Below are 62,731 nucleotides of genomic sequence, written 5' to 3' on the forward strand. Positions count from 1 at the left end.
CAGCTGACACTGAGCAAATGTTTCATTGCTTTAAAGTAAGAGAAGACCATAGGAACTTCTTAAGGTTTCTGTGGCACCGTGACAACAACATGGACAATGACATCACCGAATATCGCATGAAAGTACATGTCTTTGGAAACAGTCCCTCACCTGCTGTTGCAACATATGGTCTACGAAGGACCGCTCTAGAAGGTGAGAAAGACTATGGTGCAGATGCTCGACATTTCGTCGAAAGGGACTTCTATGTGGACGATGGACTCAAATCCTTACCCACAGACGAAGAAGCCATAAACCTACTTCAAAGGATACAAAGTATGCTTTCTGAAGCTAATCTTAGACTCCACAAATTTGCCTCAAACAGTGCCGCAGTTATGAAAGCCTTCCAGCCCAGTGATTATGCCAAAGGATTTAAGGACCTTAACTTGGGAGTGGACATGCCCCCCGAACAGAGAAGTTTGGGTCTACGATGGAACTTATCTAACGACACCCTGGGCTTTCATGTCAGCTCTATCGATAAACCATTCACCAAACGTGGTGTTTTGTCAGTAGTGAATAGCCTGTATGATCCACTTGGTTTCGTAGCTCCCATCACCATACAAGGTAAATCCTTACTACGACAGCTTTCAGAGTCCACTAAAGACTGGGACACACCATTACCAAGAGACAAGCTCCCAAAATGGGAGTCCTGGAAACAATCTCTACATGCCTTAGATGGAATCAACATACCACGCTGCTACACTCCAGCCTCCCTTACAGCAAGTCAGACCAGGGAAATTCACATTTTCTCAGACGCATCCACTGAGGCCATAGCAGCTGTTGCCTATCTCAAGGTTAAAGACTCCATAAATCGGACCCACATTGGGTTCTTGTTTGGCAAAGCCAAGTTGGCACCTAAGCCTGAGCACACAATCCCTAGACTTGAACTTTGTGGGGCCGTATTGGCTGTTGAAATTGTAGACTTCATATTGCGTGAGCTGGACATTCACATACATGACATTAAATTTTATACAGACAGCAAGGTTGTCTTAGGCTACATACACAACCAGACAAAACGCTTTTATGTTTATGTCAGCAATCGTGTAGAACGGATCAGAAAATCCTCTAAGCCTGAACAATGGCATTACATTCCATCAGAACTTAATCCTGCAGATCACGCTACAAGACCACTATCAGCAAGTGCTTTTACAAGTTCCTCTTGGCTAACAAGTCCTAAGTTCCTGCTTGATCATACAGAAGAAAACAAAGTCGAATCCTTTGATCTTCAAGATCCGGACAATGATCCGGAGGTTCGTTCTGAAATCAAGACTCTTCTTACCAGATTTGAACAAAGAACCATCATGGACTGTCAACGCTTTGAACGGTTCTCCGAGTGGAAAAAGCTCGTACGCACCATCGCAAGGTTAGTCCACATCGCACGATGTTATCACACCAAGTCCGATGACATTGAATGTCAAGGCTGGCACTTGTGTAAAAACCCTCTATCAGCAAAAGACATCGCTAACAGTGAGCTGCTCATCATATGCTGTGTACAACAGAATGTCTTTAGTGCAGAATTCAAATGCATCCAGGACAAACGGAACATTCCAAAAAACAGTCCAATCGCCAACCTGAACCCATTCATAGACATTCACAGCATGCTAAGGGTTGGCGGTCGTTTACATAAGGCCAATTTGGGAGAGCGTGAACAGCATCCTCTCATAATACCTGGTCGTCATCATCTCTGTACCTTGCTCATACGCCATCACCATGAAGAGGTTAAGCACCAAGGCAGACATTTCACAGAAGGTGCCATAAGAGCGGCAGGCTTTTGGATTGTAGGAGCAAAAAGACAGATTGCAGCTATACTGCACAGATGTGTGCAATGCTGTAAATTAAGAGGAAGGCATCAGCAACAACAAATGTCAGACCTGCCAACCGACAAACTAAGCACTGACCCACCATTCACTCATGTTGGTCTGGACGTTTTCGGCCCATGGTCGGTAACAGCACGTAGGACACGTGGCGGCCAAGCAAATAACAAGCGTTGGGCAGTCCTATTCACTTGTATGAGCATACGTGCAGTACACATTGAGGTTTTGGAATCCATGGATACCTCATGTTTCATTAATGCTCTAAGGCGATTTCTTGCCATAAGGGGACCAGTAAACTCATTAAGATCTGACTGTGGAACTAATTTCATTGGAGCCTGCAAAGAATTAGACATCAATTCTAAGTCAGTCCAGGACTTTTTAGCTGGAAAGGGCTGCACTTGGATCTTTAATCCTCCTCACTCTTCCCACATGGGCGGCTCATGGGAGAGAATGATAGGAATCACACGTAGAATATTGGACTCTATGTTAATGGACTTGAACTCCACAAGGCTTACTCATGAGGTCTTGACCACCTTATTAGCAGAAGTGTCTGCTATAATCAACTCAAGACCACTAGTACCAGTGTCTACCGATCCAGAATTCCCGACCATCCTCACTCCAGCTACTCTTCTCACTCAAAAGCTTGGATCTGTTCCTGTTCCACCTGGAGATTTTGGAAAAGGAACTCTGTATCATGATCAATGGAGGAGAGTACAACACCTTGCCAACTGCTTCTGGAATCGATGGAAGATGGAATATCTTTCTCTTTTGCAAAGTCGCAGAAAATGGAAAAATCAATACCCCAATCTTCAAGTTGGAGACCTTGTTCTGCTCAAAGACCAACAAGTTCAAAGAATTGAGTGGCCCATGGGACTTGTCGAGAAGGCCATTCTCAGCGACGATGGGAAGGTACATAAAGTGGAAGTAAGGGTCGCAAAGCAAGGCACCATAAAAACCTTCATCAGACCCATTACAGAACTCATCCTGCTTCTACCTCTTGAAGACTGAACTCGTTGCTTTCCCTGTTGAATCCTGCCTTCAAGAAGAAAAGTGCCTTCAACCTGATCCAGACTATTGAAGCCTGAAAAGGCAATTGTTATTGTTGCAATATATATGCATGTTCTTTTATATCTTTCAGGTCTTGAACGCAACAAGCAAAACCTCAGCCTGAAATGGCAGTTTATTATTGCAATATGTATGCATGTTTATTTTATATATCTCAGGTTTTTATGTCCTATATGGACGCATGTTTACCTCTTATATCTCTCAGGTTTTTATGCCTCATATATCATGTTTATTTTTTATATCCCTCAAGTTTACATTTATATGTATGCATGTTTATTTTTATATATTTTTCTCAGATGTATTACCTATACTTCTTAGGCGTTTTCTGACAACAACAAACCACAAACGTGTTCACATTTGCATAACTACCGTTATGGGATTTTATATGGTGGTATTATGAAATACCAGACGGGGAGTGTGCTGCCACCACGTGGCTGGGTGGAGAAATCACAATGTGGGCAGTCAGACCCTCCTACTATATGATGTATTTCCTTTCCCCTCCCCTTTCTGGGATGGACTTCCTCCTCCTTCTTCCCTAGTGAGCCATGCTTCATTAGCAGAAAACATGGGGTCCCAACATGTAGACCCTGGGACCATTATCATCTTCTAACCTTGGAGACACCTCGGGAATATCTTGGAAATGCTGTACAACGTCATCTGAATTGCAATAAAGGTATTTCTATATAAAAGGTGTTTCTACGAGTTTAAACTATCTGGAGAGACCTGTTAAAGTTAATTATATCTGCTTACACAGACCATAGAAGTCTTACAAGAGATTAATTAAAGCACAACACGTCGTTCCAGAATAGTCGTAGAGTCCTGGCCTCATGTGATCCCTTCTTGTGACCTTCGGACAAGCAAAGTCAATGGTGAAGCCAGATTCACTTAACCACCAGGTTGCTCAGTTGTCAACTTCAGGGATTCACTTAACCCAAGGGGTCTTCAAACTTGGCCCTCGTGGACTTCAGCTCCCAGAATTCCTCAAGAATTCCTCAAGGAATTCCTCAAGGAATTCCGGGAGTTGAAGTCCACGAGTCATTAAAAGGGCCAGGTTTGAAGAGCCCTAACTTAACCACTGAGGCAAGGAAGACAGAATTGCAGCAAACCACAGAATTGCTCACAGATGTAGTTGCCAGCCGATGCCCGGGAATCGGTAGCCACGATGACCCCATGCTGGAAGGTGAAGGCCAAGGTGGTGGTGCCATGGACCGGCTGGACCTGGGAACCGCCACTCTCAGAGAGGCTGTTGAGGACCTCGGAGGGCTGTGGGGAGGGAAGGCGAAACAGGTGAGGAAGGGTCTTGATGAGGATGGAGAGTGGAGCCAGGGGAACCCTCCACCGCTCCATTTTACCAGTGGGAAGAGCTAGAAATAGAAGAGCGGCTTCTTCTGGCACTGGCACACAGACACACACACACAAAACTTGAGCCAAGTTCGGCACTTCCTTTGCCTTCCAGCGGGGAGGCAGCCAAGCAAAGGCCTCCCCAGGACTCAGAATCGGGCCCAAGTCCCCCCCTCCCTCCTTTGACCCAACGTCATCCGGACACTAAAAGGTTTTTTGGGGTGGGTGTGTGAAAATTTGCTGCCCCGAAGAGGTTAACGTCCTGTTCTGGGCAGCGGTCCAAAGAATGCATTGTTTTTGGGGGGGAATGGGCGGGGAGGACACTCTGCACACACTCAGATGCACTTTGCCGCGTTTCTCCAAAGGTGCGCCCGCCCTCCCTCCTTCTTTCCTCCCCCCCCCGCCGCCCGCCCTTCGGCCGCACAAATCACAGACACACAAACACGCGCAACCACACAGACATACCGCCCCGGTCCCAAACCTGCGCCAAGTTCAGCCCTCCCCGGGGCTCGGAATCGGGCCCAAGACCACCACCCCCTCCCCACCCCATTTCGCCCCACCGTGATGCGGCAGCTAAAAAGTTTTCGGGGATGGAGAATTTCTCTCCGGAGAAAATTCTAGGCACTAAGCCAAACAATGCAACGGGAAGGGGTTGGAGGGGGGGGGGGAAGAGGGGGAGACACTCTGCGTATGCTCAGATGCACTTTGCCGCAGGTCTCCGCTGCCACTCCCTGGGTGCGTCCCTCCCTCCTTCCCTCTTCCGCCCGGCCGCCTCCAAGGCCGGCACTTTCCGCGCTCCCCCCACCTGCATCCCCGGGAGCACCGCCATCTGGGGCTCCCGAACCCCGAAAGCGTAGTGCGAGAGGCCTTGGCGGGGCCCGGCGGCGGCGACCCCTCCGGGCAGAGGCCAGTCCCAGTCCCCGCGGGACCGTCCGCAGACATCCAGGAGAGCCATCGCCGCTTCTTCCTCTCCGGCGCGGTGAAAGCGAAAGTGGCGCTTGTCCCCCCCCCCCCGCGCGCGCCTCTTTCCAACGGGCGGGGCTAGGAGGGGAAGGGCCCTCTTTGCCCCCCCCCCCACCCCAACGTGGCCCTTGGGGGACAGGGCTGGCCACGTCCACAAGCAGAAATGAGCCGGGGGGGGGGTGTCGAGGGAACTAAAGTGAGGGGTTCCCCGGGGGGGGGGAAGCTGTGAACCCATTGCCTCCCATGCCCGCATTCTGGGCAGATCCTCACATCTGTCCATTCCTGCGTGTCCCAAAGGTGCTTTTTTTTTTTTCCAGGAGCCAAACTGGACTTTCTTGGTGGTTTTTGTTTTTTTTTTGAAGACATTTCGCTTCTCATCCAAGGAGCTTCATCAACTCTGACTGGGATGGTGGGTGGGTGGGGGGGGCAGTGGAAGGACTTACGCTCCTTGCAGACAGTTGGTCGTTTGCCTTCTTTTTGGAGAGTCGTTGAGGCCACCATCCAGTCAGAGCTGAAGAAGCTTCTTGGGTGAGAAACGAAAGGTCTTCAAAGAAAAAAAAATCAAGAAAGTCCAGTTTTGCCTGGGGGGGGGGAGGGGAAAGCACCTTTGGCAAAACCGTGACCCAGATGACTTGAGAATCTCCAGAGACGTTCCTGCGTGTCAGGAGTCAGTCCTGAAGACGTTCCAGGAGGGCGATAGGAATGTGTGATTCTGCCCTGGCAGCGCACCATGGACCTTGTGGTCCGACCCCTCTGGAAATGGCTGTTGTAGGCTTTAGCCAAAGAACTTAATTTTGACAAAGGGGTGCCTGGCTGGTTTCCTACAGCCCTGGATCCTTCCCGGTCCCGCGGCCTGTTAAGCTTTGCTTGTTGTGGAAAAGCAAGAAACTTTGTCATTCACACGAAGCGCCACGATCAGAGTTGATAACTCACAAATCCTCCATTGATTTAAACTGGGGGCGATTATCTTGGGGGGCCGAAGAGCGAGGGGGCGCCTATTCTCCAGTCTCCGTCACAAAGCAGGGGATCGATTGAGGGATCAATCAGAATAGAGCTGGAAAGGGACCTTGGAGGTCTTCTAGTCCAACCCTATGCTCAAGCAGGAGATCCTATCCCCTTCCAGAGAGGTTGACTGTCCAGTCTTTTCTTAAAAACCTCCACTGATGAAGAACCCACAACTTCTGAAGGCAAAGCGGTTCCACTGACCCAGGGGTCTTCAAACTTGGCCCTTCTGTGACTCGTGGACTTCAACTCCCAGAATTCCTCAGCCAGCGTGCCTGGCTGAGGAATTCTGGGAGTTGAAGTCCACAAGTCATAAAAGGGCCAATTTTGAAGACCCCTGCCCTGATCGATCAATAGATGGGTATCTATCAATACATTCTATTATCAGCAGATAGATTAATTGATTGTGTGCCATCAAGTCAATATCAACTCTACGGGCCACACAGAGTTTCTCCAGGACGATATGTCCCTCGCCTAGTGCTTCAACTCTTCCCACGACGCCCCCAATTGCCACTGAGTCCATCCCCCTTGCTTGATGTTGGTCCTCTTTTCCTGGAAAAAGCCGAGATTCCCGCCACTACCGCTTGGTTGCATCTCTCCACCTCCAGGGGGCGCCCCTACTCTTCTCCATAGCTGCCAGGGGAAACCCCGCTAGCTGCAGCCCTCCGTAACTAAAGCCGCTTAGCAACTGCTGACGCAATGACATTCTCTTCTGCCGTTGGCTGGGGGATCCAATACTTGAGATTGGCTGTTTTTCCCCGGTGCCAGCGGTCGCAGCGGAAGAGGTTTGTGTTCAAACTTGGAGGAAGAGACAACAATAGTCTGCGCTAGGCTGATAACGCTAGCCTGATAGCCAAAAGGGCGAATGATCGGCGAGTTCCAGTAATAAAAGTCAAGGTCAAAGCCAATACGCTGGGTGGAAAAAAAAGATTAAATATATAAAGAGCATCAAACTAATAACAACGGTTGAGGCAGCCCGCCTTAGAATGAATAAGGAAGATATTGAAGGAATGAGCAGTTTCTGATTTTTATGATCAACATCAAGAGCAGGGGGTCGTCAAACTTGGCCCTTTTATCACTTGTGGACTTCAACTCCCAGAATTCCTGCCTGGCTGAGGAATTCTGGGAGTTGAAGTCCATAGAATCAAGAATACGTGAAGTATTAATACCACTTTACAATGCCCTGGTAAGGCCACACTTGGAATACTGCATCCAGTTTTGGTCACTACTGCGTAAAAAAGATGTTGAGACTCTAGAAAGAGTACAGAGAAAAGCAACAAAGATGATTAGGGGACTGGAGGCTGAAACATATAAGGAACAGTTGCTGGAATTGGGTATGTCTAGTTTAATGAAGCATTAAGGGTGACATGAAAGCAGCATTCCAATATCTCAGGGGCTGCCGCAAAGAAGAGGGAGTCAAGCTATTCTCCAAAGCACCTGAAGGCAGGACAAGAAGCAATGGATGAAAACTAATCAAGGAGAGAAGCAACCTGGAATTGGTGATCGCCAATAGTGAAAGCAGATAGCTTGAGGGGCTCTTTGAGGATACTGCTTCTAATGTACAGTATTTGGGTGGATTATCTGGCTAGAGAAACCATATAATCCAGGGGTCCCCCAGCCACAGCCTATTGGCTACCAGGCTGACTGAGTCGCTGGCCTGCACGCACAGCTCCACTTATGTGAGGGTCGCCCAATTTGCTCAATCTTCACAGGTGTTTGTGGCCCATCACATGAGCTTCATGGGCATTCACACCCCCACTTTGCAAGAGCTTTGTGGGCTTTCGCAGTCCCACACGCATGAGCTTTGCGGGCTTTTGCAGCCCCACTCACACGAGCCTTGCACGGTTTGACTCCACTCGCCTGAGCTTTCTGGACATTTGCAAACCCATTTGTGCAAGCCTCGTGGGCGTTCATGGCCCCACTTGTGCAAGCTTCATGGGCGTTCGCGGCCCCACTTGTGCAGGCATCACCACGAGAATCATAGGTGTTTGTTGTTGTGATTCCTCACCAGCCAGTGGATCCAGCAGCTGAGGAATCATATGAGGAGGAAGAGCCTGGAGTGACATTAGAGTCAGAGGAAGGCTCTGAGGAGGTCCAAGACTTACAGTCTGACGAGCCTGGCCCCTCTACTTGCACTCAGGCTGAGACACAGCTGTGCTGGGAGTCTGAGTTGGGCAATGACAAAGCACAGCTGGGAAATATTCAGGATGCATGACAGTGCTGGCAAGAAAAGAGCGTAGGACAGAGGAATGCAATGGGGTGGCTCCAAAGGCAAAGAAGAAGGCACTAGGAAGCCATGCCTTGGCTGAAATATAAAAGGGAAGGTGTGAGAAGTGCTGGTTGCCAAAGGCAACCATTCATGTTGAGGATCGAGTTTCTGTGAACTGTGCTTGCCTTGGACATTGACTCAGGTTTGTGAATAATAAAAGGGGCTGGTTTTTCTTGCGGTTCCTGCCTGCTTGTTGGAAGAGGGGTTTCTCCTTGTGAGCATAACAAGGACTCATGTAGGCTGGGACAGAACATTTGTAGCCCCACTCATACGAGCGTCACCTTGAGCTTCGCAGGCATTCACGGCCTCACTCGCGTGAGCTTCACAGGCATTTGGAGCCCGACTTGTGCGAGAGTCACAAGTACCACGGGTGTTTGTGGTGCCATTCACGCGAGCGCTTACAGCCCCACTCGCGTGAGCAATGTGTATTCATGCACGCACATGTGTTCATCCCTCAACAACACCATCCCTTCTTTCCCCTTTCCCAGGGCCACCCAATCCCGAAAGGTTGGGGAACTCTGATATAATCGTCCTATTAGTGTGAAAAAACAATGTATTGAATGATAGATGCAGTTTTTTAAAAAAACAGCAAATGTTAGATATGCATTTATTTTTATATATACAAATACATTTGTTTGTGCACCAGAAAACTATGGTGAACCAGTTGGTTTAAGTCTGAGCCCAGAACACCCACTTCATTGCAGGAGCCTCTACCCAAGTGTCTTTCAAAATTTGGACCCTTCCCCAATCTGGGTTACAACTGTCACGTGAGCCACAAATTAGAAGGTCCCAAAATATGAATTTGTGATCTGGTCAGCTAGGAGAGGAAGAAAGCAAAGTTAAAAATAATGGAATCCAAACTGTTTTACAACTTCAGGCAAAGAAAAGATGCAGACTAACTCTGAAGATGGTAATAAGTTCAGCATCGGCATCTTCTGCTAGAGCTGAAGGTGGCAGAGGAGGAGCTGTGCCCAGGTTTACTGGCATCCATGCCAAAAAAAAAAAACAGAGAGAGAAGGAGAGAGAGAGGACAGGCTTCAAATGCGTGAATGCCATCTTGCCTGTTTTAATCCTTTCTGCCTGGCTTGACAGCAAAGTCCTCTAACATTTGACTTGCTAAATCTTTTAGATCAGGAAGCTGCTGATCACTCCGTAGTAGCGGCAGCCCTGAACTAGAGGCAAGCCCACAAAAGGGGGAGCTGGGCTTGCATCCTCCCAGAAGACATCCAATGTCCGAGCTGGTCTCAAGGAAGCATTTACCTCTGAAGGTCATAGCAACAGAGAACAGAGAAGAGTAAAGTGAAGAGCAACAAAGATGATCAGGGGACTGGAGGCTAAAACATATAAGGAACAGTTGCTGGAATTGGGTATGTCTAGTTCACAGGTCTGCAACCCACGGCTCCGGAGCCGCATGTGGCTCTTTCAGCCATCTCCTGCGGCTCCCAGTCCTCTGCCATGTGCAGTCCAAAAAAAAAAAAAAAAGTGGGACAAAAAAAGTTCAACCAATCAATTCAAATATGCAGGGTAGGTGCATATCTTGCCTTGGCTCCACTCTTCAGTCAAACCCTGTTCTGCGCATGCGCGCCTGTACGCTCATGTGCACACATTTTTTGCAGCTCCCAGTTTTTCCTTTTGTGAGGGAACCAGTTCCGAGTGGCTCTTTCACTGTTTCAGGTTGCTGACCCCTGGTCTAGTTTAACAAAGAGAAGAGTGAGGGGTGATATGATAGCAGTATTCCAATATCTCAGGGGCTGCCACAAAGAAGAGGCAGTCAAGCTATTCTCCAAAGTGCCTGAAGGCAGGACAAGAAGCAATGGATGGAAACTAAGGAGAAACTTCCTGACAGGACAATTAACAGAAGCAGTGAATGCTCCAACACTGGAAGTTTTTAAGAAGAGACTGGACAGCCATTTGTCTGAAATGGTATAGGGTTTCCTGCCTGAGCAGTGAGTTGGACTAGAGGACCTCCAAGGTCCTTTCCAACTTATTATAAACAAGGTCTCCTCACTAAGGCAGGGTTGTCCAACCTTCGCCATTTTAAGATTTGTGGACTTCAACTCCCAGATCCCAAAGATGGTTTTTCAGAGGCAACTGGACTTTTTCCTTTGAATACGTTTCGCTTCTCATTCAAGCCAAAACTTGAAGAAGCTTCTTGGATGAGAAGCAAAACATCTTCAAGGAAAAACCAAGGAAGTCCAGTTGCCTTTTGAAAAAGCACCTTTGGGACATCTAAGCACAATCCATTATTGCTGTTAGTTGCAAAGTCGTGTCCGACCCATCGTGACCCCATGGACAACATTCCTCCAGGCCTTCCTGTCCTCTACCATCTTCTGGAGTCCATCTGGTTTTATTCATTCGTTCCTCCATCCATTCATTTGTTCATTCATTCACTTACTCACCCATCATTCATTGGTAGTTAATTATATCCCATTTATAAATAACTCAAAATGGCAAACACACACAAATATCCCTCTTCCTGGTTTTCCCCACAACAACCCTGTGAGGTGGGTCAGACTGAGAAAGACTGACATCCCTTAAAAAAAGTACTTACAGTATTTTAAAGAGCAGCCTTCTATGTGATTCCCTGTGGGATCATCTGAAACCCTCCATTTTTCTTTGGTTTCGGCAAGACAAGCTAACAAGCCGCCATCTACTTAAACTCTGAATATCTTTTCCCCCACACACACCTAAAAAAATGTTTCCTGCTGCCACAACATTTAAACCGTGACTTCTAAACAGCAGCTTTAGAATTTTCGGAATGACCAACTGTCAAATCAACGAGAGTGTCGTGTTGCTGAGTCTTCTCTCCATTGTACCAAGCTCGCAGGTGAGCGATAGGTGCTGCTTTGGGCTCCAGACCGGAACACCTGCCTGTTTTCACATCCAGTTATCAATCCCTATTGTTCCCATTGGGGCTGCTGCTCCTGTTCCCCTCTGCCCCATTTGGCTGCTTCTGCAGCAGCTGCCAGTAGAGCCCCTTCTTCTCGACCAGCTCCAGGTGGGTCCCCTTCTCACGGATCTCCCCGTCTTCCATGACCAGGATGAGATCAGCCTGCTCCACGTCGCGAAGCCGGTGCGAGATCAGGAGAACGGAGCGGCTGTGGCGAGCTTCTCCCTTGTAGATTTCTTGCTCCAGCTACGTGAGGCCAAACATGGGGCGTCCGAAAGAGAAGAAAAGTTAGAAAGGCGGGGGGGGGGGGAAAGGGGGGAACCACAAGGCCGGGTCAGAGAGAAAGTAAATAAGTTGGGCATCGGGGAAAATGAAAAAAAAAGTACCTCACCCGCCATTAACTACAACCTCCATGCTTGCTTCGTCACCTTTCCTGCTAAGTGTTTCTCCCATCTTGGCAGCCTGAAGAGGGGTGGACCACCATCTTAGCTGGGGAATTCTGGGAGTTGAAGTCCACCCAACTTCAAGCTGCCAAGGTGGGCACCTGAAGTTCTCAACTTAGAACAGTTTGTTTTAGTGACCATTTTGAAGTTACAATGGCACTGAAAAAAGTGACCTCTGACAGTTTTCATATTTAATGACCGTTACAGCATCTCCATGGTCAGGAGTAGGCAACCTTGGCTCTTTTATGACTGGTGGACTTCAACTCCCAGAATTCCTGAGCCAGCATGGCTCAGCTTGGAAACCTCTCCCTTTCCCCTCAGCATGGCTGGCTCAGGAATTCTGGGAGTTGAAGTCCACGAGTCATAAAGCGGCCTAGGCCAGGGGTAGGCAACCTTGGCTCTTTTATGACTCGTGGACTTCAACTCCCAGAATTCCTGAGCCAGCATGGCTCAGCTTGGAAACCTCTCCCTTTCCCCTCAGCGTGGCTGGCTCAGGAATTCTGGCAGTTGAAGTCCACGAGTCATAAAAGAGCCAAGGATGCCTACCCCTGTTTATGGTCATGTGATAAAAATTCAGACGCTTGGCAACTGATTCATATTTATGAAGGTTGCAGGGTCCCCAGATCACGTGATCCCCTCTTGTGACCTTCTGAGAAGCAAAGTCAATGGAGAACCCTAACTTTAAAAACCATTTGACTAACTTAACGGCAGTGATTCACTTGCCACCATTGTGGCAAGAAAGGTCATAAAATGGAGTAGAACTCACTGAACAACTTTCTCACTTAGCAGCAGAAATTTTGGGCTCAGTTGTATATAGAAGGATCCTGAGAAAAGGCAGCCATGAAGGTGGATAGGCAGTCTAGCTTTCCTATAGGAAGTAAGCCGTCACTCTTCTGATATAAAGAAAATCAAGATTTACTCTATCTGTGTATCACCTCTCTCTCTCATCTGTCTCTATCATCTATCTATATCACTATCTATCTCTATCATCTCTCTTTTCTCTCATCTCTGTCATGTATCACTCTCTATCATCTATCTATCTATCTATCTATCTATCTATCTATCTATCTATCTATCTATCTATCTATCTATATCTATCATATATCTCATCTTCTATCTCAGATTGTTGGGGGCAATAAGCTGACTTTGTAATAATGCCGCTTGGGTGTGTGTGTGTGAAAGCCCTAATAAGCAGGCATATGCATAGGATGAAGGCTACTGCTAAGCTTGTAAGCCGCCCTGAGTCTTCGGAGAAGGGCGGGATATAAATGGAATTTAAATAAATAAATAAATAAATAAATAAATAAATAAATAAATAAATAAATAAATAAATCTCTATCATCCATAACCATCATTTCTCTTCTTTTCTCTATCATCTCTTACTCTGTCAATCTCTCTCTTTCATCTCTCATCTGTCTCATTCTATCATCTTTCTATCCTCTCATCTATCTGTATCATCTATCACTATCTCTATCATCTCTCTTTTCTCTCTCATCTTTCTCTCTCATGTATCATCTCTCTCTCTCTATTTTTCTATCATCTATCACTTATCTATCTCTAATCTATCATATATCTCTCATCTATCTCATCTCTCTATCATCCATCACCATCTATCATCTCTTTTCTCTATCATCTTACTCTATCATTCTCTCATCTGTGTCATTCTCTCTATCATCTATCTTTCTATCATCTATCCTCTATCCATCTGTTTGTCTATCATCTATCACTATCTCTCTGATCTATCTTTTCTCTCTCATCTCTCTCATGTATCATCGCTATCTATCTTTCTATCTTATCTATCTATCTATCTATCTATCTATCTATCTATCTATCTATCTATCTATCTATCTATCCAATCTATCATCTCTCTCTCATCTATCTTTGTATCTCTATCTCATCTATCATCCATCACCATCTATCATCTCTCTTCTTTTCTATCTCTATCATCTCTCATCTCTTAGTCTCATCTCTCTCTCTCTCTCTCTCTCCTGCTTTTATTATTTATTATTAAGATACAGCAAACATATCTAAGATACTTCTTCCTCCTGTTTTCAGGGCTGTTTGGGGCCACTAACCCTCCAATACCCCCCACCCTTCCCTCCACCCCCAATATAGACTTCCAGTGGAAACTGGAGGGGAGGGGAGGGTCTGTCTCTCTCAGTTCCACCTGCTACCCTGACCCCAGCTGGGCCAAGCAGAAAGCCTTCTCCTGTTCGAAAATCTCACTGTGGTTTAACGGAAACCCCACAGAATTCTTCTGAACGTTAGGCCACTTCCTCTTTCCTTTGCTGCTTAAATTCTGCCCATAATTCGCCTTCTCAGAACATTTCTGCCCCCTGGTGCCCACCATTCTCACCTGCTTCTGGTTCGCCGTGTCCAGGGCGCTGGTGGCATCATCTAGAATCAGGACGGTGGGGTTTCGGATCAAAGCTCGGGCGAGAGCGATCCCTTGCTTCTGCCCCCCGGATATCTGCTTGCCTGCTTCCCCAGCACCTGCAGGAAGAGACAGAAATGGAGGCGTTCTGCGGTCAGACCCTCCCAAGCTTCTTGCTTGTCCATTTTCATTCTAAGAACTGCTTCGTTGATCCCCTAATGCAGGGGTCTTCAAACTTGGTCCTTCTATGACTTGTGGACCAACTCCCAGAATTCCCCCAACTAGCACATGGAGAATATGCTTTAAGTCAGGGGTCTTCAAACTTGACCCTTCTGTGACTTGTGGACTTCAACTCCCAGAATTCCCTCAACCAGCACATGGAGAATATGCTTTAAGTCAGGGGTCTTCAAACTTGACCCTTCTGTGACTTGTGGACTTCAACTCCCAGAATTCCTCAGCCAGCGTGCCTGGCTGAGGAATTCTGGGAGTTGAAGTCCGCAAGTCATAGAAGGCCCAATTTTGAAGACCCCTGCTTGTGGACTTCCATTCCCAGAGTTCCTCAGCCAGGCATGCTGGCTGAGGAATTATGGGAGTTGAAGTCCACAAGTCATAAAAGGGCCACGTTTGAAGACACCTGTTTGTGGACTTCAACTCCCAGAATTTCTCAGCCAGGCACGCTGGCTGAGGAATTCTGGGAGTTGAAGTCCACAAGTCATAAAAGGGCCAAGTTTGAAGACCCCCTGCCCTAATAGCTTAATTCTGGAATAATGACCCCCTTTTTACATCACATCCGGTGCAATCTTTTTTCCTTTTTTAATGTTTTATTGATTTTCTAATTTTACATTTAAGTATTTAAAAAGCAATGTGGCGGCTGAGTTAATCGATAATTCAATGACATCTTTAGTCCCGGTCTCAAAGTACCCCATGAAACATTTCCTCTCTTTTCCCCTTAGTTTTTCCTGTCCCAGATTTAAACTAATACGTATTATTATATCAATTAAATAAAAAAGAACAGTCTTGCATTTATCAATAATTTTTAGCTTATACATTATCCTGGTTATTTTAACATTCAGTCTTTATAGACAATCAATGTCCTAATTAGTTTTTCCCAATTTTTAGTTTCCCATTAATATTTAAATTTAACATTTAATATTTGTAATTTCCAAGTTTTAAGTAATCAAAGTTCCCCTTTATCACAATTCATCACAAAATCTAATATTCAGGATACACGTCTTATCTATTTGACTATATTCTATTTCTCACCATCTTCCATCATCTAATTAATAATACAGTATAACATTCTTATTTTCTATTATTTTCCAAACGTCTTAGTCACCAAAGTTTCTCTTGTTTCAACATCAAATACCGCCTCTCTTTTTCTCTTAATATCTACTATCTCATTTTTAAGCTAGTACAGTTCTTATTATGTCGCCTAAGTAAAAACATGTTTATTATATTTATCAGTATAAAAAGGTAAAGGTGCTAGTCATTTCCAACTCTAGGGGCCGGTGCTCATCTCCGTTTCAAAGCCGAAGAGCCAGCGCTTGTCCGAGGACGTCTACGTGGTCATGTGGCCGGCATGACTAGACGCCAAAGGCACACGGAACGCTGTCACCTTCCCACCGTAGTGGTCCCTATTTTTCTACTTGCATTTTTACGTGCTTTCGAACTGCTGGGACGAAGTAACAGGCGCTCACTCTGTTACGCGGCACTCGGGATTCGACCCGCCAAACTGCCAACCTTCTGATCGACAAGCTCAGCGTCCTAACCCACTGAGCCACTGCGTTGCTTCTCTTAGCTTTTATATATGTATCTTATTTACTTTTATGTTCAACCTTTATAAACAAATCAATATTCAAATTTAACTTTTAATAGTGATACTTCCAAGTTTTAAATGACCAAAGTTTTCTTTATCTCAGTTCATAACGAAATCTAATATTCAAAGTACACATCATGTCTATTTGAGTCTTATTCTATTTTAATCCTCACTAATAAGTCAAAACCTCAATTTTCTTCAGCCTTATGCTAGTTTTCTTCCAATCTTTTCGCCATCCTGTCCGATAGCTGGCAGGTTGGTGGAACATGGCAACTCATCAGGCCTAGTCCTGCCTCTTCCTTGGGGTCAAAGCTCCACAGAGCCACAGACAGATGTTTTTCCCCCCCAATAAAGGAAAACATCTGTGGGAAAGGATTGAAATGGGGGGGGGTTGTCCTGGGTACACTTGGAGCACGGCTGTTTTCTTGCATATGTTTCCATACCTGCCCTACACACCGTCCTCAACCTAAGGCCACAATTGAGCCCAACATATTTGTTGCTAAGTGAGACAGTTGTTAAATGAGTTCTGTTCCATTTTATGACCTTTCTCGCCAGAGTGGTTCAGTGGATTGCTGCAGCTGCCAAGGTAGTAACGTGGTTGTCCATGGGATCTGTCTCCCCCACTGACTTTGCTTGTCGGGAGGCCGTGAAAGGGGATCACATGAACCCGGGACACGGTGACCATCACAGCTACAGCACTTAAGACGTATACACTGGTTCGTAATGCTTTGCAGCCCTCTGGTTTACAGAGTCAGCATATTGGGTTTGCAGCCTGCTGGTTTACAGAGTCAGCCTATCTGCCTGCAACAAACTGATCCTCATTTTTACCAACCTCGAAAAGGACGGGAGGCTGAGTCAACCTTGAGCCGGTCAGGATCGAACTGCTGGCTGTGGACAGAGCCACCAGGACTCTTCATAAAATACGAGTATGAATATGAGCCGGTTGCCAAGCAGTCTGAATTTTGATCACATGACTGTGGGGAGGCTCCAAAAGGTGGCAAGTGTGGGAAATGGTCCTAACTCACTTTTTTCCTGTCTCGCCATAACTTCAAACGGTCACTAAACAAACTTGCAAGTCAAGGACTACCGTAATTTGGGTGATGAGACATCTGCAAGAAAACAACCTTGCTTGGAAAGCACCTCAGATGTTTTCTGCTCCTTGATAACTGCCCTGTGACCCTCTTTAATCAGCCCCGGACACCCTGCGGCCAACCCCTTGCCAGAGACACGTGGGACCCCTACCTGTGTCATAGCCGTGGCTCATCGTGGAGATGAATTGATGGACTCCCACTCGCTGACTAGCCTGGATCACCTTCTCTTGACTTTGGTTTTCCAAACCGTAGGCAACGTTGGCATGCAAGGATCGGGCGAAGAGGGTGGGATTTTGGCTCACCAGCACCACCTACCGGGAGGGGAAAATAACAGGGCGTTTGATTATTCCAAGCAGTTTGGAAGCAGGACTCCAGATTCGGTCCCAATAATAATAATAATAATAATAATAATAATAATAATAATGATAATAATAATAATAACAACAACAATAAAAGTTGGAAGGGACCTTGGAGGTCATCTAGTCCAACCCCTGCTCAGGCAGAAAACCCTATACCATTTTGGACAAATGGCTATCCAGTCTTTTCTTAAAAACTTCCAGTGTTGGAGCATTCACTGAGACAGGTTGTTCCACTGGTTCATTGTTTTAACAGTCAGGCAGTTTCTCCTTAGTTCTAGGTCGCTTCTCTCCTTGACTAGCTTCCATCCGTTGCTTACTGTCCTGCCCTCAGGTGCTTTGGAGAATAGCTTGACTCTCTCTTCGTTGGGGCAACTCCTGTGATATTGGAACACTGCTATCATGACCTCCCTTGTCCTTCTCTTCATTAAAGTAGACATACACAATTCCAGCAACCGTTCCTTATATCTTTTAGCCTCCAGTCCCCTAATCATCTCTGTTGCTCTTCTCTGTACTCTTTCTAGAGTCTCGACATCTTTTTTACATCGTGGTGACCAAAACTGGATGAGGTATTCCAAGAGTGGCCTTACCAAGGCATTGTAAAGTGGTATTAATACCTCATGTGATCTTGATTCTATCCCTCTGTTAATGCAGCCTAGCACTCTGTTGGCTTTTTTGGCAGCTGCAGCACATTGCAACACAATCTTGTGTGTGTGTGTGTGTGTGTGTGTGTGTGTGTGTGTGTAGGTCTTGGCGTATTCAGGTCTTTTCCCATGAAAGATTGATAGTGTCTTGGTGACGTTTCAACGAGGTCCCACTCGTCATCTTCAGGCTGGTGTCTTAAACTAACAAAGAGAGAGCGAGCCTGTGGCCTAGGGGTTAAAACAACTGCTTAAGATGCAGGTTCGAATCTCAGAAGGGTATGGCTGACTGATGAGAACAAATAAGTTTGAAATGATCATATCTGTCTCCCTTTATTCTTTGTTAGCAAGCCAAAAATTTTTTTACACAAATATGAGCTGCCACTGCTGTGGCTACTCCCTGTAGATGGCCTTGCGTTAGGCTGAAACAGGAAATAAGATTTGTCCCGTGTTTGGGACTTAAGCAAGTGCATTCTAAATACTTAACAAACATTTAACACATATCTCCCTTGCTTCTCAGCTAACAAAGAGAGAGCGAGAGCCTGTGGCCTAAGGGTTAAAACAACTGCTTAAGATCAGTTGGCTCAGGTTCGAATCTCAGAAGGGTATGGCTGACTGATGAGAACAAATAAGTTTGAAATGATCATATCTGTCTCCCTTTATTCTTTGTTAGCAAGCCAAAAAACAAAATTTACACACACACACACACAAACACACACACACATAGAGAGCATGTGTATATGTGTGCTGTTATTTATGTGTACACTTTTGAGAGTAGGCAACAGAATTTCATTTTTAATGTGTGCCAGGGTGCCTACAGTGAAAAAAACCCCCACAATAAATGTTATTTTATCTAGTTTATGGGGATCCCAAACAAAGCAACACCCATTCCCCCAACTTTGGAAACTGTAATACAGGTAGTTCTCAAATTAGAAATATTTGTTTACTGACTGAAGTTACAACAGCACTGAAAAAAATGACTTATGGCTAATTTTCACACTTATGGCCACTGTGGTATTCCCCCCCCCCCCATGGTCACATGATCAAAATCCAGGTGCTTGACAACTTGCATGTATTATGACAGTTGCACTGTCCTGGGGTCATGTGATCATCATTTTTAACCTTCTCAGCCAGGTTCTGACAAGATAAGATAGGCAGCCTGCATATTGCATACTAGGCAGCTGTATTAACCTCTAGGCCACTGGCTCTCCTCCCCTTTTGTCAGCCAGACCAAGGTAATATATGCATAAGTTTTTTTCCGGTCAGACCGGAAAACTGCTATATTGCACTTCTATTATTATGATTAGTATGCAGGCTGCCTAGGTTCGAATCCCACAAAGGGTATGGCGCTAGCTGATGACAGCAAAGACGCTCGAAATAGCTATTCTAGTCTCCCATTTAACTCTTTAACTCTTTGTCAGCAAAAAGAAATTCGAATACACAATGTATCGCAGTAGCAACTTGAGCCCCGCTTAACGCTCCTAGGTTGGAGCTGCAAGGCAAAAGAAATCATAATAATATAACTGCAATATAGCAAGTTCAAAAACCTAAAGGTGCATCGATCAAACCGATCTGAACGGAAAAAACTTACACATACACACACACACACACTCTGTGTTTCCCTGAGTCTGAGTCTTAGATTCATTTTTGCTCCACAAGATGCGTTAGGGCTTATTTTGCGGTTAGGGCTTATATTCTGGAAAATACAGTACTAAATGCCTCGGTGTGGCTGACTATCTTAACTGGGGCTTATTTTTGGGAGGGCTTCGATTATGAGCGCTAGGGATTTTCCAGTTGGGCCTTATTTTCAAGGACCCACGGTATATACCTACCCAAAGCAAAGTCAATGGGGGGAGCCCACTTTACTTAACGACTGCATGATTCACTTAGCGATGGTGGCAAAAAAGGTCGTAAAATGGAGCGCCAACTGCCTAGCTTAGTGGCAAAAATGCTGGGCTCAGTTGGGGTCGTAAGAACGAGGACCAGCTGTCTCGGCCACTTGTCTTTACTAGATCGCATCCCTTACCTTTTGATGCAGGAAGTGATGCTCGTATTCGCTCAGCTCTTTTTTGTCCAGAAACACCTGCCCTTGCTTGGGCTCGTAAAACCTCTGGAGCAAGGCCACCACCGTGCTCTTCCCGCACCCGGAAGGACCCACCAAGGCAGTCACAGTCCCATGACGCAGCTCTAGAGACACTCCCTGGAAGAAGAGAACACCGAGTATCAATTCTATCCAACTTAGAAATAATAATAATAATAATAATAATAATAATAATAATAATAATAATAATAATAATAATAATAATAATAATAATAATAATAATAATAATAAAGTTGGAAGGGACCTTGGAGGTCATCTAGTCCAACCCCCTGCTCAGGCAGGAAACCCTATACCATTTCAGGCAAATGGCTGTCCAGTCTCTTCTTAAAAACCTCCAGTGTTGGAGCATTCACCCCTTCTGGAGGCAGGTTGTTCCACTGGTTCATTGTTCTAACTGTCAGGATGTTTCTCCTGTTGCTTCTCTGCTTGATTAGTTTCCACCCGTTGCTTCTCGTCCTGCCTTCAGGTGCTTTGGAGAATAGCTTGACTCCCTCTTCTCTGGGGCAGCCCCTGAGATATTGGAACACTGCTATCATGTCCCCCCTCGTCCTTCTCTTCATTAAACTAGACATACCCAATTCCAGCAACTGTTCTTTATATGATTTAGCCTCCAGTCCCCTAATCATCTTTGTTGCTCTTCTCTGTACTCTTTCCAGAGTCTCAACATCTTTTTTACATTGTGGTGAGCAAAACTGGATGCAGTATTCCAAGTGTGGCCTTACCAAGGCATTGTAAAGTGGTATTAATACTTCACTTATTCATACTGCAGTTTTGGTTTCACTGTTGGCCGGGATGGGATGGGACGGTACTGCAGCAAGCTCACGGTAGGGCCCCATCGTCGAACAGTTCTCCTCACCTTTGCTGGGCTGCCTATTGGCTTATTTCTTCCTCTGAGCAGAAACTATTAACAAGGAGAGGACTAAAATCTCTTCCTCCTCCCCCTTTGCTTCTTAAGTTACTCTTCGGCCTTGATATGTATCGCTGGATGCTCTCTCCTTTGGCCAGCACTGACAATGGAGTCAATTGGCTAGCATCTGAACATGGAGATGAGTAAGACTACAAAATGGCCTTGGGTTCCCAGATTGGGCATGGAGCATCTCTGACCATTGAAACTGAATTAAATCGCATTAAGCCAAGTTAGACCTAAGGCTGCCGTGGCTGACCTAAAAAGCTAATCTAGGTTGGGTCTGGCCAATACCTGGATGGGAGACCACTAGGAAATCCAAGGGCTGTAGGCTAGACTGGGATGTTGACAAAGCATCCCACATTGTTGCCAAGATAACAATACAAATGCATCTTTAAAATCACTGTGAGTTGTGTTCGTCCTGAAGGAAGCTTTATTTTTTTTACAGACCTTACAGGTTTCCATACAGGTTTCACTGACTATCCTGGAGAGAAATAATGGGAGTTTCACCTCCTGACCTCAGCTACATTTTGATTTTTCTGGCTGCATTCACACAACACACTTGACCAAGTCAATGTATGACCCACAAGATGAAAACCTTGGGTTACCTTTAAACCTGGCTTAGTAAGTTGTGTGAATTCAACCCATTTGACTAGTTTGTAATTTCATCTTGTCCTCCAGAAGTTGTGGGGGCTCCATCACTGATTTTTAAGAAGAGATTGGACAACCATTAGTTTGAAATGGTTTAGGGCAGGGGTAGGCAACTTTCCCTGGACTGCAAGGCAATCAAACCGGTCAGTCCTAGAGGAGATCAACCCTGACTGCTGTTTAGAATGCCACATCCTGAAGTTGAAACTCAAAATACTTTGGTCACCTGATGAGAAGGAAGGACTCACTGGAGAAGAGCCGAATGCTGGGAAAGGTTGAGGGCAAGAGAAGAAGGGGACGACAGAGAATGAGGTGACTGGATGGAGTCACTGAAGCAGTAGGCATGAGCTTAAATGGACTCCAGAAGATGGTAGAGGACAGGAAGGCTTGGAGGAATGTTGTCCATGGGGTCGCGATAGGTTGGACACAACTTCGCAACTAACAACAACAACAGGCTCTTTTATGACTCGTGGACTTGAATTCCTCAGGAATTCTGGGAGTTGAAGTCCACGAGTCATAAAAGAGCCAAGGTTGCCTACCCCTGGTATAGGGTCTCCTGCTTGAGCAGGGGGTTGGACTAGAAGACCTCCATGGCCTGTTCCAGTTCTGCTATTCTGTTAAGAATTGGCCTAACCCAGATTATCAGGGTTATTCAGTAACAAGAGTTAGGTGATCACAGGATGATAGGGACTTGATCTCAGGTAGTTCTCTTCATATCCATTCTTGGTCCCACACCCAAGGTATTGTGATTCCCTTCTCAGAATCCAGTCCCCATCACCAACCTTCAGCACTGGAGAGTTGCCATTGTTAGGGTAGGAGAACCAAACATTTTCGAGCTTCATGTCTCCTTTTAAATTGGCGGGCGCCAAAGTTCCTGAGGGCTTGATTTGGGGTGTCCGGTCCATATATTCAAAAGCCTTTTCTGATGAACCTACGGCTTTTTGCAAAGAGGGGTAAGAAGAAACGAGGACCTAGGAGACACACGAAACAAGCATGGTGAGATGAGGGACACATTTTGAGGGGGGGTGTTTTCACACCTTTCTGGGCTTCCAGGCTGAGGCTGAGTTTCTTCCCCCAGTGCTGGGCCAGTCACAAAACTTACCCGCATCACTGTGGAAAGCTCACCCTCCTGTAGGACAAAGGTGACAAGAGCACCACCACTCAGCTTCCCTTGAGTGACCAGGTGTCCTCCGTAATAGAGAATCCCCACTTTGAGGATCAGTTGTAAGATCTGGAGGAGAAAAAAAAATTGGGGATTAGCATGGAACTCCTTGGGGTGCTCTGAGCTGGGTTGTTTTCCTGCAGACGTCTCATTACCCAACTCGGTGGCATCATCAGTACTAGAAGGGAGTGGGGTGTGCAGAGAGGAGGGGGAGAAGGAGGTGGTGGAGGAGGAGGTAGTGGAGGAGGAAGACTGTGGGGTCCTTGGTGCTCTCTGAGCTGGCTTGTTTTCTTGCAGACGTTTCATTAGCCAAACCAGGTGACATCATCAGTACTAGCACTGAACACTAGAACTGATGATGTTACTCAGTTGGGCAACGAAACATCTGCAAGAAAACAACCCAGCTCAGAGAGCACCAGGGACCCCTCATTTCAACCTGAGCTACAAATATTCTCCTTTATTAGTGTGAAACTCTCTCCTACGTCCTCAGGGAAGCAAATGCATGTCAGCATGCTGCCTGCTTCCATTATCTACCCAGGCTCCTACAGTTGTAAGATTTTTTTGTGTATTTGAATCAGTCTTAATTCCTGGCAACTAACAAGCTCCAGATGTCTTCTTTGCCATTGCCTGCTTCTTCTCTGTGCTGAGAGAGACGGCCTGGCCCAACTGTGGCTTCAGGCAGGACTAACACTCACAGTTTCCTAATTTTTCTACCCCAGTATCTTAATCCCCTATACCAGAAGTCTCCAACCTTGGCAACTTTTAAGACTTGTGGACTTCAACTCCCAGAATTCCTCAGCTAGCCATGTTGGCTGAGGAATTCTGGGTGATAAAGTCCACAAGTCTTAAAGCTACCAGGTTTGGGGACCCCTGCCCTACATCAGAGACAGTGCCAGAGATTTTAGCATAGCTCGGTGTTGTTATTCAGTGTCAGCCTGTGCTCCTAGCAGCTGAGTCCGAGGAATCTGAGGGGGAGGAGGAATTTGGAGAGACTTCCGTGTCGGAGGGAGGCTCTGATGCACTGCAAGACTCTCAGCCTGGCCCCTCAAGTCGTGTTCCTCATGAGGCTCAGCTGTGTGAGGAGGAGGTGTTGGATTCAGAGGAGTCACAGCTGAATCTGTTCAGAGATGCTAGAAGCAGAAGGCAATCCAGCAGACCAGAGTAGAGAAAATCAATGAGGCAACTCAGTGCAAAGAGGAGAAGGCATTGAGAAGCCACGCCTTGGGACAGATAATAAAAGGGGAAGGTGTGGGTGGTGCTGGTTGCTGAAGGAAACCATTCATGGACATTCAAAGAGAACCCTGGTGTGTTCTTGCTAATCTGTTTGACTCTTGTTTGTTGTTTGACTCTTTTTTGATGTTTTGAATCATTTATTGAAGAAAATATTCTGCTGCTTTTTTTGTTTGAAAGACTTTATCATTTTGGAACTGTAAATAAATTTGGTTTGGGTTTTTTCCAGCCTATTGATATGTCAAAAGAAAAAAGGGGTTGTCCCTGTCATATAAACAGGGCCGGTCATAGGTTGGAACAGAACACCCGGTAGGTTTAAGAGGGAAAGTAAAAATAAAAATAAATAAAGTAAGTGCCTTAATTAAATCCTCTCTCTGTCTCTCTCTCTCTGTCTCTCACACACACACACACACACATACAGAGGTAGATAGATGATAGATAGATGATAGAAAGAGAGGTAGATAGATAGATATAGATTATACATAGATACTTCAATAGAGAGAGAAAGAGAGACAGACAGACAGATATAGGTAGATAGATGATAGATATAGATGATAGATAGATAAATGGATGGTAGATCTAAATCTAAATCTAAATCTAAATCTAAATCTATCCAAAATACTCAGCCCCACTCGCTCTGGAGGCACAAATCTCCCACGTGTCACACAAAATCTGGCATCATCCTTTGGGTGACCGAAGTTGTGCAACCCGCGCCACCTCACCCTCCAAGGAGCCCCAAGCGTTGCTCCCAGCCTCTCCACCCAGGTCTGCATCTTTACCTCAGGAACCCCTAGGGAGACAGCGTAGGCCAAGGCCTCCTTCTTGTTGAGCCTGTAGGTCTCTTGCAACTTCTTTTCGTAGCGGTCAGCCGCTCCGTCCTCGTTGGCAAAGCTGCGAACGGTGGAGATGGCCTGGAAGGTCTCCATTGCAACTTCGTTAGCCTTGGCTAAGGATTCCTGGACCTGCGTGGCCAAACTCTGGAAGGAGAGAGAAATAGAGAAAAGAGAAAGAGGAAAGATAACAAAGTATGTCCAAAATGGATTAGGTTAAAGGTGCTCAATGTGAACCTCCAAACTTTGTAATCAACTCTATTGAAACTTTGGAAGTGAGTAAATGGGAAAATTAATGAAACTATCCCAAAGATGCTTTTTCCAGGAGGCAACTGGACTTTCTTGTTCTTCTTTGAAGACGTTTTGCTTCTCATTCCATGAAGCTTCTTCAATTCTGACTGGTTGGTGGGGAATGAAAGGATTTATACTCCTTGCAGACAGCCATTCTTTCGCATTCTTTCAGTGAGTTAAGTTACCTGGAGGCTTCTCCGTGTCTCCAGGGTCACCTGAGTAGTGCAAATGGGTGTGGAGCCTTCTTGGAACTGTTGAAAGGGCTGTGTTGTAGACTGGAGATAGATGACGTCGTATCCCTCCCCCTCTGTTGAGAGAGGGCTGTTCAGTTTTGACAAAGATGGCCTCTTTGACCCCTCTTTCATGGGTCTTTGAAAGAGGCCATCTTTGTCAAAACTGGACAGCCCTCTCTCAACAGAGGAGGAGGCATCCGACAAACTACAGCCCCAAACCCACTTATACATCTTCGGGTGCCGGGTGGATGTGGCCCATTGGGTGGGTGTGGCACATTGGGTGGGTGTGGCTGCGGTGGTAATGGCAAACTCAGTGGGACTAAAAAATTCAATGAATCAATTCCAACTTTGTGAGATCTTTTTTTTCCCCGTGAGAAGTTGAAATTAATTGATTGATTGAACTTTTTTGGGTTTTTTGCACACAGCAGTGGAGGCCTAAAGCAAAAAGGTTTTATAAAACCCAGCTGAAGGCCTAGGACTGGAGTGACAGCACACATGCCCACAGAGAGACTTCTGCGTGCCACCTGTGGCACGCATGCCATAGGTTCCCCACCACGGGACTAGCCAAACCCAAGTTCCGCAGCCGTCCTTCGTATGTTTTAGTCTCTAGGCCTTGGATCATCTTAGTTGCTTTTCTCTGAATTTTTTTCAAAGTCTCAACATCTGTTTTGTGACATGGTGACCAAAATTGGCTGCAGTATTCCAGTTGTGGCCTTACTAGGGTTTTAATAGAAATAAACAGTATTTCTACCGCCCTCCTCAGCAGCCTCTGGGGAACTGGCCCATGGGCCTCTCCCCCACAGCACCCCTTGAGTGAGGCTGGAAGGGACCTTTGAATCACCCCACCCTTTGGTCACCTGGTAGAAGTCCCCCGTGAGTTTCGGCAACAGCAGGATGAAGAGCAGGGCCATAGTGGCAAATAAGGTCAAAGGCACAGAGATCCACAGCATCATGGCGTAGTAGCAGACGCCTCGGAGCAGGTACCACATCAAAAGGCTGAGATCTTGCGAGAGGGCTTCGCTCATGGTATCGATGCCGGACGAGATGTGGGAAGTGATGTCACCTGAGACGCCAAGAAGAACAAGCCCATCGGAAAAGCTGTCAGTTGGGGAAGGCCCGCACGAGCTGCGGCCTTTGCCTCTCCTGTTCGTTTTGGTGCCCATCTGTGGGACTGACTGCCCCATCCCTTCTTCCTTCCTTCCTTCCTTCCTTCCTTCCTTCCTTCCTTCCTTCCTTCCTTCCTTCCTTCCTCTTTCTTTCTCTCTCTCTCTCTGTGCCTCCCCGTCTCTCTCTCTCCTTCTCTTTTTCTTGCAAATGCTCAGACTTTAATTGATCAGGTAGTGGGAGCAGTTTAAAACCTATACAGTTCTCTCTGTAGTAGAAGGGGAAGTAGTACTTTTTCCCTAAGACAATTCCCCTTCGTGCAAAATCTGTGTAATATTGGGCATCCTTTTTTAAAGGATTTTTTAAAATATACATTTTACTATTACAACTTAAAAAAGAAGAGAAAAACTTATACAAACTAATAAAGGAGAAAAAAGAAAAGGAAAGCAAGGGGAGAGCAAAAAGGGAAAGGAAAGAAAAAAAAAGTTTAAAAACGGAAAAAAGGAAAAAAAAAGGATACCAAGCAGCTTCTGATATTCTTCAAAGCGGTTACATGTACAAAGTCCTTTTCTTTCAAATTGCTTTCGAAAAGAGATTTATGCCCTGACTCACAGCTAGAGCAGGTGAATTGTATTATAACGCACAGTATCTTTAAATTATTTACCGAAGTGTTATAGGTGATAGCATTTTTATTCCTGTATTTTTGGCTTGCAGCCTTGAGTGAAAGTTGGATCAGAAAGGCAGCTTCTAAGTAGAGAAACAACGAAGGGAACTGCGGATTCTCTACCTGTTCGATTAGCGCTGAAGAAGCCGATCTCCTGGCGCAGGACGGACCTGAAGACGGAGCCCTGGAAACGGGTGTGAAATCGGTTCATAACCGTATTGTACAGGAAGTCGCAGAGAAACTCTGTTGTAGCACTGAGAGGAATAAAAAAAAATCCATATCCATCATGACTCCATCTTTAGCTCTCTCCATTTTTTTTCTTCTACCTGCCTCATTTTCACCTCTTTCCCCCCTTATATGGGTTAGGGTTGGGGTTTTAAATATGTTTTAATTATTGTTTTAACCTTGGGCATTTATTTAATCGTTTTTAACTTTCGTATCCTGTTTTGTATTTATTGCCCTGTACACCGCCCTGAGTCCTTCGGGAGAAGGGCGGTATAAAAATATAATAAATAAATAAATAAATAAATATATCTCCCCTCCCCATTACCCATTTTATCCCCTGCTGTAGTCAAGAGACGGACAGCCTTGGTTTGCCTTTTTTTTTCTTTTGGCAATCCCAGGGTCGCCGTTTTGCAAAATTTTGCAAAATTCAAAATTCATCACAGAGATCATTACCTCAGGATACATGTTCTTTTACCTGTCACGGTTTTTATTGGTCCATCAAAATATAAAATACAAAGAGAAATTCAAAAAGAATAATAGAAAACTAGGAGGAGGGCGAGGAAGAGCAAGGGAAAAAAAATGGTGTAGACAAGAAAAAGACACCAACTTCCGGCTCTCTTTAGCACAGCAGAAGATAAGCAACGTTACAACCGCAACTTTTTTATTTTTATACAACAGCACGTACAAGCCATTTCTATAAAAATAAAGGTAAAGGTAAAGGTTCCCCCGCACATGCGTGCTAGTCGTTTCTGACTCCAGGGGCTGGGGCTCATCTCCGTTTCAAAGCCGAAGAGCCAGCGCTTGTCCGAGGACGTCTCCGTGGTCATGTGGCCGGCATGACTAGACGCCAAAGGCGCACGGAACACTGTTACCTTCCCACCGTAGTGGTCCCTATTTTTCTACTTGCATTTTTACGTGCTTTCGAACTGCTAGGTTGGCAGAAGCTTGGACGAGTAACAGGCGCTCACTCTGCTACGCGGCACTCAGGATTCGACCCGCCAAACTGCCGACCTTCTGATCGACAAGCTCAGCACCCTAACCCACTGAGCCACCGTGTCCCTTCTATAAAAATAATCCTAGCTAATTAGGAAAAACAAAATCAAAGTTGCATATATATATATTTTTAATTCCAAGCACAAAATCCGGAAGCAATGAGAACATTTCCAAATGTATTCGTTTGTGATCCAACTTTTCCCTGCTATTGTGACTAAAATGCATTGCAAAATTTGCTAATTTCCAACCATACTGCAGATTGATTCGTGCAGTGGTTAGAAATAGGCAGAAATAGTTTGGTGCAAATTTGCATTGGGAAAAAACCCCCAAACCCCATCATACCTGGCCAGAGTGAAAAAAGTCATCATGTACAGAGCATCCATGAAGGCCGAGGCTCCTTTCTTGCTTATGAGCAAGTCCGTCACTTGCCCAGTATAATATGGAATTGCCATCTCCCCTGAAAGACAGAGATTGAGAGAGATTGAGTGATTGTGTGTAGGTGTGTGTGTGAGAGAAAGAGAGAGAGGAGAGAAGAGACAGAGGAGAGGAGAGGAGAGAGAGAGAGAGAGAAAGAGAGAGAGAGAGAGAAAGAAGAGAGAAGAGAGAGAGAAGAGAGTAGCTAATTTTTTGTTGCCCAGGCCCAGAATGGACTTCTGGAAACGGCATCCAGACAGGGAACCAGCTGTTCACATATTTGAATCCCACCACTAAACACAGGAAGTCCTTGACTTATGACCGCAATGAAGCCCAACATTCCCATTGCAAGCGTCATAAATATGAGTCAGTTGCCAAGAATCGGAATTTTGATCACGTGACACTGGGGAACGGTGCAACGGTCATAAGTGTCCAAAATGGTAGTAAATCATTTTTTTTCAGTGCCGTTGTAACTTTGAGCGGTCACTAAATGAATTCTCATAAGCTGAGGACTACCGGTATTTGTAAAGGACCATGAAAGCTGCAGTTGGGTGAAGAAAGGAGAAGAGAATTGCAAGCAAGTACATTTTTCCTAGCAGGCCTTCTCATCAACATGAGCAGCCAAGTTAAATGTCTATGGTATATAGGGTGCCTGAGCAGGGGGTTGGACTAGATGACCTCCAAGGTCCCTTCCAACTTTTGTTGTTGTTGTTGTTGTTATATTATATTATTATTATTATTATTATTATTATTATTATTATTATTATTATTATTATTATTATTATCATCATCATCATCATCATCATCATCATCATCAAATCTGCCAGGTCATGGTTGTCCCAAAGGTGCTTTTTTCTTGTTTTTCCTTGATGATCTTTTGTTTGAAGACTTTTCGACATTTAGCTGTGCACTTTGGGACGAGTCTCCTTTGAACGGTGCAGGAATATGAATGGATTTCCAGAAAACACTGCAGACTACAGAAACCATTTGCGTTTCATTTTGAGATCCAGACAACACAGACGCATCCCCAACAGCCTGTGCCCAGTCTTCAAAAGGGAAGGGACCCAGGGCAGAAAACATCCTCCAGCCAAGAATATTTGTACTATTCAGGTGACCCTGAGAACATAGATAAACCTCCAAGTGGCCTCAATGGCTCTCTAAAAGAAGGCAAAAGACCGGCTGTCTGCAAGGAGTATAAATCCTTCCGTTTCCCACCATCCAGTCAAGAGCTGAAGAAGCTTCTTGGATGAGAAGCGAAATGTCTTCAAAGAAAAAAAACAAAAAAGTCCAGTTGCCTCCTGAAAAAAAGCACCTTTTTGGGAGCAGCCAAGTTATATATATTTTTTTTTAAAAAGGAAAAATTCTGTGGGCCTCTCACAGTTTCAGGCTTTCCTTTATTAAAGCAAGGGGTAATTTTTCAGAAACCTTGTCCCCGATTTAAGAGTCCTGTTCAATGTATTCCTTTATTTATTTAATGTATTCCTATTCCGCAGCAATCCAAAAGATTCTTGGTTCCCTTAAACAAAATAAACAACCCACACAGTATATATATAAAAAAACACAGCAATCCTGAATAAAGACAATATTAAGCAAAGACTAAGGAATGAATTGTGTGGGCGTCTGAAAACAACTACACTCTGGCTTTCGGTGTTGTGCAGTGGCAGGGTCAAAAGTAACAGGCTGCTTTAATTAATAGCAAAATTCTGCTGGCTTCATCCACATTATGAGTTTCAAAGCATTTTAAAAATACTTTTTGAAATGTGCACCAGGTAAGTAAATTCCTACCGTCTTGGTATGGATACTTGGAAATTTTTACTGCTATTTTTATTAATTTATTTTGCTCAAACTAAAATCACATTTCCTTTCTTTTTCCCAAGCAGAAATAAATCCAGGAAAAAATCCCATTTCCCCCCCCCCTACGGATGCTTTCAATTGTTACTTTGAAAGAATTTTTTTTTTAAAAAAAATTGGAGGCCCTATCTAGACATCCAAAATCACATTCCCAAAACTCCGGTTGTATTTATAAAAAGGAAATCAGAAATAGCTCAACTCTTGTGCAAACCGTTCAGGAGTAATGTGATATAGGAAAAATGCCTGCAATTAGAGGACATCTGTCAATTTTTGAATTGACAAATTCAGAGGAGGTGGGGGAGTGACAGAAAAATTAAAACAAAGATGCTGGGACGGCAGCTGAAAGAAAGCGGAGAAGAGAGAAGCTCTGAAGTAGGAAAGTTCCTGTAGGAAAGTTCTTTTGCTTTACAAAACCCTGATTATTCTTTACAAAGTCCTCGTTTTCCGCGAGAGCCATTTTAGCAAATTGCCTTTGCTGTTCCAAAGTTTCTGCCTCCGTTTCAACCATCCGTGCCTTGGAATGTGGAAACGAGGCCTGTCTGTGCAAGCATGCCACAGCTCTTTTCCTGAGCCTAATTTCGGTTGAGAATGAGGTCAGAAATAGCAAAGGGCACACAACACTGCAAGTCAACAGACAGCCGCCGTTAGAAGCGTCCTTGAATGATTTCTGCAATGTGTTAGAATTTTCCTGGAAACTTTGAACACCAGATTTTGTTATGAAGTGAGACAAAGAAAGCTTTGGTTATTTTAAAATTTTGAAGTATAAACATTAAAACTTAAATTTGAATATTGATTTGTTTGTAAAGGTTAAATGTAAAGCTAATTAAGATATACTTAAGCTAAAAATATATTGATAAACGTAATAAACATGTTTTTACTTAGCTGGCATAATAAAAACTGCATTAGCTTAAACACGAGATAATAGATATTAAGAGAAAAAGAGAGGAAGTATTTGACGCTGAAGCAAGAGAAAATTTGGTTACTAAATTCAAGATGTTTGGAAATTAATAGGAAATAAGAATGCTACATCGTATTATTAATTAGTTGATGTAAGATGGTGAGAAATATATGTTCAAATAGATATGTATTCTGAATATTAGACTGTGATGTATTGCGATAATGGGAGTTTTGGTTACTTAAAACCTGGAAACTACCGTATTTTCCGGCGTATAAGACAAAAAACCTTGAAAAACTTCTTAAAAGTAGGGGGTCGTCTTATACGCCAGAAAATACCGTAGAAATATTAAATGTTAAGTTAAATATTAATGGGAAATTAAAAACTGGGGAAAATAATTAGGACATTGATTGTCTATAAAGTGAATGTTAAAATAATAATTATTGATAAATGTAAGAATGTCATTTGTATCTAATTGAATTAATAAGAATGGTATTAGTTTAAATAGGAGACAGTAAATACAAAGGGGAAAAGAGAGGAAAAATGTAATGTAACAGCTTGAGATTTGCACTAAAGATACTTGCATGTCGTGGTATTATCGATTAACCCAGCCGCCATGCGGCTTTTCAAATACTTAAATGTAAAATTAGAAAACCAATAAAAGTTTTTTTTCTAAAAAAGAATTTTCGGTTTTGCTACGCCTAAAAAACACCATTTCCCCCATTCGACGCAACGAAAGCTGTCTTTTCAATACCACATTTCAAGTTTCTGCATACACAGGTGGTTCCTTGAATTGCAAGGGTTCATTTAGTGACCATTCAAATTTACAACAGCCCTAAAAAAAACCACCCTGACTTTCGAACCATTTTTCAGTTACAGCTTTTACAGCATCCCCAACGGTCCTGCTTGATCCCCTTTTGCAACTTTCTGACCAGCAAAGTGAATGGGGAAACCAGATTCACTTCAACAAAATCGGGTTTCTAACTTAACAACTGCAGCAATTCATGTAACAACTGTGCAAAAAATGTCGTAAAAGGAGGCAAAACTCACTTCACAAATGTCTCACTTAACAACAGAAACTTTGGACTCGATTGTGGTCGTAAGTCAAGGACTACCTTTAGGTGCAGGAATGCATGTAAAATGTGGTTTTAAAAAAATAAAAAAATGATCACACCATCGCGGCGTGTTTTTGTTCCAACGTGTAAAAAGAGAAAAACGATTTTCTATTATCTTTATCTTAACTTTGCCCGACTGTAGAAACCAGTTCTGCAGCCACAACTCTCTCTGGCTGTTTTTACTGGGTTTTGGATTAAAGTCCTCCATAAAATAAAAACGAAAAAACAGCTATGGATTCTGGGAACAGTTGCCTCCATAAGTTCGGAAATCCCCATGTAGGATAAGCAAAGAGGAGAGGAAGAATTAAATACTAAACTTACCGCTAAAATTGAGCCAGGAATTTGGGTCACAAGCTATGATTGTTAGATGGGTCTCGTGATGACCTCTCGTGATGATTTAGCCAATGTTAGTGCTTAGTCAATCTTTTGTGATGATTTATTAAGTGAATTATGTGGTTATTAAATGAACTGTGTGGTTGTATAAATCTAGCATAGATAATGGGAGTTTTTCCCCCAAAAAACATGTAGCAAATGGCAAACATGTGACTATGGGATGCTGCAACCAGTTGGACCCGTATTGCCCTGAAAATAAGTCCGGGTCTTATATTAATTTTTGCTCCAAAGGACGCATTAGGGCTTATTTCCTGGTTAAGGTTTATATTCAGGGAAATACGGTACTAAATGCATACATCTGGCTGACAATCTTAACCGGGGTTTATTTTTGGGGTGGGGCTTGTGTTACGAGCATCCTGAAAAAATCATGCTAGGGCTTATTTTCTGGTTGGGTCATTTTAAGAAGAGATTGGGCCACCATTTGTCTGAAATGGCACAGGGCATGGGTGTCAAACTCGCCGCATCATGTGATGTGTCGCGAAATATCGTTGAGGTTTTTTTTTTGCATTGTTGGAGCTGGGGTGGGCGTGGCCTATGTATGATGAAACCGGCCTGCGGGGCGGCAGTTTGACACCCCTGGTATAGGGTGTCCTGCTTAAGCAGGGGTTTGGACTAGATACGGTGCCCCCCCTAACCTTTTGGGCAGCAGCAACCTGTTGGTGGAAAGAGGTTTTCCTGCAGACCAGGAAGGAGCGTGGTTTTGTGTGCTGCTTGCATCCTGCCCATGGGGCTTCACTTGTTTGTGTGGACCAGTTTCTGGAATCCCGTAGCCCGGTACTGGTGCATGGACCTGGGGTTGGGGATGCCTGGATTAGAAGATGTCCAAGGTCTCTTCCAACTCTGTTATTGTCTAGTTGTTAAGCAAAACCTAAAAGTAACATTGCATTGTCACAACGTAAGTAGGTGCATGATGACATCACCTCCATGAGTGAAATGGGTGGGGCTTGGGCTGCAATGAAGCATCAATGTTTTTCTCATTTCGATGAGATATTTCTGCCGAGAACCAGGGCGATAATTTTTGTACGCTAGCTACTTCCGAGTGGGACTGTAGAATTTTGCTGTTTCTTTTCTCTCCCAAATCCCACCTCTAAATGTTATTTACTTATTTATGAAGCCATGTTTATCTGGCTGCTCAGGTCCCTAGGCCGGGGGTCCCCAACCCCCAGTCCGTGGACTGGTACTGGGCCGCGGCATGCCTGAAAGTGGGCCGACACAAACAATCAAAGCCCCATCCGCAGGATGCAGGCAGCACACGAAATCACACCCCCTCCGGTCCATGGACAAATCTCTCTCCACGTAACTGGTCCCTGGTGTCCAAAAGGATGGGGACCTCTGCCCTACGCAATCAAGATAAAAACGAAAGAAATTCAAAATCCATTATAGTACAGGAGAAAAAAAAATCAAGACAAGGGCCTAAAAAGCCACAATAACAATAGGACACCTCTACCTTCACCTCAGGCTCCATTAACTCTCTGCCCCCCCCCTTTTTTTTTTGAAAGAAGCCATTTCAATTTTGGACATTCTTAAATATCAACAGAAGGAGCTTTTTAGATTGCTCGGTTACAACAGAACGGTTTAAAAGATGGAAAATTCAAGTTGAACACCTTCATAATTGGATAGAACCCCTTGGGGAGTTGCCTAGAGGCTCAGAGGAGGATTTGGAGAGTTTTAAATAGATGAAGCACTAACATTGGCTAAATGTTAAAATGAGGGTTTTATCCTGGGGGCAAAGATATTTACTGTGAATGTGCCCCTGATTAAACAACTATCTTATCTTGTAGAGTGGCCCCCGGGACCGACATGCACACTGAAAGAAGACTTGCTGGTTGGAAATCTCCCTGGGATCAATGTAGGGAACCTTGGCTCTTTTATGATTTGTGGACTTCAATTCCCAGAATTCCTTGTGGACTTCATTTCCCAGAATTCCTGAGCCAGCATGGCTGGCTCAGGAATTCTGGGAGTTGAAGTCCACAAGTCAGAAAAGAGTCAAGCTTCCCCACCCCTGGGCTAGAGCTATATCAGGGGTAGGCAACCTTGGCTCTTTTATGTCTCGTAGATTTCAACTCCCAGAATTCCTGAGCCAGCATGGCTCAGCATGGAAACCTCTCCCTTTCTCCTCAGCATGGCTGGCTCAGGAATTCTGGGAGTTGAAGTCCATGAGTCATAAGAGAGCCAAGGTTGCCTGCCCCTGAGCTATATCAATCTATGTTGTTATTAAGTTGAAAAAATCTTTTTTAAATTTAAATTAATAATTTCCCCCTTTCTAGTTCCTGCATGTCTGACACAGGATGAGATGAGAAACAGAAAAAAGGCATCTGTCTGTATTAGGACACCTGCTTCTTTATTTTTTTTTTTGAAAAACAAAATATAACTCTCCCAAATGCAGCCATATAACAGAAGACTGGTTGGAATCAATTTAGAGTAGAATTTTTGGGTTGGTTCTGTGTGTGTGTGTGTGTGTGTGTGTGTGAATGACTGCATTGGGATGTCTTTGTTTTTCCCCCCATTAGAATTTTAAGTAGATATTTAATGCAAGCAGGGTCAAAAAAGACCACAACACTAACTCTTTTTCATAGATGCTCTTCATGCAATTAAAAAATGGAGAGGGCAGGACTCTGATCATATATTGCTTGCCGCCATTTTGACTTTTTTTTTTACTCTCCCTGCAACAAATCCTTAACACAGGTAGTCCTAGTTTTACAGGCACAACAGGGACCAGAATTTCCATTTCTAAGCAAGGTGTGGTTAAATGAGTCACTCACGCCATATTTTACCGGCCTGGTTGTTAAGCAAATCACTGCATTTGTTAAATGAATCGCAGTGCTTAAATGCATCCTGTTTCTGCTGCTGACTTTGCTTTTTCCGAAGCTGGCTGGGAAGGTAATATAATGATGATCAAATGACCCCAGGATGCTGCAGTCACTGTTAATACAGGCTGAATCAGAATCAGAATCAGCATAGAGCTGGAAGGGAGCTTGGAGGTCTTCTAGTCCAGCCCGCTGCTCAAATAGGAGACCCTATAGCAGACATGTCAAACACAAGGCCCGCAAAGTGGTTTCATGCGGCCTGCAAAGCCATCCTGGAAACAGTGAGGGAACGGCCCCCACTGCCTTGGCCCTGGCCTAGAGACCCTCCTTCTGCCAGAGACCCTCAGATCTGTCCCACTCCTGCCCAGGGCCCTATAGGCACCCTTGATGCGAACGATGTAGAGCTGGCCATGCCCACCCAGTAGGCCATACGCACTCTAGCCACGCCCACCCAGTAGGCCACACCCTCCCAGGCCACACCCACACGGCCCCCTGAGGGCAAGCCCAATGCTGATGCGGCCCTCAATGAAATTGAGTTTGACACCCCTGCCCTATAGTACCAAGGGTAGGCAAACTTGGCTCTTTTACGACTTGTGGACTTCAACTCCCAGAATTCCTGAGTCAGCACGGCTGGTTCAGGAATTCTGGGTATTGAAGTCCACAAGTCCTAAAAGAGCCAAGGTTGCCTACCCCTGCTCTGTACCACTTCAGACAAGTGGCTGCCAGGTCTCTTCTTAGAAACTTCTAGCGATGAAGCACCCACAACGTCTGGTTGACAGGCACCCAGATTTTGACTTAGGGTTGTTGCGATGGTCGGAAGTGCGAGGACCGGCTGCTAAAGTCACTTTTTTTCAGTGCTATTTGCAACTTCAAATGTTCGCCAAATGAAGAGCTGTAATTCGAGGACTATCGACATAAGGCCTTGTGGAAACTCTCTGTCGATTGTGAAGGTGAGGGTAAGGATCACATCTGCCCCCTCCAAAGGTCCACTTACCCATGCAGGAGATCACCATAAGCGCCATCATGGCCACAAACCACAGCGCCTCTGGCCTCAGGCAGGCGATGAGGCGCCCAAAGGAGGCCGAGGTCCTCTGTTCTGTTCCTCTGGGCCCCCAAGGGAAGAGGAGCAGCATCACCAACCCCAACACCAGGTAGTTGAGGGCAAGGATGTCGCTCCTGCCCCAGCAGTAGGCCAGCTCCAGGGCGCCCCCTTCCGGCTGGTAGAGGTACTGCAGGCTGACGTAGCCGGGCATCTGGAAGGAGAGGACCAAGGCGCCTTGCAGCAACAGCTTCCAGGGAAGCTTGGCCTCTCCGGAGCGGGCGAGGGTGCCCCCTGCGAGGGCGAGCGACACGCAGCGCCCCACGGCGACGGCCCATAAGAAAGCCAGAGGGTTCCCCGTGGGCGAGGGCGTCCACCTCCAAGCCGAGTGGAGGGCCAGGAAATCCAGCAGCATCCCTAGGGCGACCCAGGACCACAAGCCCGGCTTCATCGCGCCGGTTCTTAAGACGGGCAAAAACGGAGCTTGCCGCAAATTCGCTCGAGCAGCGCCTCGGGTGCTGGAAGAAGCCCTGGCGAGAAAGGGAAGGAAAGAAAACAAATGAGAGCAACGGAGAGAGAGGAGCGAAGTGGAAAGAAGGAGGGGGGGGCGGCTTTTCTAAGGACCGACTTACGGGCCGTTTGGAAGCGCTTCTCGCGGAGTCCAGCCGCCGCCGCCCGGCGCTTCCCGGTTTGCTGAGCTGCCTGTGGAGAAAGCGCGAGTGACTCGAGAAAAGGATATAAGAGAGCTCCTCCGCGGACGGCAGCCGCCTCAAACTGAACCGACTTACGGGCCGTTTGGAAGCGCTTCTCGCGGAGTCCAGCCGCCGCCGCCGCCGCCCGGCGCTTCCCGGTTTGCAGAGCTGCCTGTGGAGAAAGCGCGAGTGACTCGAGAAACGGATATAAGAGAGCTCCTCCGCGCACGGCAGCCGCGTCAAACTGAACGGAGGGGGCGGGCGGCCGGTGGCCGAAAGGCGACCCTTGGCGTATCTCCCGGACGGCTCTGGAAACCACCCCGGCCGCGGCGCTTCGCTTAGAAGCAGCTGCTTTCTCGGAAGCCGAAAGTGAAAGTAAAAAAATCGGAGAAAACAAAGCCAGACATCCGCGGGCGGAGAGAGGCGGTGAGGAGAACGGGGGAGATGTTAGGGGATTTCCAGAGAAGGCTGGCTCCAGGCAGGCCGGTTGCTCCACAGGTGTAGCTTCGTCCCACTAAAAATAGGTTAGGCAAAGAGTAAAAGCGATGCAGGAATGCGGTCGAGGAAAAATGGGGAGGGGAGGGGTGGGAGAGGGAGAGGATGCTGCCGCTCAGTGTTTCTCAAACTTGACACGCAACTTCCTCTCCCAGCCCTGGCCTTTTCGTGCAGAGCTTGAGCCCCGCGGTGTCTTGTTCCGCGCATACACACGTGCCCACGCGTATCAGATCTTGGCCCGCTATCCGCGCCCTCTTACTTGGAAGCGCGCTGGCCGCCGTCCCGGTTCCTCCCAACTTTCCGGGTCGAGTCCTCGGTAAGGGATTTGTGTGCCCTCTGTAGCAGTTCAGAGACACTCTTGCCTTCCTGCATCGACAGAAGAGTTAGACGGGATGTCTTTAAAAACAAAAGCTAACCAGCACGTTGGCTTCGAAGAAGAAAAAGCCTCCGTTGAAAAAAGGCGAAGTTTCGAAAGGCGAGGCCGCCATTTTGACTCTTTTGACCGCCCCTCAAGGACATCCCCGCCCCCGCCACAGTTCCCAGTTACACGGGATCTTTGTTAGGATCCAAAGAAGTGACGAGAACCAGTTTGTAGTGGTTAAGGCACCTGATAGGAAGTGGGGTCTCTGAAGTCTAATCCAGCCTTAGGGAGGAAGCCAGCTATGCGATCTTGGGCCAGTCACTCTCTCTCAGCCCTAGGAAGGAGGCAATGGCAAACCCCTTCTGGAAAACTGCAAGGACTAGGCTTCCTAGTCCTCAGGAATTAACACTTTTCGAAGGCAAAAAAACCCAAAAACCTGCAAGAAAAGAGGGAGCTACCCTTATGCAAAGAAAGGAGGAAAGATGAGGAAAAATGTAATGTGGAGAAATGTAGCCAGGAGGGTGTCAAATTTGCAATGTTACGTGACGTGACGCGATGTATCGTGACTTTTTTTCTATTGCCGGCAATGGGGTGGGCGCGGTTTTGCTATGATGCATCCGGCCCGCAGTTTGACACCCCTGCCCAAGAAGGAGGCCAAATCCGAATGAGCTTCTGCCAAGTGAGCAAGAATTACATCACGGTCTCATTCACACAACAAGTCGGATAAAGATCATTAATGTTGTGGTTGTGTGTCCACAAACCAGCAAAAAGTATGGTGCTGTACTGAGGTTCATCCTTTGGGGGGGGGGCTCAGTGTATTCAAACTCTCGTTTTAACAAAGTGTTAAATCGCCAATCGGGTACACGGGTTGTGCGAACGCGGCCGATGCTGATTGCTGGCTCGCATCCTTGGCAATCGGGATCCCAGAAACTGCACGCCCGACATGGGGGTGATGCTGATCATCCAATATCAGTACAGGTAGTCCTCGACTCATGGCCAAAATTGAGCCCAGAATTCATGTTGCTAAGTGAGACATTGAAGCGAGCTTTGCCCCATTTTACGACCTTTCTTATGAATCACTGCAGTTGTTAGTCACCCGGTTGTTAAGGGAATCTGGCTTTCCCCCCTTGACTTTGCTCGTCAGAAGGTGGCAAAAGACGATCCCATGATCCCGGGAAACTGCGACCGTCATAAATGTGAACCAGTGGCCAAGCCTCCAAATTTTGAACATGGGGATGCCGCAACGTAACTGTGAGAAAAGGGTGCATAAGTCGCTTTTTTCAGTGCCCTTGTAACTTTGAACGGTCACTAAACGAACCGTTGTAAGTCGAGGAATACCTGTACCCTTGTGCAGGAAGCAAGACGTGTAGTCAGGGCTTTTTTTCTCATAGAACGCTCAGAACGGAGTTCCAACACCTTTTTTGGATGGAACCTTGTAGGGTAGGCAAGGCGGGTTTGTATGATATGTGTGAGTTCCAGCACCTTTTTCTTTTACAAAAAAAACACTGCGTGTAGTATTTCCTAGTGGTTGGAAAGCACTCCCTAGCTCATGCTCCTTTCCTGCGTCTGAAAGGCCGCCTTGGCAAGGAACCAGCTTCCAACGCCGATCCTGGCCAGAAGCGGATTCCCGCGCGTGGGGAAGCCGCGTGGGGAAGCGACGCCGAGCCCTCTTCCCTCGGGCTAATTGGCTAGGGATAATAGTGGCTGTAGTCCAAGTCCCTCTCTGCGGACATCGTCCCGGGGCTTCTTCCTGGACTGATTGACAGGTCGGGGCGCCCTCTGGTGTCCGCGGGAGGCCCTGCGCCCGGAGAATCTCCGCTATCACTTTCGATCTCGGGGCCGGGATTTTCGCGGAAGCGCTTCGTGGACAGGAGCCGCTATGGACCACCGCGGGGTAACCAAGATCAGCACCGGGGTGAGTGGCTCTGCAGAGGGGGAGGGGAGGGGTTCAGCCTCAAGTACTCCCCCCCCAAAAAAAAACACGTTGCAACGGGAGGAGGAGGAGGAGGAGGTGGGGCGTCGGAGAGGAAGGGGCTCGCCGGCCAAAGAAGGAAGTTGCGTCGGGGAGACGGTTTGAATTCAAGAGACCTGAAAGGCTGGCTTTCTACTTGCAAGGAGGAATCTGGCCTGAAAGCAAACCTTGGCTGGGCCATCGCCCGCCAGTCACAGCTGCTCCCGATTTTTGTGCACTGGTTACAGCAACACCTTGGTGGGCAAGCTGAGAAAGACAGAGGCAGAGAGAGAAAAAGAGAGGGGTAGGTAGATGAGAGAGATGATAGAGTGATAGATAGCCTTAAGATAGATAGATAGATAGATAGATAGATGATAGATAGATAGATAGATAGATAGATAGATAGATAGATAGATAGATAGACAGACAGACAGACAGACAGACACAGATGCTAGATATAGATCAATAGATAGGTGGATGGATGGATGGATAGATATAAATTACATCTGCCTGCCTGCCTGCCTGCCTGCCTACCCATCCATCCATCCATCCATCCATCCATCCATCCATCCATCCATCCATCCATCCATCTATCTATCTATCTATCTATCTATCTATCTATCTATCTATCTATCTATCTATCTATCTATCTATCTATCTATCTATCTATCTATCTATCTTATCCAAAATAGTCAACCCCACTCGCTCTGGAAGCACAAAGCTCCAGGTGTCACACAAAATCTGGCATTATCCGATAGATAGATAGATAGATAGATAGATCGATAGATAGATAGATAGATAGATAGATAGATAGATAGATAGATAGATAGATAGATAAATAGATAAATAGATAAATAGATAGATAGATAGATAAATAGATAGATATAGACAGACAGACAGACAGAAAGACAGATATAGATAGATAGATAGATAGATAGATAGATAGACAGAAAGACAGATATAGATAGATGATAGATAGATAGATAGATAGATAGATAGATAGATAGATAGATAGATAGATAGATAGATAACAGACAGACAGGCAGGCAGATAGACTTTATTGTCACTTTAGATGTACACTATTCGGCATACATTAAAATGAAATGGGAGACCATCAGGAAATCCCAGACTGAGGCATTGAAAAAAGAAAAAAAGCAGTTTCTTTCTGCTTCTGCCCCAAAAAGAGGACTGACATGTCCGTGAAGTAACCAGGAGACTCCATTTGCTGATGGAGAAACTGAGGCTGGAAGACGGGCAGCCCACCCTTGCCGTGTTTGTCCATCCCCCCCCCCCGAGGCCTTCTAATGGGAAGGAGCAAGACTCCCTCACTAAAGATGTCACACCCAGTTACAAATCAGCACCATCTGGGCAGAACTGAATTTGGCCCTCCAGGGAGAACAGTCAGATTGAGAAACACCGATCTAAACATACCAGTGCTTTAAGCGTGTTAAGTGTAAATTATGCAAATAAAACAATACAGGTAATCCTCGGCTTAACAAACCGCTCGTTTAGTGACCGTTCAAAGTTGGAACGGCACGGATAACAGTGACTTACAGCCAGCTTTCACACTTAACGACCGTTGCAGCACCCCCAGGGTCACATGATCAAAATTCAGCCGCTTGGAAACTGACTTGTATTTGTGACGGTCGCAGTGTCCCTGGGTCACGCGATCCCCTTTTGCGACCTTCTGACCAGCAATGTGGATGGGGAAGCCAGATTCGCTGAACAAACCGTGTGACTCATTTAACAACTAACAACGATTCACTTAACAACCATGGCAATTGTGGTCGTAAGTTTGAGGACTACCTATATTGTGTTTATTTAAGATATCTCCTCAGCGCTGGTGGCCGGTTAGGTCCATCTTTCTGCCTTGGTTGAGCTCCATTTCTGCAGGGTCAAAATGTTCTCAATCCATTCCCCTCACAACAATCCTATAAGGTAGGCCAGCTGGTTGACAGCAGCTGAAACCTGAAGAAAATAGACAAGGAGCAGTTGGCCGGGACTTTGAGGACTACCTGTATCAAAATTTGCCTTTGTGATGGTGGACAGTGAGCAGGCTGCTAATATTTGATATCCTTGCTGGGAGGGAGTTCCCTGTATGCGTATGTGTGGGGGGTGATTCTTGCCTGGGTGTGTGTGATTCTGTTTGCGTAATTTGTTTCCGTGTAGGATCCCCATAACTAGGTATGGAAGATGTAGTTTTGAATACAATAGATCAGAGGCCCGCAAAGGGAGGCAGGCACCACTACGTGCGTCTGCGCAAATGGGCTGTGCCCGTGCATGCGCAAAAATGAGCCCCGTGTGTGTGTGCACAAATGGGGCACACATGAATGCATGCACGCACACAAATGGCTGCGTGCGAGCGCATGGGCACATGCAAACAGCCGCACGTGAGCGCATGCGCCCATGCAAATGGGGCGCGGGCGTGAGTGCTGCAAATGGGGCAGGGCTAGCACCGGTGGGATGCTCAGGGTGGCACTAGCGCCAGTGGGATGCTCGGGGTAGCGCTAGCGCAAGTGTGTGGGGGATGAGTGCACACATCCCTTCATGTGGCCCAGTTGCCAAGCAGCCGCGGCCTGGTAGTGGGCTGTGGCCCACAAGTTGGGGACCCCTGCAGTAGATCTAAGCCTCTTCCTTTGGGGTCCTCTCCTGCTTCTTTGCTCAGCATGAAGCTCTTATTGGGGATTCCACTTCCATGAAAGCCTGGAAAAAAGAGTAGGGGAGATGCTGAAGGAGGGGAGGAAGCACCACCCAGAAATGCATGCAATTCTCCTGTCACTCAAACGGTCTGCCCTGGTTATCACAAGCGGCTCTCTGCAAGGACAGGTTGCCCTCGACTTAACTACACTTCATTTAGTGACCATTCAAAGTTACGACAGCACTGGAGAAAAAAGAAATGACACGACCATTTTTCAAACATACGACCGCTGCAGTGTTCCCCACCATCTCATGATCAAAATTCAGACGCTCGGCAACTGACTCACGTTTATGATGGCTGCAGTGTCCCGGGATCATGTGATCCCCTTTTGCGACCTTCTGACCCGCCAAGTCAATGGGGAAATTGGACTTAACAGCCATGTCACTAACTTAACAACTGCAAAGATTCATTTAACTGGGGCAAAATTCACTTCATAAATATCTCACTAAATTTGGGACTCAATTGTGGTCAAGGACTGCCTGTGCTAACTTAACAACTGCAGTAATTTGCTTAGCAATTGGGGCATTAGACCTAAAAGGGAAAAGAAAATTAATTATTATGAAGATGTTTGATTTATTGATTAACCCAGGTATTATATATATAATGGTTTTGATTTATTAAAGGGGGCATTGTATTATTAAGTAGATGGTTTAATATGGTGGGGAATAGATAACTTTTAGGAAACAGAACAAGATTACATTCAAATAGATAAAATGTGTATCCTGGATATTATATTTTGTTATGAAGTGAGACAAGGGAAATCTTGGTTACCCAAACCCTGGAAATTATAAATATCAAAGGTTAAATTGGAATATTGATGAGGAATCAAAAATTGGGTAAAAATTAATGACAGGATAAGGATTGTTTATGAAGATTGAACCTAATTAAGATACATATAAGCCAAAAAATTATTGATAAATGTAATAATGATGTTTTTATTGAGTTGACACAATTAGAGCTGAACACGAGCTTGAATACGAGACAGTAAATCTTAAGGGAAAAAGAGAACAAATATCTGATGTTGTAACCTGAGATTTGCACTAAAGGTTTTGTCTGAATAACCCAGTCACCACACTGCGTTTTTAAATAAGGTTTATTTAAAGGTAAAGTTTCCCCTGCACATGCGTGCTAGTCATTTCCAACTCTAGGGGCCGGTGCTCATTTCCGTTTCAAAGCTGAAGAGCCAGCGTTTGTCTGAGGACGTCTCCGTGGTCATGTGGCCGGCTTGACTCGACGCCAAAGGTGCACGGAACGCTGTTACCTTCCCACCGTTGTGGTCCCTATTTTTCTACTTGCATTTTTACGTGCTTTCGAACTGCTAGGTTAGCAGAAGCTGGGACGAGTAACAGACGCTCACTCTGCTACGCGGCACTTGGGATTCGACCCGCCAAACTGCCAACCTTCTGATGGACAAGCTCAGCGTCCTAACCCACTGAGCCACCGCGTCCCTCGTGTTTTTAAACACTCAAATGTAAAATTGGAAAATTAATAAAATATTATTTTTTAAAAAACAAACAATTTGGGCATGGGAGGTGGTAAAATGGGGCAAAACCCGCTGAACAACCGTTTCACTTAGCAAGGGAAATTTTGGGGGCCAGTTACGGTCGTTAGCCGAGGACTGGTATTACTGCTGGGTTTTTTTCTCTACGAACGGTTTCAGCGGGTGGATGTGTTGGCCATAAGGAAGCTGGCGTCCTCTAATCCAGCTGCAAAGTCAGCGATAACACTGATCTTTGGACCTTCTTCCACCAGCCTGGCATGGGGAAGGCTCTTCCTTCCTTGCACACTGTAAAACTCCCTGCAAAGCCCCAACAGGCACGGAGAGACTTTGCTGTGCTGCATGCCAAGCTTGGCACGGGGAAGGGCCTCGGGGCTCCCTGCCAGCCCAAATTCCCCTTCTTAGCTGGAAAAATGACTCACGTTCAGCAGTTGGATTTCCCAGCTCCGATTAGATAGCAAGGCAGGTGTCAACGCTGCTAACATTGGATGCTTTTGCATTGACGACAGATGGAACTGTATCCATCTTTTTACCTTTTGCTTTTAGAGTTAGATGATGCTGGGAGGGGGGGATGTGAATGAAAATCCAGCTAGGCATAACAACACTAAAATGTAGCGTGAGAATCAAGGTTATTGTAACCAGAGCTGATAAGGAGTTGGCGGGCTGGAGAGCTGGAGAGGAAGCCCTGGCTTCAAGCAAATTGAGGAATGTGATTTAGGACTGTTAATCGGAGGAGGGAATTGTGCTTTGATACTATGTGCTCAGGGGAGGGGAATTCAGTTTTTGGCTTCGATTATGCAGTGCCAGTATTACGGTACTCAAAGATTCTTTTAAGGTAAACAATGCCTCAAAGTTCTTTTGAAGAGTTTCATCTGTCGGAACCATGACAGCAGGAGACACACCTTTGCCTGGATATTTGGCTTGGTTTTGTTTTCAGGCTGCTGTCAGCTACACACAACCGAGTGGCAATCAACCGCACAGATCTTTTCAATACAGTTTTCGATTGATTAAGCTAAACTCCCTTTTGTAGTCCCGTAATCTCTTAATTCGGGTTAGAGTTGGGGGCAACTGGATGAAGCTGAGCGCTTGCTGGTCGGACACCCTTCCTGACACCACACTGAGTTCACAGCAGGCGTTATGTTCCAGTAAGTTTATTTTCCAAAGCACCAAATGGCAGGACAAGGAGCAAGGGACGGAAACTAATCAAGGAGAGAAGCAACCTGGAATTAAGGAGAAACTTCCTAACACTGAGGACAATCAACCAGTGGAACAGCTTGCCTTCAGACCTTGCGGGTGCTTCATCACTGGAGGTTTTAAAGAAGAGGCTGGACAGCCACTTGTCTGAAATGGTATATAGGGTCTCCTGCTTGAGCAGGGGGCTGGACTAGAAGACCTCCAGGGTCCCTTCTAGCTCTAATTTGATTCTGATTCTGATTCGAGTCATTTTCGTCTCCTAGTGACGGCCCGGTTTTCTCCAGGATCCTTTAACACAGGCATTAAATTTGACCCCACTACCCTGCACCCATTAGCAATCCACCTGTACATTTTGCACCTGTTAAATGTCAAGGCTTGCCTCACTTGGGGCCTGATGCAGGGGTCGAGATTTAACCAGCCCAGGAAAGGAGGTGTCTGGGACATCAGCCTCATGAAGCCCAGGGGAATGCAGACACAGCTGCCCGCCTGACCTCTGTGACAGCTGAGCATGGAGGCATGTCCCAGGCTCTTTTTCACCCTGTCATGCAGCTGCAGCCTCTCCAGGATGCTGTTGGCTTCCCATGACAGGACACAACATCAAGATAACGCAACTGGAGTCTCTGTTCCTTTGTTTATAACGGTGGGTAGCCCACAACCAGCCTGGTATTATTGAATTCTAACTTCCATTATCATTCATTCATTCATTCATTCATTCATTCATTCATTCATTCATAAAATTTATTAGCCGCCCATCTTACAGCATGGTAACGCTGAGAGGCTTACAATGTTAAAAGACAGAACTGTATAAAACCTCATAATCCTTCATCACTGGTCATTATACCTCCCTTCCATTTTTCTCTGGCTGCGGCTGATGGAACTCAACCATATTTGTGCAATCATCAGTTGTCTCTCCGGCTTGGGGACGAAAGACCAAGTAGGAACCAAGTGCGTGCGAGGTCTTGCTTGGACGACACAAGAAGTTTGACACAGGCTGCACCAGGTGCTGGGAAAACAAGAGAGAACTTTTCCCTAGTGGGGTAAGGTGTCTCTCATCCACTCCCCTGTTGAAGAAAGTAAAGAGATGATGAAGAGAGGGAAGAATAGTTCTCAAGTCAGCAAAAACTGAAATAAAAGACATCTATTTCTCATAGAATGGAATGGAATGGAATGGAATGGAATAGAATAGAATAGAATAGAATAGAAAATAGAATAGGAAATAATAGAATAGAATAGAATAGAATAGAATAGAATAGAATAGAATAGAATAGAATAGAATAGAAAATAGAATAGGAAATAATAGAATAGAATAGAATAGAATAGAATAGAATAGAATAGAATAGAATAGGAAATAGTACGGAATAGAATAGAATAGAATGATAGAATAGAAATAGAATAGAATAGAACAGAACAGAAAACAGAATAGAATAGGAAATAGAATAGGAAATAGAACAGAACAGAGTAGAATAGAATAGTTGGAAGGCATCTTGGAGGTCTTCCAGTCCAACCCCCTGCTCAGGCAGGAAACCCTATACTATTTCAGACAAATGGTTGTCCAATCTCCTCTTAAAAACTTCCAGTGTTGGAGCATTCGCCACTTCTGGAGGCAGGTTATTCCACTGGTTAGTTGTTCTAACTGTCAGGAAGTTTCTCCTTAGTTCTAGGTTGCTTCTCTCCTTGACTAGTTTCCATCCATTGCTTCTTGTCCTGCTTTCAGGTGCTTTGGAGAATAGCTTGGCTCCCTCTTCTTTGTGGCAGCCCCTGAGATATTGGAACACTGCTATCATCTTTGTTGCTCTGCACTAGGAACTGCCTCGTAGTGCTGATACTTCTCTTCCGTTCTACAAATAACACTTGTTCTCTTCTCCTCTACAGACCACCATCATGGCTGTGGAGTTTGATGGTGGGGTCGTCCTGGGCTCTGACTCCCGAGTTTCTGCAGGGTAAGGTCTGCAGGAATGTGTGTCTGAATGAAAGTGAGGAAAGGTCTAATGTCTTTCATTGCCCAGAAGGATAGGTCAACTCTTGGGATTATTCTTTGAGATAATCAAGAGGTCCTTTGCTCTTGCCTTATTCCAGGGTGTTTTTTCAACCACGCAGCCTAATCCTCCTCCATGGGATTTCCTAGTGGTCCCCCATCCAAGTATTAAGCAAAATCTTTCCAGATCAGCCAAAGTTGGCTTGGTGCTACCATGTGATGAAACTAGGTGAGATTTAAGGCAGCACCTTAAAGCAGGGGTCTTCAAACCTGGCCCTTTTATGACTTCTGGACTTCAACTCCCAGAATTCCTCAGCCAGGCATGGTGGTTGAGGAATTCTGGGAGTTGAAGTCCACAAGTCATAAAGGGCCAAGTTTGAAGACCCCTGAACTTAAACCGTATTCCCCGTGTGCTGGTTGGGGGAATTCTGGGAGTTGAAGTCCGCAAGTCTTCAGGTTGTCAGGTTTGATTTAACCAAAGAGAAATGAAGTGCCCACGCAGGTAAGGTGATCTTGCTGGCATGTGAATTTTATGCGCAGCTGTTGCCACGGAAGGGGAGAAACCTGCATTGCAAAGGAGGGGGAGGCAGGAAGAAGCCTTTTTAGGCTGACCAGCCCAGACTTGCTGGCTGCGTGAAGTATGGGAAATGCACCATGGCAGAAGTGTGGTAAAATGAGCGTGTCAAGGACCTTGTTCTCCCTTTGTCTCTTACGATTTACATTAATTGTTTTATTTAGTATCCTACTATGATTTAGCTTGATTGCTTATTTAGTATCCTATGACTATCACTGTGTTGTATCTTATGATTTCTGATGAATGTGTTTTTATGATGATTATGATCGTGATTTATCACTTGCTGCTTGTATGTACACCGAGAGCTTATGCACCGGAGACAAATTCCTTGTTTGTCCAATCACAGTTGGCCAATAAAGAATTCTGTTCTGTTGTGTTCTGTTCCGTTCGGTTCAATTCGATTCGATTCCATTTGATTCTATTCAATTCGATTCGATTCCATTCCATTCTATTCTATTCTATTCTCTATTCTATTCTATATTCTATATTCTATATTCTATATTCTATATTCTATATTCTATATTCTATATTCTATTCTATTCTATTCTATTCTATTCTATTCTATTCTATTCTATTCTATTCTATTCTATTCTATTCTATTCTATTCTATATTCTATATTCTATATTATTCTATATTTTCTTCTCTTCTCTTCTCTTCTCTTCTCTTCTCTTCTCTTCTCTTCTCTTCTCTTCTCTTCTCTTCTCATCTCTTCTCTCCTCTCCTCTCCTCTTCCCTTCCCTTCCCTTCCCTTCCCTTCCCTTCCCTTCCCTTCCATTCCATTCCATTCCATTCCATTCCGTCCTGACTGCTTTCAACATCTTGTCTTCCTCTTTCCAGGGATTCGGTGGTGAATTGCTTCTTCAACAAGCTAGAGCCCCTGCATGACCAGATTTACTGCGCGCTCTCCGGCTCCGCAGCTGATGCTCAGGCCATAGCTGATCTGATCAATTACCAGCTGGAGCTCCACAGGTGAGGAAGTCTAAGGAGCTGCTCAACGGAGCCCACCAGGGTCGTCCTCCTTCATGGAAACCCAACCTCAGAGTATCCAGCTCTGCCCATCTTCTGATCCTTGAAAGGAAAGCACATTCAAGGGGCACCAACTGGCAGGTCGCAGATCCTGTAGGGGCCTAGAGGGGAGGGGTTGATACAAAATGAGAAGGAGGAAGATATATCAGCAGAGCACAAAGGAGGATCTTCTAGATCAAGGATCTTCAAGTTTGGCAACTTTAAGACTGGTGGACTTCAACTCCCAGAATTCCTCAGCCAGCCAGGACTGGCTGAGGAATTCTGGGAGCTGAAGTCCAGAAGCCTTAAAGATGCCAAGTTTGAAGACCCTTGATCAAGATAGCGCAAGCGTGATGCACTTCTGATCAGTGGTGATCAGGGTTGAACAGGCAAAGAGAGGGGGAGAGTGGAAATTAGCCATCAAGGCTGTCATTGGACAATATATTCCTCACCTTCATGAGGTGAGGTCTGTAGGGGTGGGGTCAAAAAAGTCAAGATGGTGTCCCAAAACCTGTGATTAAAGCTTAGAACTTCCCAATGTACATAAAACAGAACAGGCTTTTGATTCACAAGGTTGTAGTCACCATCTTGACTTTTGGGACCCCAACTCTGTGCCCAGCCCTGCTTCTCCATTGTTCAGTGAACACAAAAGTCTCCTTTATTTAGAGGATCATTTTCAGGGGATCTTTGTGAGTTTTGTATCTTTTCAGAGACTCCTTTCTGAAAGTCAGGAAGTACACTCTACGAAGCCTGAAAATGTGTGTGTTTGTGTGTGTGTAACATTTAAAAATCTCCCAAATCTCAAGGTGCAGCAGTTTTTCTACCCGTGAACTTTGTGAGTTTTTGGTGCAAAAACAAAGCGATCTCTGTGCTCAAAGTAATCAAGGAGGGAAGCAACCTAGAACTAAGGAGACATTTCCTGACCGTTACAACAATTAATCAGTGGAACAACCTGCCTCCAGAAGTTGTGAATGCTCCAACCCTGGAAGAGATTGGACAACCATTTGTCTGATAGGGTTTCCTGCCTGAGCAGCGGGTTGGACTAGAAGACCTCCAAGGTCCCTTCTAACTCTGTTGTTCTATTCTATTCTATTCTATTCTATTCTATTCTATTCTATTCTATTCTATTCTATTCTATTCTATTCTATTCTATTCTATTCTATTCTATTCTATTGCCATGCCATACCACGCCACGCCATGCCACGCCACGCCACTCTATTCTCATCTTCTATCATAAGTTTAATTAATCAGAATAGATCTGGAAGAGACCATGGAGGTCTTCTAGTCCAACCCCCTGCTCAAGCAGGAGAACCTACACCATTTTTACTTTCTGAGGAAACTGAGGAAGTCACAGCTTCCACCACACATCCTCACAATCTTCTACAGAGGGAATATTGAGAGCACCCTGAGCAGTTGCATTACTGCCTGGTTTGGAAACTGCACCGTTTCGGGTCGCAAAACCCTACAGCGAATAGTGAGGATGGCAGAGAAGATCATCGGGGTTGCTCTTCCCTCTGTCATGGATATTTACATCACACGTTGCATCCGTAAAGCCAGAAACATTGTGGCTGATTACACACACACCTCATACACACTCTTCACTCTTTTGCCATCTGGAAAGAATTACAGGAGCATTCGGGCTCGGACATCCAGGTTGTGTAACAGTTTCTTCCTACAAGCCATTAGAATTCTCAACACGAAGAAACTGGAACTATAAATACTTGTATTTGTAGTTTTTTTTAAAGTTTTTAGTTTAGAGTTACAGTATGTGTAGTTTGTGTTGTGTTCTTTTTTTGATTCGTAGCACCTTGGTCCTGGGGAAACGTTTCCTTTCACTGTGTACTGTACTGTATATTGTTGAAATGACAATAAAGTCGTCTACTACTACTACTACTACTACTAGTAATAGTAGTACTACTACTAGTGCTACTACATTTGAGAAAAAGTGACTGTCCGGTTTCTTCTTAAAAACCTCCAGTGATGAAGCACATACAACCTCTGATAGCAAGTTGCTCCACTGGTTAATTGTCCTCACTGTTAGGAAATTTCTCCTTAATTCCAGGTTGCTTCTCTCCTTGATTAGTTTCCATCCATCATTTATTCTGCCTCAGGAGCTGAGCCTCATGTCAGAAAAGTGAAAGAGAAATCTTTTTCCCTGGGCCTCTGGGAACAAGAAAGCCTTCTCTCCTTCCCCTCTGAACAAGGAAAAATATGCCTCAAGCAATCCTTGTATCAGTAAACCCAATGATTTATTCATTCTTTGGTGCATCTCTGACAGAGTCAAACATTCCAGCACACCCTGTCCTTGGCGGGGAAAAAACTTTAATGATGCAGCATCGCCCCCTGGTGGCCATTATAAAAAAATGGTGCTTCTTTTCTACCACTTGATTTCCCAGAAAGGGCAACATCGCCCCCTGGTAACCATTATAAAAATGGTGCTTCTTTTCTACCACTTGATTTCCCAGAAAAGGCAGCCGCCGAACAGTGGATCCCATTGGCTCCAATCAGGGCATCAAAAGCTCCCTGTAGCAGGAGTTGGAAAGTACCGGCAAAGGAGGCCAGGAACCCTGTAGTTATCTTGGGCGTTGCCTGCAGACCTTTCCCTTCCAAAGTCTGCTTCTTTATTTTCAGATTGCCATTTGCAAGGCAATGCTATGTCCATCTGAGTTCAGGGGATTTTTCTCCCAAGCGAGCGGGAGAACAGTTGCAGTCTGAGTGGTGCCAATTGCTTTGTGGTTTTGTTTTTTTAGAGGGAAGCATAAATAGACTTACTGCATCTCTGTAGTGATGATTATACGCATTTTACAGATGGGGAAGACAGAAAACCTAACCTTCTCCTCTACACTTTCCTCACCATCCCTAGCCACAATTTCTTAAACTTCTTAAATGTGATTAAAACCCATCCCTCAATTTATTTTTACTAATCCAGGAGAGCCAAAAAAATTGTTTTTTTTTAAAAAAAAATAATAATCCACATGCACTCACTTTGAGTCGTCAGGAAACAAATGGGAAAATCCACAGAAATTAGGACCTAATGATGGGTAGAAGAATCTGGTCCTTTATACACACTAGGACAGGGGTGTCAAACTCAATTTCATTGAGGGCCACATCAGCATTGTGGTTGCCCTCAGGGGGCCGGGTGGGTGTGGCCAGGGTGGGCATGGCCTACTGGGTGGGCATGGCTAGAGTGCGTATGGCCTACTGGGTGGGCGTGGCCAGCTCTACATCGTTCGCATCAAAGGTGCCTATGGGGGCCTGGGCAGGAGTGGGACAGATCTGAGGGTCTCTGGCAGGAGGAGGGTCTCTGGTCCAGGGCCAAGGCAGTGGGGGCCGTTCCCTCACTGTTTCCAGGATGGCTTCGCGGGCCGCATGAAAGCACTTCGCGGGCCGGATCCGGCCCCCGGGCCTTGTGTTTGACATGTCTGCACTAGGAATTAAATCCCCTTGCAGATAACACTTCCTTCTGAGTTGATATACAGGTAGTTCTCTATTTACGAGCACAATTGAGTCCCAAATGTACGTTGTTCAGTGAGACATTTGTTAAGTGAGTTCTGCCCCATTTTGCTACCTTTCTTGCCGAATTTCTTAACAAACCTCTCACTTAGCCAAATAAATTTGGGGCTACCTGTGTTCAGTTTTAGCCAGGGTTACTTGGGTATGAGCTTAGCATGGCATGCAAATCCAGCCTCTTTGTTGTACAAAGGACAAAGCCCAGAAAATGGGTTAACTCAACATCCAGGTTAAAAGCATTGTGTGAATGATCCTTGGCTAAAATTTCCCAGAAACTGGAATCGCAGCTTACCTCACAAATGATCGGAGAGGAAAGTCCAAGATCTTCAGGAGATCCACTTTGTACCTGCTCTTCCAAACTGCAAAACAGAGAGAGAGAGACTTGAGGCACAACTGAGCACGCTCAGCCTTTTCCCTTCTCCCCACAGCCTGGAGATAGAGGCGCAGCCACGGGTCCTGACTGCAGCCACCTTGGTGAAAGCCGTCAGCTACAAGCACCCAGAGCTCTCGGCCCACCTGTTGGTGGCTGGCTGGGACCCCCAGAAGGGGGGACAGGTAGGTCTAGTGGGGGGGTTTCTTTTGAGAAGAGTCTGCTCGGTGGTGAAATATTGATTAATCTATTGATAGAGCTGGAAGGGACCTTGGAGGTCTTCAACCCCCTGCATAAGCAGGAGATCTTATATCATTTCAGTCAAGTGGCTGTCCAGTCTCTTCTTTAAAACCTCGGGTGATGAAGCACCCATGACGTCTGAAGGCAAAGCTGTTCCACTGGTTGATTGTCCTCTCTTTTAGGAAATTTCTCTGTAATTCCAGGTTGCTTCTCTCCTTGATTAGTTTCCGTCCATTCTTTTTTTTTTGTCTTGCCTTCTGGTGTTTCGGAAAATAGGTTGACCCTCCCCCTCTTCTTTGTGGCAGCCCCTCAGATACGAAACACTGCTATCATGTCGCCCCCTAGTCTTTCTTTTCACTAGACAAACCCAATTTAAGTTTAAGTTTATTGAATTTATATACCGCCCTTTTCCCGTAGGACTCAGGGCGGTTTACAAGGAATTTAAAAACATCAGTACAATATAAAAGTTAAAAACAATTAAAAATAATTAAATTTGATCCCTGAAAAATATAAAACCCCAATTAAAAAACTCTCAGCCTGGGCCGGAAAGCTCAAAGAGCCAGGTCTTCAGGTCCCGGCGGAATGACCGAAGGTCGGGGGCAGTCCTAAGCTCCACGGGCAGCTGGTTTCAAAGGGCAGGTGCACCCACTGAGAAGGCCCTCCCCCTGGGTGTTATCCGCCGGCAGTCTTTTACCGCCGGCACCCTGAGAAGGCCTTCCATGTGGGAGTGCACAGGACGAAGGCAAGTGTTCCCTCAGATATCCCGGATCCAAGCCATTTAGGGCTTTATAGGTCATCACCAGCACCTTGAATTTCCACAACCATTCTTCATACAGTATGTTGTAACCTCCAATCTCCTCATAACCTTTGCTATAAATTTTAAGAGCTCTTTCCATCTTTTTATAATTTTATAATATGGTGATCAAAACTGGATGCAGTATTCCAATCAAGTCCAGCTGATAATCTATTAAGAACCACCACCACCCCTACTGTGTTTCCCTGAAAATAAGACTGGGTCTTATATTATTTTTTGCTCCAAAAGATGCATCAGGACTTATTTTCCGGTTAGGTCTTATTTTGGGGAAAATACAATGCTAAATGCGTCTGTGCGTCTGTCTGGCTGACAATCTTAACTGGGGTTTATTTTGAGGGTAGGGCATATATTACTAGCATCCTGAAAAATCATGCTACGGCTTATTTTCCAGTTGGCTCTTATTTTCGGGAAAATGCGGTAGTTCCTTCTCATACACAAGGACACTTAGCCACCATATTCTTCTTCTTCTTCTTCTTCTTCTTCTTCTTCTTCTTCTTCTTCTTCTTCTTCTTCTTCTTCTTCTTCTTCTTCTTCTTCTTTTTCTTCTTCTTCTTTTTCTTCTTCTTCTTCTTCTTCTTCTTCTTCTTCTTCTTCTTCTTCTTCTTCTTCTTTCCTCCTCCTTTTCCTCTTTCCTTTCCTCCTCCTCCTCCTCCTCCTCCTCCTCCTCCTCCTCCTCCTCCTCCTCCTCCTCCTCCTCCTCCTCCTCCTCCTCCTCCATCTCTTGAAGCCTGCCTGGGCAAGTCCCTGCAGTTTTCTTGGCAAGATTTTTCAGAAGTGGCTTGCCACTGCTTCCTTCCTAGTCTGAGAGAAACTGACCATTCCAAGGCCACGCAGCTGGCTTTGTGCCTAAGCCAGGCCTAGAAGACTAGCCTAGCCTAATGCTTTAACGAGTACACGACAATGCTTCTCACCTAGGCAGCTGCTTCTGGTTTCAATACAGGTGGGGAGAATTCGATGTTAGAAACCTTCGGTTTCTTTGACAACATGACATTTCTCAGGATAATTACAGATAGTCCTCTAGTTACGACCACAGCTAAGCCCAAAATTCATGTTGCTACTTAGTGAAACACTTGTTAAGTGAGTTTGCCCCACGTTACGACTTTTCTTGCCACAATTGTTAAGGGAATCACTGCATTTATGAAGTTAACAACTAAAGGGTTGTTAAGTGAACCTGGATTTTCCCATTAACTTTGCTTGTCGGAAAGTCACAAAAGGTGACCAGATGGCTCCAGGACGCTGCAACCCGTCATAAATATTTAATTTTAATTTTAATTTTAATTCCATTTATATCCCGCCCTTCTCCGAAGACTCAGGGCGGCTTACAAGCTTAGCAGTAGCCTTCATTCTATGTATATGCCTGCTTGTTAGGGCTTTCACACACACACACCAGCGGCATTATTACAAAGTCAGCTTATTGCCCCCAACAATCTGGGTCCTCATATGAACCAATTGCCAAGTCCTTCGGGAGAAGGGCGGTATATAAATAAAATTATTATTATTATTATTATTAAGTGGCCGAATTTTGATCGTGTGACCACGGGGATACTGCCATGGTCATAAGTGTGAAAAACGGGCATAAGTCACTAAAAGAGCTGTTCTAAATCAAAGACTATCTGAATTCAGAAGTTATATGGCTGCTTATATTATATATAATATTGATGGCTCACAACATGTCATAAAAAGGAGCAGAACTCCACAACATCAGATATTTCATTCAGAAGGATGTTGTTCCTATTGACTAGGAAGTTTTATCCAGCTTCACAATAAGAAAGGTCCTGTTCCTTCCCTCAAAATAATACTATTACAAAAAAGGGAGTTAAAGCTATTCTCCAAAGCACCCAAAGACAGGAGAAGAAGCAATGGATGGAAATTCATCAAGGAGAGAAGCAACCTAGAACTAAGGAGAAACTTCCTGACAGAACAATTAACCAGTGGAACAACCTGCCTCCAGAAGCGGTGAATGCTCCAACACTGGAAGTTTTTAAGAGGAGACTGGACAGCCATTTGTCTGAAATGGTGTAGGGTTTCCTGCCTGAGCAGGGGGTTGGACTAGATGACCTCCAAGGTCCCTTCCAACTCTGTTATTCTATTCTAACCTTACAATTTATATTGTTCTATTTAGTATCCTAGAATGATTTATGTTGTTTGCTTAGCTAGTATCCTATGACTATCACTAAGCGTTGCGTACTATGATTTATGATGAATGTATTTTTATGTTGATTAGGATCATGATTTATTACTATTGCTTGTATGTACACTGAGAGTTTCTGCATGGGGGACAAATTCCTTGTGTGTCCAACCAAACTTGGCCAATAAAGAATTCTATTCTATTCTATTCTATTCTATTCTATTCTATTCTATTCTATTCTATTCTATTCTATTCTATTCTATTCTATTCTATTCTATTCTATTCTATTCTATTCTATTCTATTCTATTCTATTCTATTCTATTCTATTCTATTCTATTCTATTCCATTCCATTCTATTCCATTCCATTCCATTCCATTCCATTCCATTCCATTCCATTCCATTCCATTGCATTCTCTGTTCTGTTCTGTTCTAATGCATGGTGAATATGTTCTAGCCCCAATAATGTTTCAATTTGCTGAGTTTGCCCTACAAAGCAGGATTCATCCTTTCCTTCCATTCTGACAGGTTTACAGTACGCTGGGAGGAATGTTGAACCGGCAGCCCTTTTCCATTGGGGGGTCAGGTAGTACCTTCATTTACGGTTATGTGGATTCTGCGTACAAATCCGGCATGAGTCGTGAAGAATGTCGTCAGTTCACCAAAAACGGTATCTATTCTTTGCAATCAAAGCTCTTTCCTAGAAAAAGCCGAGATTCCCGCCACTGCCGCTCGTTGCATCTCTCCACCTCCAGGGGGCGCCAGCAAGCTGCTCCACAGTTGGCAGGGCAATCCCCACTTGCTATAAACCTCCGTAACTGAAGCTACTTAGCGACTGCTGACTCAAAGACAATCTCTTCAGCCATTGGCTGAGTGATCTAATACTTGGGTTTTGCTGTTTTCTCTGGTGGCTACGCTCGCTCCCAGTGGAAGAAGGGGGGTTCAAATTTGGAGGAAGAATTCAGAAATAGAATAGAGCTGGAAAAGAGTCCATGTGTATATATTTGTTTGCTCCATTTATATAGAATGGAATGGAATGGAATGGAATGGAATGGAATGGAATGGAATAGAATAGAATAGAATAGAATAGAATAGAATAGAATAGAATAGAATAGAATAGAATAGAATAGAATAGAATAGAATAGAATAGAATAGAATAGAATAGCAGACTTGGGAGGGACCTTGGAGGTCTTCTAGTCCAACCCCCTGCTCAGGCAGGAAACCCTATACAATTTCAAATAGCAAACTTCCCAGTCATGTTGAAAAGTTCAAGAAATTCAATCCAGGATCCATGCACATCTATGTAAAACTCCCACGAGGCAAACTGGACCCAAAGAGGCCTCACTGGAGAGAAAGCCATTAGGAGCTCTAAGGTGGCTTTCATGAATAACAAAATAATAGAATTGGAAGGGCTCTTGGAGGTCTTCTAGTCCAACCCCCTGCTCAGGCAGGAAATTCTATAACATTTCAGACAAATGGTTGTCTAAGCTCTTCTTAAAAACTTCCAGTGTTGGATCATTCACAACTTCTGGAGGCAAGTTGTTCCATAATCTAAATTGGGGGCAGTTGTTCCAATATCTCAGGGGTTGCCACAAAGAAGAGGGAGTCAACCTATTCTCCTAAAGCAGCCGAAGGCAGGCCAAGAAACAATGGGTGGAAACTAATCAAGGAGAGAAGCAGTCTAGAACAGGGGTGTCAAACTGCCGGCCCATGGGCCAGATGCATCATACCGAAACCGTGCCCACCCCATTGCTGTCAATGGGGGGAAAAAGTCGCAATATGTCACAACACATCACATGATGTTGCGAGTTTGACACTCCTCATCTAGAACTAAGGAGAAATTTGCTCACAGTGAGAACAATTAATCAGTGGAACAACCTGCCTTCAGACGTTGCGAATGCTCTAACACTGGAAGTTTTTAAGAAGAAATTGGATCACATGACCCCGGGACTCTGCAACCATCATAAAGATGAGTCAGTTGACAAGCGTCTGAATTTTGATCGCATAACCATGGGTCTTAAGTATGAAAAATGGTCATAAGTCCCTATTTTCACTGCTGTTGTAACTATGAACGGTCAGTAAATGAACTTGTAAGTCAAGGACTGCCTGTAATTCAGAAGAGAGAGAAAGAGAGAGAGAGAGAGAGATAATCTCATAGTGACTTTAGGTGGCCAACAACATCTCTTAAGAGGTGGAATCAAAGTTTCTGTGTTGGGAAATGAAATACATTTGTTATTGGACGGGGAATTTTTGAAAACAAATAAACACCTTGAGCATATCATAAAACATTGAGTGGAGCGTCTAAGGTGATGGACTCAGATCAGAGAGAGCAAGTTCAGTTCCCCGTTTAACATGGAGAAGCTTCAAGTCAACCATTCCCTCTCGGCCCAGCTGAATTCACGGGCTTGTTGTGATTCAGGGTCAGCCTGTGGGTTCGGCAGTTGGGTCGGACGACTCAGAGGAGGAGGAGGAGGGGGGTGTTGAAGAGCTTGATGAGGGGATTGGACAGCTTGATGAGAGCCCTCAGCCAGGCCCCTCTCATCTGGTCACGACGCAGACCCAGCTGTGTGAGCCTGACAGCGTGGATGAAGATGACCCACAGCTGGCCCTGTTCAAGGACGCCCGACGCAGGAGGCAGTCAATCAGGAGTAAACAGAGGAAGGCAATGGGGCTTCTCGGAAGGAGGCAGAGAGAAGCCACGCCCTGAACTGTATTTAAGGGGGAATGCGTGGGAGGGATGGTTTGCTGAAGGCAACCGCTTGAAAAGCTCCTGTTTCTTGGTTCGTGTCTTGTTCTATTTGTTTTTGTAGCAATAAATTTGGCAGGCGTAATTCCAGCCTCTTGCCTTCTTGTAAAAGGGGTTGTCCCTGCCTTTTGTGCAGGGCCGGTAGCAGGCTGGTACAGAACAGGGCTGCTGCTGCTGTGATAAAATAAAGATGTCAGCATCCAGAGTTTGAAGCTCACGAAGGAAAAGTCATAATGACAGGAAGATAAATTCTTGCTTGGTACAGCAGTAAAAGGACCCCAGCACTGGCCTGTCTAGCCTCTCTTAAAAATGCAATACTGTAATAATTTTTTAAAAAAATCAAAATCCAGTTTTGATATGCTAAGACAGGGGTCTTCAAACCTGGCCCTTTTATGACTTGTGGGCTTCAACTCCCAGAGTTCCTCAGCCAGCGGGCCTGGCTGAGGAATTCTGGGAGTTGAAGTCCACAAGTCATAAACAGGCCAAGTTTGAAGACCCCTGTTCTAAGAAAACATGTGGGCCTCATGCAAGGCCAGGAGGCTTCTTGGAAACAAAACTGACAGGAACTGAGACAGCGGCAAAATTCCAGCTTCCTCTTGAGAAGGACAAGAATTTGTTTGTTTCTCGGATGAAGTCAGGACATGTGGTGGGTGGGCACTTAGCTGATTGGAGAATGTTCACCTCTGGAAAGAGCCAAGCTATTTTCTCTTGAATGTGATTGGTGTAGCTCTGCCTCATCTCTTTATTTTGGTCCAATCGACTGCTCGGTGGCTGATTTTAACCCTTTTCTTCCCTTCTCCAGCTATTGCCTTGGCAATGGTCCGGGACGGTTCCAGTGGGGGCATCATCTACCTCGTCACCATCACCAAAGACGGCGTCAAGGAAGAAGCCATTTTAGGAGATGACCTCCCCAAATTTTACGATGAATGAATTTACTTCTCAACCTTCTCCATTTCACTCTTTTTTAAAAAAAAATCATTAAAGGATAAGTGGAAACTATGTGTTGAATTCTTAGGTTTTCGTGAATTGACACTCACAGTGTATAACACAATAACAGAGTTGGAAGGGACTTGGAGGTCTTCTAGTCCAGGGGTCTGCAACCTTGACAACTTTAAGTCTTATGGACTTCAGCTCCCAGAATTCCTCAGCCAGCATAGCATAGCTGGCTAAGGGATTCTGGGAGCTGAAGTCCACAAGTCTTAAAGTTGTCAAGGTTGTAGACTCCAGTTCTAGTCCAACCCCTTGCTCAGGCAGGAAACTCTATACCAGGGATAGGCAACCTTGGCTCTTTTGTGACTCGTGGACTTCAACTCCCAGAATTCCTGAGCCAGCCACACTCAGAAATTCTGGGAGTTGAGGCCTAACGCATCCAGAGGGCCCCAGGTTGCAGATGATTATTTTTTTTACCTCAGTTTAAAAAGTCTCCCTGGTTGCAACTCTTAATGGCAGGACTAGTGGAACATGTTTGTGTGAAGCATAAAAGTATTATTTCCAGACTATTCACTGGGGAATTTTGCATAGGAATTTCTGCTTCACTACAGGCAGGATACTGAAGGCAGGACAAGCAGCAACGGATGGAAACTAACCAAGGAGAGAAGCAACCTGGAACTAAGGAGAAATTTCCTGACTGTTAGAACAATTAATCCGTGGAACAACCTGCTTCCAGAAGGTGTGAATGCTCCAACACAGGAAGTTTTTAAGAAGAGATTGAACAGCCATTTGTCCGAAATGGTATAGAGCAGGGGTAGACAACCTTGGCTCTTTTATGACTTGCGGACTTCAACTCCCAGAATTCCTGAACCAGCATGGCTCAGCTTGGAAACCTCTCCCTTCCTCTCAGCATGGCTGGCTCAGGAGTTCTGGGAGTTGAAGTCCACGAGTCACAAAAGAGCCAAGGTTGACTACCCCTGCAGTCACTTGTCTGAGATGGTATAAGTTCTTCTGCTTGAGCAGGGGGCTGGACTAGAAGACCTCCAACGTCCTCACAGCTCTGCTTCTATTCTAATTTAAATTCTTAAATTAGTAACACGGTTGTTACGTGAATCCAGTTTGTCCGTTGACTTTGCTCGTCAGAAAGTCGCAAAAGGGATCACGTGAACCCCCCCCTTTGGGACACGGCGACGGTCATAAAATGTGAGCCGGTTGTCAAGCATCCCAATGAACGTGGGCACGTTGCAAACGGTCATAAGTGTGAAAAATGGTCACGTCACTTTTTCAGTTGCGTTGTAACTTCAAACGGCCACTAAATGAGCTGTTGTGAGTTGAGGACCACCTGTATTGTCGGCAGGGCTTTTTTTTCTCATAGAAGGCTCAGAAGGGAGTTCCGGCACCTTTTTTGGATGGAACCTTGTAGGGTAGGCAAGGCAGGTTGTATGACATGTGTGAGTTCCGGCACTTTTTTCTTTCACAAAAAAAGCACTGATTGTTGGAGTCTCAGAAGGGCTGCCAAAAGAAGGGGCAGCCGTCTAAATTTATTGCGTCTTTCTCACCTCCTCACACTGTGTGTGTGTGTGTGTGTGTGTGTTGTGTGTGTGTGTGTGTCGGGGTTGCATGGGGTCTGAAAGTGACCACGCACCCCCCCCTCCCTCTCCCCCCAGGCACAGATAACCCTCCCGCTTTTCCGAGCCCCCCATTTCTGCCCCTCCCCCCAAGAGGCCGAATGCCACGAAGGGGATTTCCTGATGGAACTTTCGCTTTCCTTTCCCCGCCTGTCTATCCGGTTGCGCCCGGACGTCTGCCTAGCAACCAATGACGACACGGGAATACATTTTTTCCTACTGGTTGAGACTGGCCAATCACCAGCTTCTGCTCCGGATTGTTGCCTTGTGATCACGCAGAGCGCGTCTGTCTAAAAAAGGGGACCAAGTTGGGGATCCCGGCCAGGATGGCTCTGCGCTCTGCGCCCCTCTTGCTCCTGGTGTTGGTGGCGGTCGCTCTGCGGGACAGCTGCTTCGGTGAGTCCCTTTCGGGGGCATGGGGGAGGGGAATCAATTCAGGAAGTTTCTTTCGCTCCGCCCTGTAAAGCTTCCCTGATTCGGTCCTCTTTCTCGTCCGCTCCCCAAAGCGTGGATGGGACTCTGCTGCCTCTTTCTATCCACCCCCCTCTTCCCCCCCCCCAGGAGAGGCTCTCTGGAAACAGGAGACAGGTGGCCAGAGCTTTTTTTCTTTTTTAAAAAAGGTGCCGGAACTCTCAGCTTGCTAATTTATTTATTTATATAATTTTATTTATATGTTTATTTATATAATTATATATATATATATATATATATATATATATATATATATATATATATATATATATAGATATATATAATTTATATATATATATATATATATATATATATATATATATATATATATATATATAATTTTATATATATATATATAATTTTATAATATATATATATATATATATATATATATATATATATATATATATATATAATTATATAATTATATATATATAATTATATATATATA

At 45.2% G+C, this 62,731-nt stretch overlaps 4 protein-coding genes across 4 annotated transcripts in view; 2 read left to right on the top strand and 2 right to left on the bottom strand.

Moving 5' to 3' along the window:
• The window catches only part of PSMB8 (proteasome 20S subunit beta 8), a 15,852-nt gene extending 10,167 nt beyond the window's left edge, over positions 1 to 5,685 (bottom strand). Inside the window, exons 1-2 of the mRNA XM_083351629.1 lie at positions 5,062 to 5,685; positions 4,037 to 4,178 (exon numbers count right to left, since the gene is read on the bottom strand). Coding sequence (XP_083207755.1) covers positions 4,037 to 4,178; positions 5,062 to 5,499 — 580 coding nt within the window. The 5' untranslated portion in view covers positions 5,500 to 5,685. The remainder of the gene's footprint in view (positions 1 to 4,036; positions 4,179 to 5,061) is intronic.
• A 5,214-nt stretch (positions 5,686 to 10,899) lies between these two features.
• Positions 10,900 to 37,119, bottom strand: TAP1 (transporter 1, ATP binding cassette subfamily B member). Its single transcript, XM_083351224.1, has 11 exons — positions 36,956 to 37,119; positions 28,829 to 28,943; positions 27,392 to 27,522; positions 26,358 to 26,563; positions 24,926 to 25,123; positions 22,857 to 22,985; positions 22,537 to 22,725; positions 20,128 to 20,301; positions 17,256 to 17,415; positions 14,180 to 14,316; positions 10,900 to 11,626 (listed from the first exon to the last, which is right to left on the bottom strand). The coding sequence occupies exons 1-11, from the start codon at positions 37,092 to 37,094 to the stop codon at positions 11,381 to 11,383; spliced, it is 1,824 nt and encodes a 607-aa protein (XP_083207350.1). The 5' UTR covers positions 37,095 to 37,119; the 3' UTR covers positions 10,900 to 11,380.
• A 3,274-nt stretch (positions 37,120 to 40,393) lies between these two features.
• PSMB9 (proteasome 20S subunit beta 9) lies at positions 40,394 to 60,203 on the top strand. The gene is made up of 6 exons (XM_083351776.1): positions 40,394 to 40,463; positions 47,762 to 47,829; positions 49,277 to 49,408; positions 53,383 to 53,509; positions 57,034 to 57,175; positions 60,054 to 60,203. The coding sequence occupies exons 1-6, from the start codon at positions 40,428 to 40,430 to the stop codon at positions 60,179 to 60,181; spliced, it is 633 nt and encodes a 210-aa protein (XP_083207902.1). The 5' UTR covers positions 40,394 to 40,427; the 3' UTR covers positions 60,182 to 60,203.
• Positions 60,204 to 62,052: 1,849 nt separating this feature from the next.
• LOC310635920 (class I histocompatibility antigen, F10 alpha chain-like) overlaps positions 62,053 to 62,731 on the top strand; it is a 20,662-nt gene continuing 19,983 nt past the window's right edge. The window contains exon 1 of the mRNA XM_083355305.1: positions 62,053 to 62,205. Coding sequence (XP_083211431.1) covers positions 62,136 to 62,205 — 70 coding nt within the window. The 5' untranslated portion in view covers positions 62,053 to 62,135. The remainder of the gene's footprint in view (positions 62,206 to 62,731) is intronic.

Source organism: Vipera ursinii, assembly GCF_947247035.1.
Source record: "Vipera ursinii genome assembly, chromosome: 2".
Classification (NCBI taxonomy): domain Eukaryota; kingdom Metazoa; phylum Chordata; class Lepidosauria; order Squamata; family Viperidae; genus Vipera; species Vipera ursinii.

What these genes read in the sequence shown, in the direction of transcription:
- TAP1 (XM_083351224.1), bottom strand. Translation starts at nt 37,094, where the DNA reads ATGCTGCTCCTCTTCCCTTGGGGGCCCAGAGGAACAGAACAGAGGACC. An exon ending in TATGGTGATCTCCTGCATGG is followed by an intron (nt 28,944 to 36,955) that starts GTAAGTGGACCT and finishes TCTGTCTTTCAG; the next exon opens with GGGAGATGGCAATTCCATAT. An exon ending in CTTCAGCGCTAATCGAACAG is followed by an intron (nt 26,564 to 27,391) that starts GTAGAGAATCCG and finishes TTGGCGTCTCAG; the next exon opens with GTGACATCACTTCCCACATC.
- PSMB9 (XM_083351776.1), top strand. Translation starts at nt 40,428, where the DNA reads ATGGACCACCGCGGGGTAACCAAGATCAGCACCGGG. An exon ending in TAACCAAGATCAGCACCGGG is followed by an intron (nt 40,464 to 47,761) that starts GTGAGTGGCTCT and finishes TCTCCTCTACAG; the next exon opens with ACCACCATCATGGCTGTGGA. An exon ending in TACCAGCTGGAGCTCCACAG is followed by an intron (nt 49,409 to 53,382) that starts GTGAGGAAGTCT and finishes TTCTCCCCACAG; the next exon opens with CCTGGAGATAGAGGCGCAGC.